At 34.1% G+C, this 70,784-nt stretch overlaps 8 protein-coding genes across 12 annotated transcripts; 3 read left to right on the top strand and 5 right to left on the bottom strand.

Moving 5' to 3' along the window:
* Positions 1-778: 778 nt before the first annotated feature.
* Positions 779-7,072, top strand: LOC120337305 (monocarboxylate transporter 12-B-like). The gene is made up of 5 exons (XM_039405060.2): positions 779-994; positions 1,898-2,041; positions 2,368-3,033; positions 3,279-3,521; positions 3,833-7,072. The coding sequence occupies exons 1-5, from the start codon at positions 808-810 to the stop codon at positions 4,042-4,044; spliced, it is 1,452 nt and encodes a 483-aa protein (XP_039260994.2). The 5' UTR covers positions 779-807; the 3' UTR covers positions 4,045-7,072.
* Positions 7,073-7,691: 619 nt separating this feature from the next.
* On the top strand, positions 7,692-10,927 carry LOC120337306 (monocarboxylate transporter 12-like). Of its 3 annotated transcripts, none has more exons than XM_039405061.2 (5): positions 7,692-8,006; positions 8,631-8,774; positions 9,078-9,740; positions 9,986-10,228; positions 10,532-10,927. In XM_039405061.2, the coding sequence occupies exons 1-5, from the start codon at positions 7,820-7,822 to the stop codon at positions 10,741-10,743; spliced, it is 1,449 nt and encodes a 482-aa protein (XP_039260995.2). In that variant the 5' UTR covers positions 7,692-7,819; the 3' UTR covers positions 10,744-10,927. The 3 variants fall into 3 exon arrangements, with proteins under 3 accessions (XP_039260995.2, XP_039260997.2, XP_039260998.2); XM_039405063.2 differs by lacking the exon at positions 7,692-8,006 and adding an exon at positions 8,009-8,119; XM_039405064.2 differs by lacking the exon at positions 7,692-8,006 and adding an exon at positions 8,109-8,241.
* A 4,521-nt stretch (positions 10,928-15,448) lies between these two features.
* LOC120337304 (monocarboxylate transporter 9-like) lies at positions 15,449-21,826 on the bottom strand. Its single transcript, XM_039405059.2, has 5 exons — positions 19,175-21,826; positions 17,824-17,967; positions 16,860-17,528; positions 16,498-16,740; positions 15,449-16,083 (listed from the first exon to the last, which is right to left on the bottom strand). The coding sequence occupies exons 1-5, from the start codon at positions 19,359-19,361 to the stop codon at positions 15,872-15,874; spliced, it is 1,455 nt and encodes a 484-aa protein (XP_039260993.2). The 5' UTR covers positions 19,362-21,826; the 3' UTR covers positions 15,449-15,871.
* Positions 21,827-30,520: 8,694 nt separating this feature from the next.
* On the bottom strand, positions 30,521-48,889 carry LOC120337325 (cytohesin-1-like). The gene is made up of 14 exons (XM_039405088.2): positions 48,668-48,889; positions 45,182-45,261; positions 43,813-43,877; positions 43,091-43,157; positions 41,826-41,944; positions 41,506-41,586; positions 41,023-41,135; positions 40,466-40,614; positions 38,686-38,797; positions 35,361-35,437; positions 34,002-34,073; positions 33,117-33,204; positions 32,364-32,433; positions 30,521-31,892 (listed from the first exon to the last, which is right to left on the bottom strand). Exons 1-14 carry the CDS (start codon positions 48,690-48,692, stop codon positions 31,814-31,816), a joined length of 1,197 nt encoding a protein of 398 aa, XP_039261022.1. The 5' UTR covers positions 48,693-48,889; the 3' UTR covers positions 30,521-31,813.
* Positions 48,890-52,736: 3,847 nt separating this feature from the next.
* Positions 52,737-53,932, top strand: LOC144428351 (insulin-like growth factor-binding protein-like 1). Its single transcript, XM_078117461.1, has 3 exons — positions 52,737-53,035; positions 53,262-53,441; positions 53,803-53,932. The coding sequence occupies exons 1-3, from the start codon at positions 52,902-52,904 to the stop codon at positions 53,849-53,851; spliced, it is 363 nt and encodes a 120-aa protein (XP_077973587.1). The 5' UTR covers positions 52,737-52,901; the 3' UTR covers positions 53,852-53,932.
* Positions 53,933-55,415: 1,483 nt separating this feature from the next.
* LOC120337359 (single insulin-like growth factor-binding domain protein-2) lies at positions 55,416-58,366 on the bottom strand. Its single transcript, XM_039405130.2, has 3 exons — positions 58,215-58,366; positions 55,830-56,012; positions 55,416-55,532 (listed from the first exon to the last, which is right to left on the bottom strand). Exons 1-3 carry the CDS (start codon positions 58,343-58,345, stop codon positions 55,526-55,528), a joined length of 321 nt encoding a protein of 106 aa, XP_039261064.2. The 5' UTR covers positions 58,346-58,366; the 3' UTR covers positions 55,416-55,525.
* A 1,407-nt stretch (positions 58,367-59,773) lies between these two features.
* LOC120337370 (venom protein 302-like) lies at positions 59,774-61,159 on the bottom strand. The gene is made up of 3 exons (XM_078116744.1): positions 60,967-61,159; positions 60,234-60,422; positions 59,774-59,905 (listed from the first exon to the last, which is right to left on the bottom strand). The coding sequence occupies exons 1-3, from the start codon at positions 61,098-61,100 to the stop codon at positions 59,899-59,901; spliced, it is 330 nt and encodes a 109-aa protein (XP_077972870.1). The 5' UTR covers positions 61,101-61,159; the 3' UTR covers positions 59,774-59,898.
* A 3,208-nt stretch (positions 61,160-64,367) lies between these two features.
* LOC144428290 (single insulin-like growth factor-binding domain protein-2) lies at positions 64,368-69,096 on the bottom strand. 3 transcript variants are annotated; one of them, XR_013478245.1, is made up of 6 exons: positions 69,027-69,096; positions 68,487-68,856; positions 68,072-68,185; positions 65,283-67,582; positions 64,777-64,965; positions 64,368-64,494 (listed from the first exon to the last, which is right to left on the bottom strand). XR_013478245.1 is itself a non-coding variant. In XM_078117315.1 (5 exons), exons 1-3 carry the CDS (start codon positions 68,530-68,532, stop codon positions 67,536-67,538), a joined length of 207 nt encoding a protein of 68 aa, XP_077973441.1. In that variant the 5' UTR covers positions 68,533-69,089; the 3' UTR covers positions 64,368-64,494; positions 64,777-64,965; positions 65,283-67,535. The 3 variants fall into 3 exon arrangements, 2 of the variants coding, with proteins under 2 accessions (XP_077973441.1, XP_077973440.1); XM_078117315.1 differs by having other exon boundaries at positions 68,487-69,089; XM_078117314.1 differs by lacking the exons at positions 68,072-68,185; positions 68,487-68,856; positions 69,027-69,096 and having other exon boundaries at positions 65,283-66,804.
* Between the last annotated feature and the right edge of the window lie 1,688 nt (positions 69,097-70,784).

The raw sequence follows: 70,784 nt of genomic DNA, 5'->3' as shown, positions 1-70,784 counted from the left end.
TTTCGGTGTTTACATTGTCAAGTGGTGTCATAGTAAACATTTGCGTTAGTATGGGCATTCTGTGGATGATTGAAATCGTTTCAGATTAAAGAGAGTAGATGAGTGTTCTGTATTGTGAAAGTACAGATTAAGTTTGTATCAGTTAGTACTACGGAACGATTATTTCAAATTATACGTTAAAATCAACATTTAAAACAACTGCTTTGCTCGAATTGGATCGTTAGATCACATTTATATATGCTGTTGTAGCTCTTATAGGGTCAATATATTTATACCGGTCGGTAACTCCGGTGCAAGTTACAGTTTCAGCCATGAGCTAGCTGTTTAGCGTATAATTGGTTAGAGGAAAGTAAAGTCCACAGGAAGAAGTTTTCGACCAAAGACAGTAGGTGAAAAAACATCGACGGTTAAAAACTATTTTCAGAATTAATCAAGATAGATGAAAGCCGAAAGTCAGTCACAAATTTCGGTACACGGACGCCGCTTTGCCTTTTTTCATTCTATTTTTCTCCGCATCGGAAATTTCCATTTTTTTAATCTTATTTATATATTGTTTGAGTTCAATACAAAAATGTAGTTCGTGACTCCTTTAGTAAGATGAAAATACTGCAAAACCAAGACTAACAAATTGGTTATGTAATAAGGGGGTATGTCAGGTTATTATGCGAACGTAGCATGAAAAGAGACCCAGCATGCTGAAAAACTTCATTAGTAGCAATCTTCTTTCCATAACTTAATACTCACCTAAAATTTACTTTGGTTTATAGTATAATGCAATAACTTTTCAGATTTGAGTACAAAAATTTTATGACTGATTCCGGTTCAGGATGGCGATGGGTGGTTTTAATCGCTTGCTTCGTATCAGCGATATGTATTTCAATCTTTTACTATGCCTTTGGAACATTTGTATTGTATTGGATAGACGAATTTTCAGCAACAACTGCTTCCGTAGCAGCCGTTTCAAGTTCGGGAGCAGCGATAGCTTCAATTGCAAGTGTGTATGGTCGAGTATATTCACTTTTTTCCACTGGATAAATATTTAATTGTGTTTAAAACAGATAACCACGTTGTGCCTAACCCACTCCAGACGTGACTTGATTAGAGGTATATTATTCAAACCCATTTTTCTCATTTGTAAAAACGTTTGAAATTGAATTTAATACAGTGCGGCTCATCGTGCTAAGCGGTAATCCCATGCAGGGATGGTTATGTGCGAGAGGATTGCTGGACTCCTCGCCGCCGTAGGGTGGTTCACGTAACCGCTGGTCGGTTACGGCTTCCTCCACCACCAAGTCCATATATGAAAAACAAATAACTAACTAATCCCATACCCGACATGGAATGGTAACTGGACGAGAGGCCGTCGTTCGCCATATGGTTAAGTCGTCTTATCGGCTTTCCTCTCCGCCTGGATAAATATGTAAATCCTATCCTATTTGTAATACAACACCGCATGTTTTGTGTCATGAAAAACGACTTGACGGATACCGTGAACATGAGCTCGAGTAGTTATTGTGTCATCAGGCCGTAGTTCACAACCGTTCTGTATGATATGTGGATTTCTAGCTTGAAATTGACTAAACTTGGACTCAACTCAAAAAACACTATAAACCATTTGAAGTACAATAACCGGCTACGGACCAGAGCTGATTTTTAATTACACATGGCAAATGAACGAAGGTTTATTAATTCAAAATATTGGTCTTGTTAGTACATTTTCTATTAACAACATATACACCACTCGGTTTATCTTATGTCACAACGTACTTGTTGATAGTATGAGAATGTACGTAGATAAACTACCAGTAACCGAGCTAAGTTATAGAATTCAATTTATTGAAGAATCTAGCGACCTGCACTCATCAGTAGAAAATTTTTAATTATTTCAAATTCATAGGTCCGGTCGGTTGTTTTTGTGTTGAAAAATTGGGATATAGATGGACTCATGTCATTGGAGGAATTCTGATGATGACAGCATTTACAACGTCCTCGTTTGCACAAACATTATCTCAATTGTTTTTTACGTATAGCATTTTAGGAGGTGAGAATCCAATATATATTCGTTCGTATTGCAGTAATTTGTTTATTATGAAAACGATCAAATATACTAAACTAGACATGAAATGCATACTAATAGATTTGAATATTTGTGTTTTGATGTGGAACGAAAACTGATTCCATGGGATAAGTTATTGTCAGATGTAAAATTTTATTTTTGCGTGAAGCATGACATCTCAGGAATCGAAACGTTTTGAATAAAACTACTATCAAAATCTATATATTAATAATAAATTTAGTCTCATTACCATTATCTTTTTTCTTCCAATACACAAACATTGTGACGTGATTCAATATCATTCTTTTTAGGACTGGGGTGTTGCTTCTGTATTACTTCATATATCAACGCTGTTGTTGATCATTTCCGTGACCAAAAAGCTCTTGGATTTGGCTTAATAACGAGTGCCTTTGGAATAGCAAGCTTTGTATTTCCATTGTATTTTGAAGCACTAATTGGACAATATTCTTGGAGAGGGGTTATGTTAATAACTTCAGGTTTCTTCGGCAACATGATTGTAGGTGGTCTACTCCTCTATCCCGTTGATGCATATCCATCACTACCTTCTTTCTCGTGTAGGAAGCAAAAGCAAATTGATACAATAACGACTCCGTCATCGCTGATCTTAGAAGACAACAATACTTATAAGGACGGCCAACAAACATCGATAACAAGTATCCTTCTTGCCAACGAAAGCAGGTCAACCATACCAATAGATGCCATGAGCCATAAACACACGAACGGTATCTTCAACGCTGACCAGTCACAGGCAATACAAGATAATAAAAAGAATTGTTGTGACTTAACAAACGTAGATGAAAAATTATCATACTATCACGTAACTAAGATATTGATATGCAGCTGGTCGTTTTATTTGATGGTTATTCATAATACGCTTTTGTATGTGGGCATTTTTGTCGTTCTCAGTTTGACAACAGCCAGGGCATCGTACGATTTAAATCTAACAGAAGAGCAAGGTGAGGTTGAACCAATATTATCATTTTCTTTTCTTATTTGTTTTCAGCTGGGTTGTTGGGAAATCACGTTTGCTTATATGTAAATATATGAGACTTATGCATCTAATTTATCATAATTGGATAAATTGTTTCATTTCTGAATTACAACGTATCACTCCGAAAACTTTTCATTATTTCACCTACTTTTTTCCCGTTTGAAATCATGTTGTGAATGTCGAATTATGCCGATTAATTTATATTTTCAGCTGCTCAGATAGTTTCAACGTTTGGAATCAGCGCAATATTTCGTATATTGTATGGTCTACTATCGAGATGGAAGGTTGTTAAAACATACAATGTGTATTTCTCATGCTTCAGCTTTGCTGGAGTTTTAACTTTACTTTCCGTATTTGCCAAATCATTCCCCATGCAAATTGTTTACGGCCTCTGCTGGGGTGCTATGCTTGCAGGATTGACTCACTATCCAGTTGTGGTGTATGAAATTTTTGGTAAGTTAAAAACTATTTGGAAGTGAAGCGAAAAAGATATTCATTTTACCTTACAGAGCGATCTGCGCTTGATTTTAACGTTTAACACGCTGCCTCTTTTGTGAATACAATACTCTTTTGTCAACACACAAATCATAACTTAATAGTTATCATTAAGGTATATCACATTCTCAATCTGTTGTAAGCCGCGTTGGAGCCGTTATGAAATGTTTTAGGAAAATTACACCAAACAATTATATATCTCAGTAATTGATAATAATATTAGAATTTATACTTTTATTTCATAATTCACAACTATATTTTCTCGACAGGATCTGATTTTTTTAATATTGCGTACGGCTATCTGGAAGTTATGCATGGAATTGGTGCTGTCACGGGTCCAATTATTGGAGGAATACTCTTTGATGTAACAGGTTCCAGCGTATGGACTTTTATTTTTGCCGGATCATCCTTACTCGTTGGATCATTTATTCTGCCCATTGGATTATGGTTAACAGGACAAATAAAACTTTTGAATTTTTAATTGCGCAATTCATTGATCCAGAATCTAACAGCAAAAGTTCAGAGATGTTCAAGAAATGTCGAACATGTCGATGTTTAATGGGGATGTAGATTATCGGACTGATATGATTTCGTTATATATTGTTTGAATGTCTTGTGCTTTGACAGAAATCGATTGCTTCTGCGAGGAAAATTTATAAAATAACATCTTGAGACAAATTCATTACTGTTACCAAATTATCAATTTCCATTCATCGTCGTTATACATACCATGTATGGCAACTATTTTAATTTATCGTTCACTAGAATACCGCCCGACACTCGACCAGGCGTGTGCCGCGCTCGGACGATAGGAACGGATTTATCAGCGACTCGAAATCCAAGACATATGTATTTTATTGGGAGCGCTAAATAAATGTAACAAAACGCATTGCTTTGCGTTATAACTTCGTATTTTCGGAAACCGGGTGTAGTGAAAAGTAGAATTTGATCTAATTTTATCGCAAATAATGTTTTATCATTCAACGTCGGGTACTCATCATTTTCCGGGAGAACTCGAGGGTTATTCAATTCAAAATAAGGAATGTTTCACTATTCAAAAAAATCAAGATTGTTGCAATCGGAAAATCGCCTGTAAGATGGCAGTCGGCACCAATAATAAAATGGCGCAATAACGCCGTCTTTGCTTTCTGTATATTCAAGCTGAGGTCACGGTGTTTGATGTCTGACGCAAACGCTTTTGGGGACTCTTTGGGAGAAACACAAGTATAATAACACGAGACCGACTTCGTCGCAAAAAAATACCGCTCGTCCCTGATTAATAAATTATAAATCCAAAATGCAAAAATTGATACAGGCGCCGAAGAGGCGAAAACCGAGTTCTAGGGATTCGAATCCCCCAGATTCGGCATTTTATATCGTCCATCCATACCTGGGAGGTTCTGAATTCTTACTTTTGTGCTATAATCCTGGTATAAACCTTTATTATTCAAAAAATATAATCACAGAACAGTAGAAATACTCTGCCCCTACTCCACTTTGATAACGTATGGTACCGAAGCAGAGATGACTGGCAGATGTCATGACCCCCTACCTTATCCTAATGCCACAGTATATATTTTCATTTATTTCAACCAACAAAACCTTTCCAAATACGCAAATAAACTCGAACGGAAATCCTCTTCCGTAAGCTTCAAAATATAGCAAACTGATGACGTAAAACGCATCACTCATGCGTAGCGAACCGGTCGTGAGCGAACTATATTCAGTAAACTATGATGCAATCCACAATGTGTATTACTCAAAATAAAAAAGCTAATGCTGTTACTCACCATATAGTTTATTACTCTTTAGTTTCACACAAAAACGGTAACTTTTAGTTTTGCCTTGTTTTACATTCGACTACCAATTAAAGTAATTAAACTTCTGAAAATAATGATTCTTCTTTAGGATACACAGACAAATATGATGGAATTAACAATTGTACAGTTCAAAGGTTTTCAACTTTTATTCTCCCTTTCACACTTCGTGAAATTTCATGAATAAAATTCATCCCCTCAACTGTGGATAGATATTCCAAGGTGCTGTAAGTGAAATACAAAAACTGGTGCTGGGATAGACACTGTTTTGAAGTGAGAACGTCATAGAGTATACTTCGCAATCTGCTCTTGATCAACAGTCACATTTGCTCATGTGCTTCATTGCTTAAAAATGTTCCCAAGGTTGGGAATCCCTGAGTTGAACAATGTCTCTCAAAAATAAATCGACAAATAAGCTATAGATCTATCCCCCTAGATCCGAGTAATGAATGCATCATCATTACGCGTAGAATAAATTTTTTTTTGCGAAAATTTTGGAAGAAAGATACATTTGTTCTTTTTGTTATGATTCTGATGGGGTGGCGTACTTGCATTTCGACTTCATCTTACTCCCACGATTGCGATATCTTAATACGTTTTCTTGTCGGGTTCAGCATTTTTGTAGTATGAGAGGAGCCGCTCTTCCGAACTATCTGTCACGGCGCACTGATATCTATGATACGTAACAACATTGTAGGCTGTCTTACGTATTTCTTTTGTTAACTTTTTCGATTCAAGTTCCATCTTTTTCACAGACATTGTGTTCATAGATCGTCATAGATCAAGACTTCTCGATTTTTTGAATTATCTTCGCGAGTAGTTCTAATGCCTGTGGCATTTACAGACAACCAATGAGATTAGTTGATATTTCAAAGAATGCTCGTAGAATGTCATTTGAATAGCTTTCACTCGAATGCAAGCTTCGAATAAACGTGCTATTCAAACATATGTTGTGTTTGCTTAGTTACACTCACCATGTTGTATATATACATGTTTACAACGTCGTTGATACAAATATGACTTAGTATGTGAGAGAAATAAAATCAGAATTACGAGTGTGGGTTAATGTTTCCCACAACCTATCTGTGAGAATCTGTTTTTTCTGATCTTGTCACCATCAAAACAAAATCTAGAAACGTCTTGATGTTGACAGTGACGTTCGTCTGGTATCAAAAACGGTGCCTAATATAAGAAACCTCGTCAGACAGTTCCAAGCTAGTATACCGAAAGCTTTAATTTTCTTCCCCGTGGTTTTGTTTTTGCACTCCATAAAATGTTTTAAATATATAATAGACTCGAACACGTCTAGTTTTTGAATGATGGAGAGCCACGGGTGCTAAAAGATGCCGGAATGAGGCCACGAGCCATAAAAGGTTGAGAACAACCGCTGTACAACATGTTAATATTTTCAATAAAAACTCTTCCGCAATTTTCGTTCGGAGGCTATTAGAAGATTTTACTGTGTGAATATTTTTATTTGTTTTTCTGAAAAAAAAGGTTTTAATTAAATGCAACTGATTTATTATCGTACAATGTATAATTGGTTGTATAAAAATAAAGTACATTGTATAAATACAATGCAATGTGTTTGTATATTTCAGTCCGATCTTACAAAATGTGAAATGGAAATATTGCTTTTTTTTTTCTTTTGCCAATTCAGGTAAATTAATTTTTAAACTAACTTGACTTGGAATGATTCGTACCTAACGAGACCAAGGATGCTGTGTAAATATAAAGCTCTTGATGTTTGCATTGACAAATGGGGAAATAGTAAACATTTGCATTAGTACTGGCAGAACATTGTGTAGATGATCGAAATCTTACATTAGAGAGGGTATAAGTGAGTGCTGTGTATTATAAATGGAAGTACAGGTTGATTTTGTATTTAGTTATTTACTAAGAAGCGATTATTTTAAATTATACTTTAAAATTAACATTTTAAACATCTTCTCTGCTAGAATTGAATCATTAGGTCACATTTTTATATGCTTTCGAAGCTCTTATAGGTTCAATGTATACTCACAAATCAAGTTACAGATTCAGCTCTGAGCTGTTTAGTGTATAAATTTGGTCAGCCGAAGGGGAAAGCCCACATGAACAGAATGCAACGCTAACAAGTAAGTAATGTTTTCGACCCAAGACAGTAGGTGGAAAAACATCGACGGTCAAAAATTATTTCAGAATTATTTAAGAAAAGTGAAGGCCAGAGGTAAATCATAAACTGTGCACGGAAGACGCATTTCCTTGTTCCGTGATATTTTCCGTCCAGGTCGGAAATATCATTTATTTTTATAATTTTGTGCTGATATTGTTTGAGTTCAATACAAAAATTCAGTTCTCTGTTGATAAGATAAAAATACTGCAAAACCACCGATACAAACTAATATGAAGTAACATAGTTATATTTCAGGTTATTATGTCAGGTTACAAAATTTTTATATGACTGATTCCGGTTCAAGATGGCGATGGGTAGTTTTAATCGCTTGCTTCGTATCAGCGATATGTATTTCAATATTTTACTATGCCTTTGGAACATTTGTATTGTATTGGATAGACGAATTTTCAGCAACAACTGCTTCTGTAGCGGCCGTTTCAAGTGCGGGACCAGCGATAGCTTCAATTGCAAGTGTGTATGGTTGGATATATTCACTTCCCCCACCGAATAAATATTTAATTGATTGTGTTCAAAACAGATAACCATGCTGTGCGTAACCCATTCCAGGCATGACTTGATTAGAGGTATATTCAAACCTATTTTCCGTATTTGTAAAACATTTGAAATACTTGAACTTGAATTTAATACAGATTAGTAATACAACGTGTCATGCTTTTGTGTCATGAAGAACGACTTGACGGATAAGGTAAATATTAGCTCGAGTAGTTGTGTCATCCGGCCGTAATTCAAAAACGTTCTGTAAGATCTCCGGATTTCTAGCTTTATAATCACTAAACTTGGACTCTACTCAAAAAAACACTATGAACTATGTGAAGTAATATCCAGCCATAGTATTAGAGCTGATATTTAATTACACGTGGCAAATGAACGGAACTTTATTAATTCAACTTGTTGGTCTTGTTAACGGCATATACACTGCGCAATGTACATTATGTCACAGCTTTATATGTTGATAGTATGAGAATGTAAGCGGAAAAACTACCAGTAACCCAGCTTAATTGTGGAATTTATTTAGTGAAGAATCTAGCAGTCGCACTCATCAATATCAAAATTTCAATTATTTTAAATTCAAAGGTCCCTTCGGTTGTTTTTGTGTTGAAAAATTGGGATATAGATGGACTCATGTCATTGGAGGAATCATGATGATGACGGCATTTGCAACTTCCTCGTTTGCACAAACATTATCTCAATTATTTTTTACGTATAGTATTTTAGGAGGTGAGAATTCAATATATATATATTTGTTTATTTTGCAATAATACGTTTAATTTAAAGCAGCTCAAATATATTAAAGCTGACATAAATCGCATATCAATAGATTTCAATAATTGTGTTTGAATGTTGAACTCGTTATTGATCCAGACTTGATTTGGCAGTAAGTTTTGCATGAAGCGTTACATCTCGCAAATGGCAATGTTTCGATGAATCACTTCTTTCAAAGTCGATTATAATATTCAACATTATCTTATTACCTTCCATTAAGCTAACACTGTGGCGTGAATCAATATTGTTCATTTTAAGGTCTGGGATTTTGTTTCTGTCTTACTTCATATATCAACGCTGTTATTGAACATTTCCTTGACGAAAAAGCTCTTGCATTTGGCTTGATATCAAGCGCATTTGGAATAGCAAGCTTTGTATTTCCATTGTATTTTGAAGCACTAATTGAACCATATTCGTGGAGAGGGGTTATGTTAATAACTTCAGGTTTCTTCGGCAACATGATTGTTAGTGGTCTACTCTTCTATCCCGTTGATGCATCCCCACCACTACCTTCTTTCTCATGTAGGAAGCAAAAGCAAATTGATACAAGAACGAGTCCGTCATCACTGATCTTAGAAGGCAGCAATATTTATAAGGACGGCCTACAAACATCAATAACAAGTATCCTTCTTGCCAACGAAAGCAGGTCAACATCGATAGATGCCACAAGACGTAAACATACCGACGATATCCTCAACAATGACCAATCACAGGCAATAAAGAATAATAAAAACGATTGTAGTGACTTGACACACGTCGATAAAAAATTATCATATTTTCAAGTAACTAAAATATTGGCAAGCAGTTGGTCGTTTTATCTAGTGGTTATCCATAATACAGTATTGTATATGGGCATTTTCATTGTTCTCAGTTTGACAACAGCAAGAGCATCGTACGATTTAAATCTAACAGAAGAGCAAGGTGAGTTTCAATCAATGTTAATATTTATTTTTTTTTATTTGTTGTAAAATGGGTTGTTGGGAAATCAATTTTGCTTATATGTAAATACATGAGACGGTGATCTAATTCCCCCGAAATTGCATACCTTGTTTGATTTCAGAATTACAATAGATCACTCTAAGAACTTTTCATTATTTCGCATAATTCTCTTTTTGTTTGAAATCATGTTGTGAATGTCGAATTCTGCACATTATTTATATTTTCAGCTGCTCAAATAGTTTCAACGTTTGGAATCAACGCAATATTTCGTATATTGTATGGTCTACTATCGAGATGGAAGGTTGTTAAAACATACAATGTGTATTTCTCATGCTTCAGCCTTGCTGGAGTTTTAACTTTACTTTCCGTATTTGCCAAATCATTCACCATGCAAATTGTTTACGGTCTCTGTTGGGGTGCTATGCTTGCAGGATTGACTCACTATCCAGTTGTGGTGTATGAAATTTTTGGTAAGTTAAAAACTAGTTGGGAGTGAGAGCAAAAATGTATTCATTTTCATTTACAGAGCAATTATCGCTTGATTTCGACGTTTAACACGCTGTCTCTCGCTTATGTATTCAACACACAAATCATATCACATTGTTATATCACTAGGGTATATCACATTCTCAATTTGTTGGAAACTGCGATTAAGATGTTATGAAATGTTTTGGGAAAAAGACATTATAAAATTGTTTTATAGTTCAGTAATTGATAATCCTATTAGAGTTTATACTTATATTTTATACTTCAAAACTATATTTTCTCGACAGGATCTGAATTTTTTAATATTGCGTTCGGCTATCTTGAAGTTATGCATGGAATCGGTGTTATCACGGGTACAATCATTGGAGGAATACTCTTTGATGTAACAGGTTCCAGCGTATCGACTTTCATTTTTGCCGGATTATCCTTACTTGTTGGATCATTTATTATGCCCATTGGATTATGGTTAACTGGACAAATCAAACTGTTGGATTTTTAGTTGGCACAATTCATTGAACCTCGAATCTAACAGAAGTGTAGAGATGTTCAGGAAATGTCAAACACGAATGTAATGTCAAATGTGTGAATGATCATGGAATTCGTCTAATCATTTTACTATGATCATTTACATAAGGATTTTTAAAAAGTGACTGAAATAAAACAAGTTTTGCTCTAATCTTAAATTTTGTCGACTTTATCAGAACGAGGCCGGGAACAACTAGAACCACCCATATATATATATATATCTCCCTGTCACGGGTAGGCAAACCACAATGTGTATTACTCAAAATACAAATGCTAATGCTGTTACTCTTGAGTATCACAGCACGCAAACTGTGACTTTTATTTTTGCCTTGTTTTACATTCGAATACCAATTGAAATAACTAAACTACTCCTGAAAATAACGATTCTTTTTAAGCTACACAGACAAATAATTTGAATTCAACAATTGTAGAGTTCTGTGGTTTTCAAACTTTATTTTCTCTTTCACACTTCGTGAAATTTTCTGATTAAAATTCATCCCCTCAACTGTGGACAGATAGTCTATTCCAGTGTGATCTAAGTGAAATACAGAAAATGGTGCTAGGTTATCTCTTTAAAGTAAGAGCATAATAGAGTAGATTGCAATTTGCTCTGTGATCAACAATCACGTTTGATCATGTTCTTCTTTACTTCAAAATTTCTCTTCAGTTTGAGAACCCATGAGTTAAACAATGTCTTCCAAAAATGAATCAATTAATGCGCGACAGACCTATCACTCGCAACCCGGATATTTTTATTGTTTTTGTTATGAATTTGATTCTGTGGCGTTTTTTTTCATTTCGATTTTCACTTACAGTCAACCAATTAAATCATTTGATATTTCGTAGAATGCTCGCAGAAAGTCTCACTAATTCGGGTAACCAATTCCCGCTTGATTAGTTTGTTTAATTAACTTTGTATTTTAGAAATCTCGTCTTATCTGGGAATCAAACTTTGGCGTGGTCAAGTTGTAAATTTAAATTAGATTCCATATACGGTTGCCATTTTATCTCGGAGGGTCCATGCTCTAATAGTCTTTTTGAATATGTTGTTTACCTCAGCGATTATCGACCGCTTAAAATCTTGACCTGTCAGAACCCGGAAAGTATTATAATTCGCCATTTATAAAACATAATACCAAGAATAACAGAATTATAACAGCAGCTTGATATATCAACTTTATTTATCAAAAAACATCGCTTACCTTAATGTTGCGTAAAAAGAATCAAAGACCACGTTGAATAGCCAAAGCTCATACAAAATAGACCAATCGTTCGTCACCACGCACCCCAGTGACTGGTTGAGAAAAACGAAGCGCTTCTCTACATTCCCGCTCAAACGGATTAGCGATATCACATAATTAAATAACTGAAATCAAATTAGAAAACGACCGATGAAAGATTTAAGTAATCACTCGAGTTACATGAGGTGATCCCTTGGTCCGGCGATATTATGTGCCTCATGGGGTTTTGCGGCATACTCCATGTTGATGCGAATTTTACAAATGACAACAAATGCAAATTTTGTTCGGCGTATGGATATAAAATAGCAATTATATTCTTTTGATTACGGTATATAAAGTTTGGGTATGTTATTCCTTTTCTCCTTTCCCACCGTAAAATCGGTGGTCTTAAATTTATCAGTGATATTTAGAGCAAACTTTTCATATAATATACTGCTTCTGGTAATTTAAACCAAGGCATGTTCTAATAATGGCTTTATGCCTAGGTTAAGCTCGACGTGAATAGGATACCCGACTGTACTTGACTTCATAATTGCTAGTACGTGAGTAAAGCTGGCATAATAATGCTATTGGTTACCCATATGACGAATTTGTTCTTTTCTGTAAAGAAATATAAAGTCGTCGAATTATAGTTGGAACTCGAAACTTGATCAATGCGCAGTATGATTTATACACTGTAGTTTTCGAAGCTCAGTTTTAGTCTCGTTGTTTTGGGTAAAGTCAAAACAATTCACAAGCGGCAATTCTATCGAGTAATTTCATCGTTCATATTGATAACCCAGTATCTAAGTCGCTCAATAATCGATTTGGCGTCAAAGTGGTACTCAATCAAATCTTGCTTTGTCAAATATTCTGAAGTAGCTGACGAAAATTGCGTTCTTCGAGAACAAACCGACAAATTTCGCAATGCTATAAAAGTATCTCAGGCATTTAGACTTAATATCTTCATAGTGATTTATCAATGTCGTTTCCCAACCTAACTAAACTCTATAGGTCAGACACGTTAACAAAATATTCGGATCTGTCGTAAACCGAATTTATCCAAAAGTTATTTTGTAAATGATTATGTTAACAATGCTCCTTTTATCTAACTTTAAAAATATTGAGTAAGAATGAAATGTTTGTATTGTTATCATTACCTAAGTCCGAAATTATTAAACTAAGCAACAAACTCACCCCTCAATGGCCCCTCTAGACACGCCCCTGCACGTATATGTTTGTAAACCGGTTACAATTTTGTTATTTTTTAAAAACAAGTTATTGTTGAAGTGCAAAACGATCTAAAGTCATCAAATTTGAGAATTACATTGTTTTTCAACCGGGGGTTCGCAAAGCATTTTTAGCACCTGCAGCAGGAACATTCAAAGCATGCGGGAAAGGACTTATATTTCTTCAAAAATAAGAACTGTCTCTGAAACGACAAAAATTGGATGCAAAAGGATATTTTCCACAGCAAAGCGCTGTTTTCGTTCGGGCTTCTTACAAAGTGGCACTACAAATCGCGAAGCAAAAAAATAAATAACGTGATAGGTGAAACGCTATTAGAACCCTGCGCTTTGAACATGGCAGAGTTGATTTCGGGATAAACTAGTGACACGTTGGAATTACAGTTGGCACTGTTGTAGTCCGTGACTATATATTGGCAAACCAAAAAGGATCCGCAAGTAATAAAAAGTCGAGAAACATTGGTATATATATATAGATATTTCAACTTATTTCTCAAATTAGTCAAAATAATAATAAGATCTGTTGTTGATGTAATCTTAGCAGGGGGAACGCGCACTCCTATCACGTCACTGCCAACATCTCAACTCAACTCAACAACCTCTCAGCCGTCCTCTTAGACCTCCTTGTCAACAGCAATCAAAACTAGTCCAGAACAGTACTTAAACGCGTTTGTATTGAACGACCAAGACTATTGTTTAGTGTACACTGTAAGTAATTATTTATTTATTTTTTATAACTTTTGTATGTTTTATAGCTCTTATAGTAAAAGCGATGCAAATATAGGACAATAAATGCCCTCTCTAACTTCAATGAAGGACAGAAGGGGTCAATTAAAGAGGTCGAGGAACCGTTACAAATAATTAATTTTCGAGAGGTCCTCACTAGGGCTGGGAATGGTTAACGGTTACGATTTATTTTAACCGTTAAGTGGTATCTCAGGTACAAATCATCTTCATAATGTACAATTTAAAAAAAAAAATGATTACGTCATTGCAAATTTATCTCCTGTGGCGTTTAATTCAAAAGAATATCACTAACTGTATTTGTAAGGACCAAATAAAGGTGAAAAATAATTGAAGTACAAAGATTGCTAATTATGAAAGTTTGACAATGATAAATTCAGAAGTTTATATTGCTAAATCGTATATTCAATATCATCCAACAAGTTCGCAGTTGATGCTGTTTTTCTTTGTGATATCTCAGAGTATAATTTGCACGTCGAACACTGAAAATTTGTCACATGAATGACATTTAATAACGGATTCGGGATTCGGATTTAGTAAAATATTTCCAAATGTCCGAAGCACGCTGCTGCATATCTCTTGCAGCAGAGCGATCATGAAACTATCTCCACGTCACGCTGCGGTCAACCGGTTAATTTTGCCCTTGAAATTCCCAGCCCTAGTCATCACACAAAATTTTGAAGTGATAATCAAAAAATAACGAACAAGAAGAAAAATACCAACAACAACGACATAATATTAATAAAACAATTCATAGGTCCATTTTCTGTCCAATGTGGGGCGGTTGACAACCCTAAATAAGACTGTTTCTGAATAAAATGATGCCGGATATTATTAGGCCAATCGTATTTCACCATGCTCCCTCATCTCACTAGACCAGGTTACTTTTAAAGAAAATATTAGCCCGACAAATTAATTTATTACTTTTTTTTATGCTATATCAGAGAGACGCCGCTGACAGCGATGTTACATCGGGTTTATATTTTGTGACCTTCGAGAAATACATGAACTACAAGATTAGTCAGTCAGGTGGCTATTCTGATATGGGATGAGCTCGTTTCGGAGGCCTCGCTCGCGTACTGGATAGCTGTGCTGCGTGTCAAGTTTGTCACGCGTGCCAGGGGTTGCCAACCTCTCCATTAGTCTAATGATGAATAGAGAATAAATTTATGTCGACTTTTTATTCAGAGGAGCGTTTGTTGATTAAAAAGGGGCGCTGCTGGAAAAAAGTATGAGAAACACTGCTTTGGAGTAAGTCAGAAGGAGGAACCGGTGGTCATCAACTTTAAAGAACCAGCCACACTTCAGAGTTCTTTCATACATTAAAAATATAGTAATAAAAATCGGCGCATTGTTTTTCGATATGCTCCTCAATACATATATATAACTCAAGTTTTTGAAGGACGATTCCTCCACATCAAAAGAATTGATGTATTCTGAAATGAGGGAATCGGTTGCTAGTGAGTTCAATAAAAAAAGACCCTTCCTTAACATTTTAAATCCCATCACTGATTAAGATAGCCATAAATTGCCATAAGATAATTTCAAGCATTTGTATATTTAACAAGATATTTAAAGCATAAAATCCTAAGTTTTCTATATTTAAACACATTTTATTAAGTGCATTTTATTATATTTAGCAGTGAACAATGTTTGAAATAAAAAAGTAAATAAAAGGAATATATTTATCGAAATGTTCCAGTTGAAATCAGATGGAATGGCAGATATTGGAGAGTCTTTACATTCAGAAGTCAGATGGCAAACCATGTGACTAAAAAATTAAAAAGATAAACAAAATTACCTTATAAAAAGCAACAATTCCATCGTGTAGAATGGTTGTCAATCAAATGAGAATTGAGTATATATTTGGAGTGAAAGACATAAAGCTTATTTAAAAATTCAATTTTTTAATTTGTCCAGTTAAAGCAAAACCAATGGGCAAAAGAAATGTAGCCAAGAGTATTGTTGATCCGGCAAATATAAAAGTCCAGACACTGGATCCTGTCACATCGATGAGAATTCCTCCAATTATTGGTCCGGTTACAATACCGACCCCATGCATCAATTCAAGAAAACCGAATGCAACATTGAAGAATTTGGCACCTGTGTGAAATGAATGGTAAAATGAGAACAATAAATTTAAAAATGTGTTGCAGATTACTGTTTCGGCATAAGGAAATGGCGTAATAAAAAAAACACGAACATGTTAACCCACAAACATACCAAGCACGTATAATCGAAATGGTTTTGCGAAAACGGGTGAATCAACTGAATACAAAATTCAAATATATTTGTTGTGATTGCTGTCAAAATTATGAAAAGTGGAATTGTTATTATATTGTTAAAATGAAATGACGAAAACTACAATAAAATTTGAAATTCAAATCAGTCCTGTCCTACAAAGACAAAGCAATTGCTTATCTATAAAAATCGTATCTTGCTCTAGTAAAGTAGTATAAGTCATTCAAATTATTATAAATTATTTTCTGAAGGGCAATTTAAATGTTTGATACTTACCATAAATTTCATGTACAAGCACTTGATAATGTGTTATGGCGGCAAAGAGAGCACCACAACAGACACCGTAAGCAATTTGCATAGCGAACGATTTGGCAAACACAGAAAGTAACGTTAGGACTCCAGCAATTGTGAAGCATAAAAAATACACATAATACGATTTTACGAACTTCCATTTTGATAGAAGACCTAGCAATATCCGAAATATTGCATTGATGCCAAACGTTGAAACTACCTGTGCAGCTGAAAAATACAAGTATCGACGTTATTATACAATCAGTACGATAAGTTCACTACGTTGTTAAATGTGTCTTATTTAATTGCAAAATTACAAGACAATTTAAAATGTAATCTCTCCTCACCTTGTTCCTCAGTGAAGTTTAAATCGTAAGATGCTCTTGCTGTTGTCAAGCCGAGTACAATGAAATATCCCATGTATAAAATAGTATTATGTGCAATGACTATATAAAATGTACAGCCGCTGAATAATATCTTTGCAATTTGAAAAAATGTTAATTCGTTTTTGCCGAGTTCATAACATTCGTCATCAGATAATTTTTCTGAACTTGCCTTGTCAAAATTAAAATTATCGTTTTCGTCCTTCGAAGTTATGACAAGTTTTTCATTTGGTTGTACATTTCCGCCAAAAGAAATGTTGTCTTCCGACGACGTTATTTTGGCTTCATAACAGTCCGTTCCATGTTCCGAAATTAGGGGTGCCAGACTTTTTCTTTGTGTATTTGAATTTTTGCTTTTCAGCTTCCAACACCGGAGAATTGGAAAGGGAGGTGACGCTCTAACAGGATAGAGTAATAAGCCACATGCAATCATGTTACCAAAGAAACCTGAAGTGATTAACATGGCCCCCCTCCAATTGTATTCTGCGATGAGCATTTCAAAATACAGGGGGAATATAAAGCTTCCAAGTCCATAGGCACTCGTTACCAATGCAAAAGCAAGTGGTCTTTGATCATGAAAATGCTCACTCACAGCATTTACGTATGAAACCATGCAGAAGCAACATCCCAAACCTGAAAAAAGAATGTTTCTGTTGTTTCTTATTACCTACGAGACTAGGGCATCTGTAAAATATCTGAAGGTTCTATGAGATTCGTTTTTCACTTCGAAGATTTGTGTGATCAAGTTATTAAAATTGTGCATTGATTCCGTCATCACATCTCAGTGATCTGGTGGTCAAACTACCTTTACTGTAAAATATTTGATACTACTTCGTTCGTTTTAATCTTCGTGTCCATATATTTGAGCCCTAATCTCTTGTTATTTGTACATTGAAATATGAAAGGAATAATATTGTTAGAACCTTACCTCCTAAGGCACTGTACGTAAAAAACAGTTGAGATAATGTTTGGGCTAAGGAAGAAGCTGCAAATGACATCATCATCATGATTCCCCCGAGAACATGAGTCCATCTGTATCCCCATTTATCAACAATAAAGCAACCGAAAGGACCTGAAAATCAACACACGGTATAGCACCAACCCCAATTCCCAAAATTCGAACAAAGACTTTCGTAGGAATCAAATTACAGAACGTTATTTGTAGCCTATCTGGCTCTCCAGGATTAAAAATGATAAGTCATTATTATTTAAATTGGGAGCTAAAACGTTATAGTCTTGTTATTTAGATTGGAAAGATGTAAACTTGATTTTTTTCGCTACCAGCGTGAGTCGGGAAACAGCTTGTTCGACCATTTCGGCATTCCATGTACATGGTTGTTTATGGAAAATGAAACCAGGGATTCACTGAAGATCAATTGTTAAGCCAATGAATTTAGTAATCCATCTACAAATTTAACGCGGCAAAGAGAGCTATTAGCCTACTCCAGATGTACGTTATAATGCAGTTTAATGACAAAGGGGCCGAGAATATGCCAAGACGTTTGATATATATAATTATTCATGATAATGCTAATGAGTCAGTCATGCATTATGGCATGAACAAGTCTACTTCTTTAGAGTACCTACTCCGTAGTAAAAAAAATCGGCGCTCTAGAAGTGTGTGCACCAATATGGAGGTAACTAATTTTGTTTGCCTGGTTTACATCAAGTTGTGTAACGGTAATCAAAACTATGGACAAGGGGTATATTCACTTGGCTAACACAGACAGTTCCCGAATTCGTAATAGAACCAAAATGAGGAAAATCGGAATAAAATGGACCTTTCCCCGAGCATCGACTTCCTTGTTTACTTCGTGACATTGGCCAATCAGCAAGATACAAAAAGTGACGTAACAATGTTTCGCGTTTTTGAACTCTATTTGTTAGTTTTCAGTTGTGTTTCGGAAACTTAAATATAAATCAGATAATCCAATGATCACTCTGTCTTTCTAGGGGTTTTAAGTTAATTGCAGTAATAAAAATTTAGTGTAGAAATAGCTGTGGTAGACTAGGCTAAAATTCTTTACCGGTAGTTTTAAAAAACAGATTACTGTAAGCGATGAATCAAAATGATGGTTTGAAACACATACCCCATTTTGCAGGCGCCAATTCGCAAAAGCACTATTAAAATATCCCCAAAAATTTTGCAATGGTAAAGTATAGGAAGAATTTTTCGGGGGTCAAAGGTCGGGGAAAGGTCCATTATGGTCTAACCCTAACCTGGCACACACTACAGGAATACTAAAAAATCAATCAAAACAGAAATAATCCATCCTCACATGCCATTGCCGCTATTGCTGATCCAGAACTAGCGACGGCTGCTACAGAAGCCGTTGTTGCAGAAAAAGCGTCAATCCAATACAGAACAAATGTGCCGAATGCGTAGAAAAACACTGAGTTTCCTACAGTTGATATAAAGCATGCAACTAAGACGACCCATCTCCACTGAGAATTTGTCTCAGTCATTCAAATTTTATAAAAGCAATAATGCCAAAAATCTGAAACTAATTACATTTAATCCGATAAAGAATGAAGATTCGAATATAGATCAACTAATTTTGCTTAGCAGTTTTGTGCAAATTATTTTGGAAGACACGACTCTCAACCTAAGTCCCGTAAAAAGAAGAATTCTCAGTTCAGACTCAACTTTGCTTCAAAGACCATTTTTCTTTTCAAGTTGGCATTTTTCGACTCCGAGTAAATTAAAAATAAAAAATTAAAGTTATAGCCTTCTATCGGCTTCAATTACACTTAGTGTCTAAAAATACCAAACTCTCTAGAAAATATATATATCGAAGGTATTTGGGGGTCAAATTTTAGCAATTTTGCTGATAATGGGAGTGGAGGTTGCACACGAAGATGTATTGGATTTTCAACTTCCCCGCAATCAAAATAACCGACATTAAAGTTGGGAATCGAAATTCAATTGATGCTTTAAAAGCTTACTAAAGTTTTCGTAACCACATCACTTTCGCAATATTGTCGATAACTTTATCCGATTTGGTACCTTACAACGCAGCAATGTTTAACTGCTGCTATGTAATTTATACTACCATTCCTATGTCGGCAAAGCAACCATACACAAAAAGCGAGTCAATGTGTATTCTCAAAATTTGTTGAAAACCACCGACGTGGAAAACCACAAAAACAATATAGGCATAATGAACGCTTATTTAACAACCTTCAACCGGGAAACCGTTTGTAGTCATTTAGATACGTAATTTAGAGCACATTCTACTAAACCGACCGAAATTCGGTACAGCTCATGCTGCCATATATCTTCTATATGCTCTCCTTAAGCTCAGTACTCGTATCAGTTATATATTAACTCTCTGCCCATCTGCTAGTAATTGACGTTTTAATTCCACAAAAGACTACACTTAGTCAAAGACCATATAACATCGTCGATATCGATTTCCGCGCGCTTACCGAAGTTAAATCGCTCCTGTTATGGCAATATAACAATGATTTACATTCGGGTAATGATTTTCTAATCCTGTTAGTAATATACAACTAAGCTTGTTCTGTTCTATATCTATTATTGAAGATATCTGTCACTTACAGAAGAGTTATTTCTACCGACAACGTCGTAGGCTTGATGACGACGCAGGAATTTGGCAAAACAAACAGGCCTACAATCTTCGACAGCTGTTTGAACTGTGATATTCAGTTCATTTCGCAACATATCTGTGTAGAGGTGTAAACATTTCAGCAAGATTCCGTAGAATACATTTTGAAGTTAAATAGCGGATAGTTTTCGTGGGATGCGTGGTCACGTCGCTTTTTATCTTTGGTATTTGGAATATGTACGGGAAATATAGATTAAAACGGCAATACACCGTTTAACAAAAATACGGGTGAAATTATGCTAAAATGCATAATTACGTCGATTCAAAATCTGTGTAAAATGTAAATTCTCATTTGATTTTACAAATACCTTATGGGCATGGCAATCACCCAATGTTGCACGAACAATTCAATTTTCACATTTTGTGTAATATTGGTCAGCAAACCCTTTTTACATGCCGCTATGAAATATAACATACGATCTCAAATACATATTATATATATATATATATTCATGTATATTCAGATATATCAATTATCAACTAGGGTGATCAAAATTACTATTTATGTCTTCAAAGATACGCAAATTTTGCGGAGAATTCTCGATTTCTGTGAAATTTCACTTTGACATTTTACCTACCTCGGAATACTAAACTGTTCGTACATATATAGCAGAGGTGGCCAACCTTCTTTCGACCCGAATCGACTAAAATCTTCAAAATAGCTCGCGATCAACTGGTCGGTAATAAGATCATAAAGAAAAACGAAGGAGTAATGAATATGCGGATAACTGCACACACGCATATATACATTAAAAATCCACCGCTGCTAATAAGCTCGGCTCTGTGGGCGCATTCTTGAAGAAATCACCACAAAAATTTGTATTTTCCTATGTTCCATTTAATTTGATTATGTAATTGTACGCGGAGTAATTGTTTACTCCGTATTACCCTATAAGGAGAAAAGCATGCAAATAAAATAAATTTTGTGACTAGTGTTGTGGCCCCCTCAAGCTACTCTCCGGTTACGTCTATATATATGTGTTTTGTAACGAATCATGAAGTAAACGGAAATGGGAAAATTTTTTACAGATTTAACTTTTGTTCCATGTGGTAATATTTGTGTTAAAATACTCAGACGTATATTTTCAGTTAGTTTTAATTGTCCAGCGATAATTTGCAAATATGATCTGGCCAACATAACATACAGTAAGTGTGCTCGAGTGCAACCGCCAAGCTACGCCTCGTAGCTTAATACCAACTATCATGTTACCCGTACTGCCCTCTAATTGCTGAACAAGCACTCAAATCATATAGCACAGACCTATCTTCAAATTTGCAAGTTCCACCACTGACTAACAATTTTGCACTGGCTGCATTGACTTTCAGCACTGACTTTACATTTTGCAGGCTACCACTTATCTTATCACCAAAATACTTGTTACAGATAATCAAAACAAACCGGGATTAATCTGTATTGCTTCGACCGTGTCAATTCTTGATACGACCTCATTGTCTTTGAAATTATGTCACTGATCTCTATTGTGAAATGCTCGACTGACTGATCGATGACGCCATCTTTGATTTCGTCAACGAAAAGTTCCTGACAAATAAAATACAAAGTGATATCTTATCGCCAAAATACTTGTTACAGATAATCAAAACAAACCGGGATTAATCTGTATTGCTTCGACCGTGTCAATCCTTGATACGACCTCATTGTCTTTGAAATTATGTCACTGATCTCTATTGTGAAATGATCGATGACGCCATCTTTGATTTCGTCAACGAAAAGTTCCTGACAAGTAAAATACAAAGTGACGGATGAAACCACTTTCTGGTCTGTAATCATATTATACCAAGCATTCATTTTCACCAAATTTCATATATCAAAGTTGTTCTGTCTCTACTGACTGACTTGTTGGACACGAAATGGACATAACGATCGTTTCAATATTTTTGGACACGAAATGGATGTAAAGGTCGTTAGAATATTTTGTTGTTATTGGACACGTAGTGGACATAGCGATCGTTTCAATATTATGTTGTTGTTGTTCTTAGTGTCCTTGTTCTTTGACATGTTTTGACGAAAATCGCTTTTCTCTTCGGATACTGGACCAATTGCTTTGAAATTTTCAGTGGTTGAAGATAAAATTTTTCTCCAGGAGGCTATTACTTTTTTTTCGCTATGACGCCATCAAAATTATTCCCACTGGGTGGCGCTACGTGTCCATATATTTGAGCATAGCTCTCTTATTGTTGGACACGAAGTGGACATAACGATCGTTTCAATATTATGTTGGTCTTGTTGTTGTTGTTCTTTGACACTTTTTGGACATCTAGTGGAAAATCTAAAAATACGCTTTTCTCTTTCATTACTGGACCGATTGCTTCGAAATTTTTACTGGTTAAAGATGAAATTTTTCTCCAGAAGGCTATTACTTTTATTTATTTCAAATATTTCTGTTAGCTCTGTGAGATTTGTTTTTGTTTGCTATGACGTCACCGAACGTTCTGCGGACGCATAGCCGACACTCCTCTTCTTTTTGATCACGTGCCATCGAACGTCGATGGTTCGTAACGAAGTCCTTACGGTACTTTGCTACGATTTTTCCTTACGCTGTCTTACTACGGTACCGGTACTGTACCGGTACCGTACAGTATTGCAATAATGTTGGTTTTCTTTTCTGTGGGGACGTTACCGTACCGCCTTAGCGAAAGTTGGAATTGAAAATTTTTTATGGGGACAGTATTGAAAGCTTTTTCATGATTGCGGTGCCGGTACCCAGGTACCGTACCGGTACCATAGAATGTCAGACTTAAAAACATACCCTACCTAATACCGTACCGGTAATACTGCAATAGAGTTATCACTGTAAATAAGAATAGTCTATTTTGTCGTAAGTTTGGCAATTTTACCATAGCTTACCGAATTTATTTACTTGTAGTGTGTCTGCGGGTTGATTCTATTATTGTGTATTTTTCTTTAGCTGTAATGAGAATGTCCGTACAATTGTGATACTTGTTCTCATTTTTGCTGTTTTGTTACGTTTTTGATACACGTACTATTAAGTTACCTCAAATGATTTTCGGGAAATTGCTTTTCGTGTCCATATATTTGAGCATTGCTCTCTTGTTATCATTTGTCTCCATCATTTTAAAAAAATCGCTTTTCTCTTCGAATACTGGACCAATTGCTTTGAAATTTTCAGTGGTTGAAGATAAAATTTTCCTCCATAAGGCTATTACTTTTATTTATTTCCAAATTTTCTATGAATTCTATGAAATCTGATTATTCATTCAAAATTTCGCTGTTTCAAAATTTACTCTTGGGAACACTGTTTTGAGCCTGCAGCTACGGCTCTGCTAAGTTACCGTACTACAGTAAAATTGACTTGTTCCTTACGCGATCTTACTACTGCAGTAGTGTAGGTTTTCTAGGAAATCTAGCCTACCGTATTTGTTAATTTTGATAAGAGCAAATTGAATTGAGTTTAATATGCCAGAAAATAACCGTTCCACAATCGAATAGCAGGCCTACAGCAACAGGTACGGTACCGGTGAATGGCGGTGATGCTAAGGTACCGGTACCGGTACGGTAGACCTGTAGACCGTATTGTACTGCTTCGCTTGGTGTGAATATATTTGTAGACTGTAAACTAGAGGTACGGTACCGTAAACCGTACTTCACTGCTTCGCTTGGTGTGAATATATTTGTAGACTGTGGTCTATCTAGATTCTAGAGGTACGGTAAACCGTACCGGTACTGTACTGCTTCGCTTGGTGTGAATATATCTGTAGACTGTGGTATCTGCTGTTATAATACTGTGATAAATCGAATAAGTTGGTTTTGCAAAGAAGAAGCGTCTGGCATTACAGGTAGGAGGGGGAATAGGGGTGTGCTCATTTCCAATACGTCGATAATATCTTTGTCAACCAATTAGCGACCATCGTGTTTTTGTCTGTTTTATTGCTGTGATGTGGTGCTAACCAATTTGCGACCACCGTGTTTTTTTCTGTTTGATTGCTGTGTTGTGGTGCTTTGTTGATAATTTCACGATTGTTGTTCGGAATAACCGTGTTCTTTAAATATATGACGGTCAGAAATGCAATCAGAAGCCCAATGTTTTTAAAGATAGAGAAGTTTTTGTACCGTAACAGAGCGCGGTGACACTGAACTAACTCGTAGCTGTCAAAAGCTTGAAAATTCATACAAATATAAGAGATAAAAAGATGAAACTTGGCAGGTGGGTAGAGTTTCTGGAGTTGTGTTTCTTTTAACCATCTTTGAAGGTTTCGCGTTTTTACATTCAAAGGAGGGGGAATAGGGGAGTGCGCATTTCCACTACGCCGATAATATCTTTGTCAACCAATTTGCGACCACCGTGTTTTTGTCTGTTTGATTGCTGTGGTGTGGTGCTTTGTTTATTGGACACGTAGTGGACATAACGATCGTTTCAATATTATGTTGTTGTTGTTCTTGTTCTTGTTCTTGTTGTTCTTTGACACGTTTTTAAAAAGTCGCTTTTCTCTTCGAATACTGGACCAATTGCTTTGAAATTTTTAGTGGTTAAAGATAAAAATTTTCTCCAGAAGGCTATTACTTTTTTTTTCGCTATGACGTCATCAAAATTATGTTACTCTACGTGTCCATATATTTGAGCATAGCTCTCTTGTTTATACAGGTACTGGTAAGTCACCGCATATGATTTTTGGGGAATTGCTCTGAGTGTCCATATATTTGAGCATTGGTCTCTTGTATATTTATCAGAATGTTAACATATATTTTTATTTTTGTGTAGGAAATTTACTCAGTATACGATTATAATATCTGTGAAAATGAGGGTTTTTATGTAAAATGAACTTTTTTATCATTCATCCGGATTTACTCCAAAGTTCAAAGGGCAACTTTAGTGCAGTTGCACATTTCATGTTTTGTAAAAACGGAGGCTGCAGCGAGCACGAATTGAATGAAAATGCTTGTTTGCCTTGGATTTTTATATACTTTAACCATTTGTACGCTAACAGTATGTTTATACACTTGACGCACGATCAACTACACTCTTTTAAAAGTTTTCGCGCGCTTATTGTTGAACATCTACTTGCAGTGTGTTCTTGAATCTGTGGAATTTGCGTCGCATAACAATAATTTGTTGATATATACTCAAGTTAGGTATCGTTTATGCTTCAACCTAAACTAATACCTCAAATCAGGGAGGTCCAAACTCTAGCCCGCGGCCCGCGGACACATTTCTTGCGGCCCGCAGTATAATTTTAGCGTACATTAAAGCAGGGGTGTGCAACATTTATTACGGAAGGGCCAGATACAAGTAACAGGGTGAGCCGCGGGCTGCACCTATAGAGTCTCTGATTACGAGAGTTCGTAATTTGTATTCGGTATTTCTCTGTTCTTTCCTCTTTTCACGTGTACCTTTTCCATTCATCATGCAGTAATCTAATTCTAACATGTATTTGCTACTGGTTTTAACCATTGTTATAATTTATACAAATATTATGTCCGAGTTGTGTGGGGCTTAGAACGGATTAGGGCATTTACAGGTAAAATGTGTCCCTACTTACGGAATTTTCTTTTTACGAAGAGGAGGAACGACTTAATTTCGTATGTAGAGGTAGCTGCTAGCACAAAAATCGTTTAATTTTGTTATTGATATTACGACATTGTCAGGGGGGTCCTTGTAGAAATGTGGAGTTGAAACGCAAAAAGAGAAAACTACTATTCAAATTCATCGTCACACCGACTTTAAATGGATTCTATCAGAAACACGCTCTTATAACACTGTGTATTCTCCAACAGGATTATGCTAGATAGTTTTGCTGGAATGACAGTGGTATTCAGGTACTGGTATAGGCTTCGCGACGCAAGGAGATTAGTTTATCTTACGTGTCATATTACCTAAACTGAAAACTCATTTCGCGGGCACACCATTCAAAATTGACACTTTCCCGCGGGCCGCACAATTTTACTTCGCGGGCCGCAGTTTGCACGCCCCTGCATTAAAGCATTGGCAGGTTTTGTTTTTATTGGGAGAATTTTTAATAACTATGTGTTTTTTAGCTATTTCAACTGGGGTTGAGATCCAGAGATTTAAACCCTTTTCCTAATCCCGATGTTGGAAATGATATTTGTTAGAAATCTCAAGACTGTAAATATAAACGTCAAGGCGGTAACGATATCGGAATGACGTCCTGAAGTCGGTACGATCACGCGTCGAGAAGCCGTTTACCGATAATATCAATACGGCCGTACGCGCAGTTTGTTTTCCAGAAATAATCAAGTGTAAAATTTCGCGGAGCAATAAAGAGAAAAGAAGGTGGGGGAGGGGCAAAGAGAATGAACTGTCTTGTGCAGCAGACAGGGCCGATGAGATGAGTCGCGCTTTTCATCTCAACTTCGCACCTTAAAGGTTGAGGGTCAATACATATTCGAAGCATTTTGTTAAGTATCTCAGTAACAGCCATTTGACTAACCCAATCGGTAGGTTCATCCACCGGTATTGCGATTTCCTTTTGACCAGGTAATCTATTTCCGACCTTACTATATCTTGAAGAGCTATTGGGATTTTTCTACAGACAGGGTAAAACTCCAGGTTGAAAATCAGAATCAACTTTTAATTTTGCTATTCCCAAGTTTGCGGTAGGTCATCATTTGCAATAAATTTGACTCTGTTTATTGTAATTAATCCCATTTCTTGCATGGTCATTAAGCCCAAGAAAAATTGAAATTATTCTCGGCAAGAGTGAAACTTACCTCTGCGACTTCATTATTTCGAGGATTTCGAACTTTTAAAATTGCCTCACCAAGTGGTTTCATTTTCGTTTTATTTCACATTACAAGATTGTCAGTAGTTGGTCTAATTTGGTCTTTCTGTACATATTTCTCGCATATTGTGTTGACATCTGCAGCACTATCAATTTGAAATCTGACATCACAATTGTTGATTTCCATCAGACAGAGATTCTTGAACAGTTAACGTTCTTTATATATTGATCACGCTGGTAGTCTTCTTCAAGCGTTTATTTGTTTTGGTCAGGTTTCTCCATCTGTAGTACATGGCGTGCATTTATACACTCCACTCGGAAATGATTTCTACCTTTGCACGAGTTACATGTTTTCCTCTAAGCAGAACAAAAAGTTATTCCGAACTAGTGTTTTCGTCCACAAAATTTGCATTCTTGGTTTGCATCCGTAGTTTGCTTCTTGTGGTACCGAGCTCGGTGCTAATTTCCGTATTGTTTATTTTCAGTCGACAAAATTCGTTGCTCGCTTTCTGATGATGCACGGATCTCCATCCTCACTTCTATGTTATCTCTTATCATTTGCTCTTTGTTTTCAAATGCCGTTTACTTGTTAATTTTTGCATTTCAATATTATTGCAATTTACTGTATTTATTACAAAAAAATCATAAATTTTTATGTACAACTATCCAAAACATTTTTGAACAAATGTTTGATAAGGAAAGAATATTACATACAATAAAAAAGACTTAATCTAAATATATAGACCTAAGATTTACGAATTACTACAGAATAAACTCAATGCTTTTCATAACATATGTCCTGACGTTTGGCTTCTTTTTTGTGCCACCAGCTTAATAATATCAGGCTGGAAAGATTTTACAGTATCAACTCTAATTAACGAGGTCACATGATCGGTTAATCTGGATCGTTGAGAATGTTCAATTAATTCCAGTAATGCAAAAATATTACGTTTATCATTTCATGTATAGATCAGTAAATAACCAAATGACTGACGTTTCCCGCCACATATTCTACCGTTACACGGCATAGGACCACTTGAGTTATGATTGATATTGAATTTTAGTGACTAGGTAGTTGTATATTTATATTAATATACAAACACATAAAAATTTTGTGTTTGGAGTCGATCTTTAAATTTGTCATATTGACTTGGGAGCTTATTCTGATAATGTCTACTTATATTGTATTACTCCATTGCACTGATGGAAATGTGACAAATTAAACAATGTGCTTAAGAATTTTGAGAAATGCAGAAATATTGCAGTTTGCAACTTTCATTTTTCTTCAAAAATGCCACCTTTTTCATGTACTTTGTGTTTCATTTAATCCCTAGGGCAGTGTTTCCCAACCCGAGTCCGCGGAGCGTTTGAATGAGTCCGCAACGAGCCAGAAATTCACTGCGGGCCGCAAACGTTTTTGCGAAACTTACCTATCAACCAAGTTACGATTTACGTTGGAATTTATATAAAACAAAGAAAGTTTATTCACGTAACATTAATCGAGTCAATAATTACTGGTTACTGAGTTGGGGCTGGGCATATATTCCAATATTCAACTATTAGAAAAGCAATTTACTATTCGAAAATTTGGTGACAGGTGACGCGACTGGTCACTTGTGCGCCGCTTAAACAAACGATTGTAACACCATAAGTTTTTTTTGATGATCCGCGACCGATTAAAAACACTTTTTTGACATTGCAAATCGCAAAATTTCGGGTGCTGTCGTAGTATACGCACCAGCAACGACATGTTTAATGTCATTGGTACCAGGGCGTTTTTCCTTAGGAGTCTTTGTTTCATGGCCTCCACATCGGTACGTAAAGTACTGGAGCGCAGTAACTGCTGTACGGACATCTCAGATTTGTCGAATTCACAAAAATACGAATCAAAACAAAATAATCGGGCACTTTACCACACATTTTTGTGTCCACTGATTGTCGTGATATTTTCCGAGTAGTATTGCATTTATTTAGTCAACACAACCGAAGATTAAAATGCGACGCAGATCACAATTAAATTAATAATAAAGCAAGGCGATGAATGTGTATTTTTGATTTACTAATATACATATATTTTTAATAAGTACTAAATCAAGTTGTACTTTCTGAAAATTTATAGCAGTTAGCAGGCGGTAACAAATTTGCAAGATCGCAAAAAATATGTATAAAAACTAAATATAATCGCGCAATTTATTCTCAAATTGATATATTCGTAGATTGCTGTGGCATTTTAAAGAAGTAATGCTTTCATCTTGTAAGTCGACGCAACGGCAAGTTACCATGAACACAATCAAATTAAAATAGAGAGACATTTTAAATTCTCGTTGTTGTCATGGATTAAATATTGTGCGACAGAAAAGGCCATTCATTATACACTAAAAAAGTCGGTTCTTTTTACGAACGCGTAATTGCGGCCAACTTCCGATTTTGATTCAATAAAATTCGGTAGTGTTTGGTTTTATTGCTTCTTCACACACGGTTGCAATAAACGCACATCGAGTCCGCAAAGGTTTTCGCCGGTGAGAAAATAGTCCACGACCAAAAAAGGTTGGGAAACGCTGCCCTAGGGTGTTTTTTTTTGGAGTATTCTTTTGCTATCTCAAGGTGTATCCACAATTGTGTCAAGTTGAAAACATAAAAAAAAATTTTTTTCCAACACTACTTTCAGTAAGTTGTCGTTTTCTATGTGAATAATCAATTTCATTTTGAAAGGTTTGTGTTGGTGTACAGCAAGTTTCACAAAAATATTTTTTTTTATTTCTGTACATAACTTTTCAAAGTTTGAAAAAGGAATTACATTTAGATGAAAAAACTTACAAAATATTACAGGTATTGTTAAGCGTTCGAGGGCCGCATTGGAAGTTCCCTGGGGCCGCATGCGGCCCGCGAGTTTTACACCCGTGGTCTAGCGCTAGAAGACATACGGTACTTTCATTTTTTTGAATTCTATGTTAACAAATATTTCAATGTTTTTCAGGTTTGCATACAATATGCTGTGTCATCATGTGCCATTCGGTCAGAATATTTCGTCGATTTTACTGGCCTTTTCTGTAAATAAAAAAAAAACGGTGGTATAAGTGGTGCATCGCTCTTTTTTTAACAAGCAGGCAATCCAAATAGTCCAGCTAATAATAACTTATTTATAATAGACTAATATAGCAATATTTACTAGAAGCCGAACTACTTACCAAGGTGCCCTAAAACTGATAATTCAAGTTTTCATAGTTTTGTCCATCTCTTTGCCAATAAGAATCTCAGTTCGTTCTAACAATAACAGAGTTTATTTTACCAATACAAATTTTATTAAAAAGAAAAAAACATTACAGAATAGAATAGAAAAAAATCCGCTATTACTGTGCCAAACCAAAAATTCTTGCCAAAGTCAGAAACTCAAAAGAATTACTCAGTCATATTTTAGCTACTTTTCTGTTTGACATCCGGAGTAATTTTTCATTTCATAGAAAGAACATATTTTGGCCTTGTAGAAAAAACTAAAATTTTCGTTCAACTAAAGAAAAAGCTGGAGAGAATATAACCAGTCTCAACATAACCAGTTAGACGAAGCATACATGAATGGTTGTTAGAAGAAATGATATAAAAATTAAACAAATCTTCAATTCAGTAAAATAATTCATTATATTGAAAATTCCAATGTTGTTAAAATCATTTCATTGAATAAAATTTAAATACATATGTATATAAATACAAAATTGATTAATGATTTAGTTAAATTTAATCGTTACCAAATTTAAGTGCTACTGGCAGGCTCTACCTATGAGAGTATGTGAAAAGAGCACTGGTATAAAAAAAAAACATAAATCCATTGACTGAAAACAATAATTGGTATACTTTTAACCAACTCGTAGAATCGCAGTATACATAGATATATTAGGAAAAGTTTACCTCAATATTACATGTGGCAAGTGATTACACAATAAACAGATTTAAAGAATTATTATGCTAGTATGTTTGGAAATATGAAAAAATATTCTAAAACGACTAGAAATTGATATTGTCTGATATAGTACCTGATAAAGTCAAATACAGAAGTCAATAATAGTAAGATAAACAAAATATAGATGCATTAAAACAAAAATTGTTCAACAATCGAGTACATCCAATAGGGAATATCAGTTTCAATAATAAATTCCATTTATAATATTCAATAAAATTTATAGGATCAACTTTTTGAACAAGACTCTAAATATACAGATCATTTGGACCATTGCAAACTAAATTTTTGAGTTTAAGGTTAAAATGATTGGTTTACTGAAACACATCAGGCAAAAACGCTTCATCAGAAAACGTCTTTTATTCTGAAACCCTCTGTAAATATAAAGACGAATCAGTGGATCAACTACTTCATATCATGGCCGAGCTTAAAAATTTCAATCACGTCTCCTCAACCTAAAGCTAACACTAACTTCATTTGAATTGATCAGTAGCAGATAGAATTGAAAAATCAGAAAAAGACTTATTTTATCCAACACATGATCAAGTTTTTTTTTTCAATGACCATAATTCCATAATTGATTGATATAAATGTTTAGATAAACATAGTGGATAAATAAATCAATTTGATTTTGACAATCCTGCTTTTTTCTTCCGTGCAGCAATCATGTCATAATAAGGATCTTTGCTCACACTTTTCCTGCAATAAAAAACAAGATGGTATGAGTATGCAAGCTTCATTTGTACATAAGGGTATGAAAAATAACAATGTGATAATACTATTTATGTCTCTCATAGAGCGAGGGAAAGGTTCATATCTGAATAGTGGGCATTTTAAAATTCGTCTTTGTTATTTATTTTTAAATCAACGGTTCTCAGACTTTTGGCCCCTCAGAAATACTGTTCTTAACATTCCATGGTACCTTGCTTTTCAAACCTTAGTTTTGTTTCAATGGTTTGCTATGAGTTATTTTAGTTGTTGTGTTTATTGATAGAAGCCAACAAATTAGAAGCAGGAGATAAGATGTCTTATCATTCTGATAATTTTCTCAAAAATTCATTACAATCTAAATTTCTACATTAAATGAAGCATGGTAAGTATTACAAAAAAAGTCAAGACTCAAGAGTCAAAATTTCACAGAGTAACGCAAATAAAACCAAATTTAACAACCTTATACAAGCTATCCATGCCTCCTTTGTTTCCGCTGATGAAGCTGACATTCTGTAAGTTGTGTGTTTGCCTGAATTACAAAATAAAAATACAAAATTATTTTATTTTTTCACATGTATAATTTCTGATACATAATACAAATAATATAATTTATACTTTTTAGCTTATAATTTCATTTTAAGTTGAATTTCTGATATTATCTTAAAAGTTAAATTTCAAAATTTGAATCCCTTATATCATAGTTTTTTACTCAAAAACCATAGTGGCTGTGAAACTGGTGTCCTGGACTGAACAATGTTTGTATATATCATTCCTAACCCCCACCTATCTATGTCATCCGAAAATTACGTCAGTGCGACAAACAGTGGCGTACTAAGGCCCTCCAAAGTATACCGATGGTCGTCAAAGTAAGAGCAGATGATCATCCGAAATCGAGCAAGCTATTTCTGTTGCAGTGACATAAGTTTTGGACGACGTAATCAGGTGGGAATTAGGAATATAATATGCAAAAATCACTATGCTATGCCCACTAGAAGTACTTGTGAGCGCGTACTTCAGGAGACCAAAAAATGAAGATCTGGAGCTGCAGTTTAACTATACAGCGGCATTGGAGACATCAACATTTCAAACCAGTTCTGTAGCCCTGGTTGAGTGTTATTCCATCCAATTTTTCAACAAGGGAATGTTTCTCATTTAATATGAAATAAAAGTGCCACATATTGAGAGAATGAAAAACATATCATTAATAATTACCTTGTATAAGTCTTCCTTCAGAATCAGTTTTAGCGGCTTTGATCATTTGTGTTGGTCCTTGTTCTGGTAGATAAAGTTCAAAGCAATGCTGTAAAAAAAGTATGCATTATTAGTTTTTAGTGTAATTATGAAACGACATAATAATAGCTAATAGGCTATTCAATATTGGGCTTGATCAATAACATGTTGCAAGCGAGCCTGATGTAATAGTGATTCACACATTGTATAACTATTTTTATAAGATGTTTGGTATTAAGATTACATTGCACAAGCAATTTTAAGGTAGTAGGCTACATAATCAGAAGCCTAATTTATGGATCAATGTTATGGATGCAGGCATACTAAACATCAATAATTTACCTAAACAAATAGTCAATAACACACAGAGCAAAGTAATTATTATGGAACATGCATTAATAGCATGTATTACCACAAACTCACATAATCTAGTCAATGTGGTTACCCAACCTTACTGTTAGTAGACAAATGATTTTTTATATGAAATAGATTGGAAATTTCTAATTATGGCTGTTGTACGAGTGGTTGTCCTATCGTACTAAGCGCAAGGAATATGCTTACCATCGCACTTCGGGCTGGTCTCCTCACAGACCTAAGATTGTTTACATCGGGGCTTCCTAAACTGGGGTCACGACCCGCAGGGGGGTGTGCAATGAATTTTGGGGTTTGCAAAGAGTATAGATATTTCACACTAAGTAGCCTACCATATCTATTGTACTTTTTCATACTTTTGATTCGAAACACAATTATTAAAACTAGTGCAAAACTCAAATCTCTGTGGTATGCCATATGACTGAGCTATCTTAACAACCTTTTTCTCTGCACATTCTATATATTTGATATTATGGTTAAAAAATACGAACTCACAGGTTTTTTCTGATCACCAACTTCTCTAATTTGTAAATTTTCTAGTGGAATTATTCCTTTTGGTTCACGATCCTGTTAAATGAAAAAATATTATAATTAGTAGTATTAAAGCACGGACTGTTTTGAATTCTTTAAAATAAGACACAGAGGTGCCAGAGGTATTCAGCCTATTCCATATTTTCCACAGAAAACACAAGCTTCATGTTTCCTGTTAAATTATAATGTAATTCTATGATCATCAAATTTTGAGAAATCTTGGAATCCATCTGTTTGCCATGTAGATAGCAGGTTCGATTTTCAGTATTGCCATAAAGGGAAAAATATATAGGACTTGGTCTTATATAAATGACCAGGAATGTTCAAAACGAATCAAATATTCAAATACATTCATATTTCATTATATTGGATATAAAAAATTTCGAATTTGGAAATTAGTCAGAATATTTTTTATCAAAAATCAGAGATTTTAAGCCATCAGACAAGCGGATCAAAGTCTGATATCTTAATTGATAACAAACAATGACCCTTATTATATTATGTCGTTTTAGATGTGATCAACATTAAGGTATCGCTGGATGAGAACAGAACAGGCCTAAGTCACAATTTTGAGTTTTGAGAAAAACGCAAAAAAACAATTTGGAATTCTAGATATTCCCGCTTAGTAAAGACCTGAGCTCTGGTTATTTTAATGTGGATGTGAATATCTTTGTAATATCTTGGCACTTTAGCTTCAATTCCTCCCTGCTTTTTTAACCCCATAATGGACTTTGGCCCATTCTGTTCTCAACAACTTCTGAATTTTTTTGTATGGGATGCAAGGTAAAACAAGGTGACTTAGGCCTAAGTTGCACTGAAGAAAATTTTTAGGGATGTACGTTTCGGACATTCCATTCCTGATGTTCATGCCCATCATATTGGAACTTGGGACTATCTTTTTTCAGTATTTTGGGGTTTTGAGCCATGCTCTACAAGGTGGTCTTGAAATTCTGAATTTCATAATATTAAAAATTTTAGCTGGACTTAGGCCCATTTTGTTCTTAACTTCTACAGTCCTAAGTCCAGCTAAAATTTTTATTATTGAGAAATTCAGGATTTCAAGACCACCACCTTGTAGAGCATGGCTCAAAACCCCAAAATATTGGAAAAAGCGAATTTTGCAAAAATGTGACTTAGGCCCCTTCTGTCCTCATCCGGCGATATAGTGATTTATCTAATTTTCCACATGAACTTGCCCATAATCTGGAATGTGTTCCATATTCGAAAATATTATTCTACAATGTATTCGGAATAGTAAAAAATTCAGTTTCGGCCATCACTGTTAATAATAAGTTAATAACATTTCATAAAATTGAAATTTACCTGAGGTAATTCAAAATAATAGAAACAATTATCTGTCAAAAGAAACCACCTTTTTTTCCATGTTTTGTATCGTCCACCTAAAGTGAAAAACATTATACATTAAAAAATATTTGATATGACGTTAGTTAAAGTAAGTAGACTACGTGACTTTTGCAGATTTCGTTTTGAAAAATTTTGGTCACATAATTGGTCTCATTATATGATTAGTAAATTTGGACAATGGAAATTATGGAATATTGTGAATTATGATCAAATTATCAATAATATATATTGTTATTATCGTTCAAGAGTTTCCACATTGCAGATATTAAAATTGTAAATTAGAAAAAAATTCAAAATAGTTACAAAACAGAAACAAGACATTTTGATCTATACAAAGGAAAATGACTTAGATTACAAAACAATGATTTGCAATTTCAAAAATAATCAAAAATGGTAAAATTTACTAAAAAAAAATTGAAAATGAATTTGTGATTAGCAACTTAGAAAAGGATTATTCAGAAAGAATTAGCTTAGTCCTATTGCTGCATAACAATGGTTTGAATGCGAATATCATGCAGTATATAGCCTATATATAGTCAAGTTCATTTATTGCAATGAGATTAAAGATTAGTTGAAACTAAAACCCCAATATCACGAATGAGATTTACGAGTTTCGAAAAGAAATAATTATTTTTAAAAGCAGATGATCTTTGCTATCTAAGGAACTATAACATAATGTAAGATACGAGACATTTTAAGGAGTTTTCAAGAAGCACCAGTATTACTACAAGTTAATAAACAGCGTTATAAACAGAATACCATCAATAAAGAATATCAAAAATAATCCCAAGGCATGGATGTACTATTACAAACTGACAAAATCTCGATAGAGTATTTGTAGTGTAATATTGGTAATAAAAATATTCTCAAATGTTACTGCAAAATGAAAAACACACTACTGGAATGCATTGCTATTTGCTACATAGGTGTTTGCATGCATGCATGAATATTAGAATTTAGAAAAATCATGCAAGACATGAGACATTCAGCATGACGTCAAAAAACATGATATTTAAATATAGAAATATCGATAAATAAAGAACATAACGAAAAGTTTTTCATACTTTGGCACGAAATGAAAGGCAAGATTCCAATCTAGACACTGAATTCATTTATTTGAAATAAATACACATTCCAATCTTGAAGTTAGAAAACATAATTAATTGGCAAACAAGATCCAAAAATTTTTTGGGCAAATTTCACAAAGTAAAAATGAAGTTCTAAATGATGATTATTAAATAAATATAAAAATACTACAAAAAAATATGGCCAGATTGGGATGAACTTGGAGAATATTTAAAAAATAGAGTTTCTGAATAAAAATAACATCATCTATTTAATCAAATTTTAGAATATCTAATGTTCAATACCGATAATATTACAAAGAAAGTATAAACGGAATTCATCAATATTTTGTAACTGATAAATGGGCAATACAAAGTCAAGCATGACCAAATAACTACTATTCCTAATGCATGATAATTTTCAGAAAACTAAATATATTCCCTTTATCTGAAAAAAAAAACTAGAACAATAGGCTATAAATTAATCAGAAGCTTTACTAAACAAATTAACTCAGTTGAAAATAAAATAGGAACAGAAAAAATCTTCCAAACCGAACTATGATCCATGAGCAAGATGCTCCAAATGAAAAATAAAACATTCCCAGGCTGCAACTATGAACTACATTATTAACATACCTCCTAATGTCAGATGCCAGCGAGAGGTTAGAGCGAAAAAAAAAGAAAAAAGAATTGTTAATAATAATAATAACAGTTATGTAAGCATTTTGTTAGAAATGCATAAAGAAACTGGTAGTACTGGCTTAAACAGAATTTGAAATTAATATTTAGAGTATGAGCGGTAGCTGGGTTGAGGATCTTCATCTTCCTCTGAGTATCGCCATGCGCACTCACTCAGAAATTGAGAGATTGATCTCTGAGGAAATTTACGGGAGACAATGCTAGAGCCACTAAGACTAATGAAGAATTAATAGTGTGGAAAACAATGCAACAGTGGAATCGCTGAATCCGACTGATTTAAAATAGCTCGCAAACTAGTCAAGTTTAGGTGTCCAAGCTTAGGCCATATATCGTATAAGCTAATGACAGAACCAGAAATCTGACTAGCATGCAAACTCAACAGAGTGAGGCCATTTTGATTAAACCAGCCTCTAGCCTGTGAGATGTTATCGGAGACAAAAAGAAGGGATTTTTGTAAATATATTATTCTAAATGGCAACTTTAAACATCAAATATTTTGAAGGTTAAATTAAATAATATTAAACCATTCATGTTACGTTACAAGGTGAATGCATACTATTATAGTGGGTGTAGTATATTTCAATAACAAAAATATATCATTAGTGGTATTATTGCATAGTCATGGCATGAGTTGCAACCATGTTTGTTTTTGTATTATCAATGAATTATATAAACATAAAATATATACAGTGTAAACTAGGGTTTTATAATTTGAATAAATAAAATGCATCCACATATTTTATTATAAGCAACAATGAAGATCTAACATTGATATGTGATTAATACAAAATATGACATTGGTATTACCGGTATGTTAAAGAATTTAAAAATTTTAAACTGTTTGTTGAAATATTCTGAAGTAAAATAAAACTAAATGTTATGCTTTTATTTACACTGAAACAACGAAGAGGGTACGCTGAGACTTGAAAATTCAGATTTTCATATTTTGCATATTAGAGCGCTCTGCCTTTTTAGGATAATATCATAGCACTGTTGCATTTTCCAACAATCTGATATCGGAATAAATAAACTTCTGTAACATTGCTAAAATCAGTAATAAGTTGGAAGAAACAGATGGAAGTCTAATTGTAATATTTTGGGTGCTTTCGAAAAGGAAATAAAAAATTGAATTGTAATTATGCCTTTATGAACGTTTTTCCACTTCTTCATATAAAATTAGCAAACCAGAAAAGTAAGACTAAAAATTCTATCGATATTCTGTTAAGAAGTGAGGACTAGAGATCTTAAAATAAAGTTATTTTATCAATCATAAAAGGATGCAGTCATTATTAGTGGGCAGTGGTGTTATCAAGGTTAATAATAAGGATGCAGTGTTTAGTATCGACGGTGTCATCAAAATTAAGACCAGTGAATAAGTTTGAGATTTAGGCCAGTACTGAGTTTATGCAACTATTTATGTATAACTGCCATTTAAGCTGTTCAAGCAAGAGATATAAACAGAATTGAAGTTTTTCTACTGACCACATATGAAAATTTGTGATGAAGATGAAAAAACATACCTTGTTTTAGAAGCCATCCTTCTTTATCTGGATTGAAAAAGGTAGCTGTGAGGTCATCATCATCATCCTCTGGTATTTTAAAAGGTTCTTTTTTGATGCTGTCAAACAAATTCTGAAAATATAAAAAAGACCAATGAGACAGCTATCAATGATAAACATCGCAACAAAATTTCTTCACCTCCATTATTTAATTGTTCAATTAAGCGATAAATCTGCATGAAAAATTGAAGTTTCTCCATGAAAATGTTTGATTCTACATTCCTGTGTTTTCTAGCCGTTTAAAAAAATTGTAAACTCAATTTCAATTTTTGACTGCTTTACACATCTAAGTAATACTCATGCATACCAGACAAAAATATTGTCATAGATAGAAGAGGTTACTTGCTATTCAAATGATGTGCAATGTTCAGATTACTACATTCCGATTCTTTTTACATTGGCGACAAAAATATTAATGAATACTTGATAATACTTGAATACTACATAATTTTTTTTACAGGTAAAAGAAATGTAGGTTTGGGTACAGAAGAATAGTAATAATTAAATATGCTACTTGCTTTGAAGAAATTTACTATAAACAAGCATAATATAATACATGAAAGATTTGATTGCAATTCAAAAAATCATGAAAAATTTGATATAGAATTTAATGGAATATACATTGAAGTAACATGTAACTAAATTTGGTATATTTTATGTAACAATACTAACAAGGTTCCTTCTAAATTTTCACAATGACTTACAAAGATAACGTAATGTATAGTTGCAATTAAATAAATAACAAAAGTTTGATTTGCATATTATCCCAAATATGGCAAAATTAATTTGCGAGATATCACGAAATCAAAAATGAAATGACATTCTAAATGCCTGCCGATCAAAAGTCCAAGAAAGAATGATGTAATTGAAATATTCCACATTCATGAAAAGAAATTTCCATTTATAGAATCAATCTGAAATGAACACATTCTCAAGAATTGGTGTAATTATTAAAGATTTTTGTCCGTACATACTTTTATTGAAAATTGTATTTTTGTAATTTTCAGGGGGAATCAAATCACAGTATTCAAGGAATAAGTAGAAATAATAGTAGTACGATAAATCAAGATTTCCAATTTGCTAATTGCTAATTCCAAAATTGGGGCTTCTATAACTGTGCCAGTCACTCAAAATAAAAGTGATAGAAAATAAAAATAAAATGGTTGTGGCTCTGACTACCAGTGATACATAATTCTACAGAAGCACAGTTTATCAAAATACTATTAAAAAAAAGCATCATTCACAGATACATCTTTATGTTCAAGCAAATCACACAATAAAATAACGAACTTCCCAAATATATATTAAACAGTCTGGACTGGCCAACTCAATAATAATGCAACAGATAAATCAAACAATTTCCATTCTTATTTATGACTTAGTATGGGTAATGTAACATTTCTAGTTTCTACATCGCTTTTTTAAAAACTTGGTTCTTGTGTAAAGAATAACGAAAACATGATAATTAGGTCTTCGAGTTAATGGATGAAATTCTATCGTAAAAATTAAAGTCTAAATCACCATGGTGACCCTGGCATGACATCTATAGCAATATTTACATCAAACGTTGATAAAGAGTAATGATGGACCTTCATTTAGGATTAGATTAATAATTAAGTTTGAAAATTCATTTCTAGATTTTTAATGATGATCTCCTTGATCCTACTCGTGCCCAATGGAGTAGTAGCCAACACTATAGAAAACTAGATTCATGATTCTGCAGTTTGCTCAAAAAACTTACTATTAGTAATTCATCTGGAAGATCTTTCCCATCATTTATTCCTCTATTCATGGATATAAATCTGTCCACTGTTGGTTTTTCCTTTACGCTCGGATTGTGTAGTGATGTATTGAGCATGATGATTGCAAATGATAAAACATAACAAGTATCTGAAAATATTTTGAAAACCATTACCGTAAAATTTAGTTTAAACCGCATACCTATTCCAAATATATTCCAAAAAATTTATTTTTACGGAAATTTTTAAAATACAAAATTAAAAAATATTTCCCAATTTCACCTTTTGGTTAATTTTTAAAAAAATAAAAAATTTCTATCTTTTGATGCATCAAAATTTGTCAGTAACTTAAATATTGAATAAAATATAAAAATAATTCTCATATGAGAAGAAAACCAAAAATACTGATGTAACCTATAGCCTATTTGTGTATAATCTTAAATGCTTGAGTTCTCGTGGGGGGCGCCTTAAATAAATCATGCTGTAATATTAAAAAATGCTTATTTAGGCAGTGGCAGATTGGTTAGCAATAGCAGAAAAGTAAGACGTATAAACTTGCCTGTGTTGAGAAAAACACCGGGATTACAAGAACAATACCGACTGGCAAAGGCTTCCATCATTCTATCGATTTTTTGTGCTTCACCCGGTAATCGGAAGTTCCATAGAAAATCCCTGCAGTAATAAAATAAAGTCAGCATTCTAGCACATCTTTGAATTAATGAAGAAGTCACTTAATTTCTTTTTTTTTAGGTTTATGGAGTTTTTCGTGAAAAGATATGCTGTTTCATGTTATATTGTAAAAAAACTAAACTTAAATTCACATTGATTGGCAGATACTTTTGATAAAATATAAGAAATTTCAGACACTAACTAAAGTTTTAAACCACTACCAAATGACTAAATTCAGCAAACAATCACAAATGCATTGTGATCTATTCATTTCTGTAACACAATACATGCAATTTCTGAAAAATAAATGCATCTGATAGAATGACAATCAATAAAACACTGATAAAATATTAATAAACAAAATCTATTCTACCTGAGAGCTTTGTCTAATCCAAGACCTGAAAACTTGTGTAGATTAACAAATTCATTCAAAACTTTAAGGTGAAATTCATCCCTGCAAAAAAGTAACATTTTTTGTTCCAAATAAAAAAATACCATGTTATAATTCCATGTTTAAAATGTCCAACAGCTTAATAACATATTTCGGAATTAGGCTAGTCAAAGTGAATAGGCCTAAAAAATCCTGTCAGCGTACTATATAGTTTTGTTCACAAATGATAACTAGATGTACAATACTAGGGAAGTTTCTAACACTTAATGTTATAGGTACAATTACACATATTAAGATCTTACTTTTCTCCGAGATAATCACCAATTGCGGTTTTGTTTAAACCTTCTCCCTTATATAAAAATTCTGCAATGCTCTTTTCATCATGTGTGACTATATCGTTATCTATTAGATATTCCATACCCTGAATAAGAAGGAAAACATGATAAATTTTTAAAAAATTGTAACAAGATTGGTAGATGAGCTGGGCATACAACGGAGATAATAATAGTTTATATTGTCCCACATGTCACTGACTCCTTAAACAACATCAATTGCTAAATTATTCCCAAACCTATGATTCGCAATGTATACACAGTACACACAATAGAAATGCCTTATATGTTATAAATGTATGAATAATCGTACACAGTAAGTAGGCTACACTGTACTACAAACCCAACAATATTTACCGCCTTCCAATACTTATTATAGCATGAGTATGATTTATAGTTGAATTCAAACTCTAATTTTAAACACCAAAACACTAAAATAGTCAATACTTATGGCATGAAAACTATACTCCATTGCAAGTTGCAACCTTCAATCATAAATCCTGAAATATTTTAACTAATGACCAATACACTGACTGGATATGACTAAGATGATTATACCGAACTATATAAATTTATTAAACTAGAGAGAAAGTCCGATCATGGAGAATGGATGCGAATCGCATTCACTATTGGCCCATACTTGATGCGCACATGTTAAAATAGTTTCAAGAAAAGTGACAACTACCAAGAATTCCACACTGTCATCATGTGTAATGATAAAGTCACTATTATTAATTTTTTATTATGTATGTGGATCACTATATACCATGTCATAATTTTAAATTGAATACATGTGAATAAGCATTATGACATCATAATTATATGAAGCATAGATAGGGTCATTGGTTTTAATGAATAATTGAAGCATTTAAAGCAGAAGTCAAACAGAGTTTACTTTCGTTTTTAATGACAAAGAATGCCAGCTATCAAATCACATCATAAATCATTAAGATTAGAGTGATTCAAATTTAAAAAACAAGATGTTCAGTGCATTTTAAAACAGCATATGATAATATTTTTTTACATTTCATACAACTATTGCGCAACAAATTTGGGAATCTGAAGTGTACAATAAGAATTCAGCAAATTGGTTTTGGAATCAGTATTCTCAGTATTTGATAATGCTTGCATAGGCATAGCCTATATTTGGTAGCCATACTAAATCTTAATTTTTTGATGAACTTCCTTAATTAATTTTTTTTTTCGAATTCAGACATGGAAGAAAAAATTTGTACCTTTTTAGGATCGCTGTTAAAACGTTTTTTTCCTATGGCCAACTGCTTTGCTCTGGAATTTGATTTGCTGTTGTAAAATACAAGAAATACACAAAAATAAATTAGAAATTGAGAAAAATAGGAAATTATTTCTATTCATCACACTATTAAAGTAATCGATAATACTTACATTTTATACATTTCAAATTAGTCTATCCTCGTTTTCCGTACAAGTTCAGTTAAAGTTAAATAGATAATGGTAGATATTGTTAAATATTGGGAAAATAGGAGCAAACTAGTTGTTGATTCTAATGAAGAAACATAATTAAAAAAAATAAAATCTAGGAATACTTTACTCCCATTACAAGTTTAATTTGGTTTGCATGAAAGTATACTATTTGGGAATATTTCCATGACAAATATACAAGCAACATGACTCCTAATTTGACAGTTATTAATTAAAGTATTAGCAATTAGCATTATTCAAATAAATACATAGGATACATACAATATCTCAAATTAAGCAACTTCATTCGAATATATAATTTTCTGAAATTATATTAAAATAAATTTCTAAAATACTGGTATTGGGAAATATTCAGTATATTCACATACCAGATTAAAATGTTATATATTTTAAATGATATGAATCAATATAAGTCCAAGAAAGCCACGTCAAATTTGTCAAACGTTCAATACTACCCTAAAAAAATAACACAACATAGAATATCCAAGCCACTAACCTCTCTTCAGAATCTTCTACCTGTTCAATTTCTTTATTAACATCTTTCAGTTCCCGTTTTAATTTCTGTAATGACATAAAAATGTATATACTACGAAACTGCAAGAAGGAAGTGAACTGAATATAATATAACATGTCTATCTATAAATATGGGAACCAACAGATAACAGAGCTATATACATATGAGGGTTAAACATTAATAAGCAAAACAGAACTAGGCAATGTTGTGTTTGTGTATCATAAATTGTTACTGTTGAGCAAATGATCATCAGATCTACTTTTCAGGTATTCATTTCATGTTAGGATATTGTAGTTGAATTATTACGCCTAATTTCATTGGTTTTTTAATGCTTTTAGCAAAGAAATTTGGTTAACTTCGAGATCCCCAGGGAATTGATGATAATCTGTGGGAGGTGGCATATCTAATGGAACACCCCAAAATCATATTTGGTGGAACAATGAGAAAAATTTCAAAGTCTGTTGAATTACTTAACAAGCTGAGTTAAGTCAAATAGCCAGATGAGAACAGAAGGGGCCTAAGTCACATTTTTGGAAAATTGACTTTTTTCAATATTTTGGGGTTTTGAGCCATGCTCTACGAGGTGGTGGTCTTGAAATCCTGAATTCCTCAATAATAAAAATTTTAGCTGGACTTAAGACTAAAATATTTGGGAACAGAATGGTCCTGAGTCCAGCTGAAATTTTTATTATTGAGAAACTCAGGATTTCAAGACCACCCCTCGTAGAGCATGGCTCAAAACCCCAAAATATTGAAAAAAGATAGTCCTAAGTTCCAATATGATGGGCATGAACATCAGGAATGAAATGTCCGACACTTACATCCCTAAAAATTTGTTCAGTGCAACTTATGGCCTAAGTCACCTTGTTTTACCTTGCATCCCATATAAAAAATTTCAGAAGTTGTTGAGAACAGAATGGGCCAAAATCCTTTATGGGGGTAAAAAAGCAGGAGGGAATTGAAGCTGGAGTGCCAAAAATATTGATTACAAAGATATTCTCATCCACATTAAAATAACCAGAGCTCAGGACTTTACTAAGTGTGAATATCTAGAAATTCAAAAATGAAAAAAATTCCAAATTGTTTTTTGCGTTTTTCTCAAAACTCAAAATTGTGACTTCGGCCTGTTCTCTTCTCATCCGGCGAAATTTCAAGAATTTGCACAGCTTAAGCTAATTTTTGATCAGATGGCATTCAAAATCTGCCACTAAATTATGTCAAACAGTCTGGTATATTTCCATTATAATTTCAAGTTATACACTCCAGTGGGTGGGTTAAGAAGAATGCTCCGATACATGGAAGATCTTCTGACCTGACTTAAATATCGAATATTATTCAAGAATAAACAAACCTCAATCTCCTCCAGCAGTATTCCCTTTTTCCTCCATATAGCCTTCAAAATTTCTTGATCTTGGATTGGAAGGTCAAGCACTATGAAAAACAATAAAACAAAGACATTATGCAAAGCTTCCAATTGCAGTAACAGCTAAGAACATTCACCAGAATGATACATATTGGATAAAGGGATCTTATGTAGTATCGTACCACAATAACTTCTAGTGAGCGTGGCATAACAATTTCTGCATATTTCATTTTTAACCCCAACCTGACTACGTTATCTGAAAATTATTCCACTACGACGTAACAGTGACAAAATAAGGACCGCGACTGGGCAATCGTAGCTAAACTTTAGCAAGGTATATGACGTGATTGTGATGTCGCAATGACGTAATGTTTGGATGACGTAGTCAAGTGGAGGTTAGGAATAACATATGCAAAATAGGTTAAGAAAAGCCCACTAGGAGTACTTGTGATACTAAACTACCCTAGACCCTGATAAAGTGAGTTTGTAAAACCACAAAAGCCGCAAACAAAGTACCGTATGCCATGGATGCCATTGGGAGAAGAATCTATTGTTTAATATGTATATAACAAATTCATTAGAAGTAATCTTAATGGTATCCAGGCCGGATAGCGACTGTCATAATATCGACTTCATAATAGCGAGGTAATCGAGCGAACGACTGTCATAATGACGACCGCATTAAAACAGCGACTGGTAGATAGCGACTTATCTCTAAGTTAAGATCGTCTGCGCGTCTTGGATGACAGTTCGTATAGTTTGGAGGGCCTTATTAGGTACGTCACTATGACGTCGTAGGGACGTAGTTTTTGGATAAAGCAGTCGAGCAGTCAGGTGGGAGTTAGGATTGACATATGCAAAACTTGTTATGCTATGCTAACTAGAAGTAACTAGGGTGGTGTAGCCAGTCTGCGGACGATTTCATTCAAACCGCAATAACACAAAAACCAGTATTTCTAACCCGGTAATTTTTTTACCGTAGGTGCATTGACATTTATTCTACACGCTAAACTTTCTACGACCAGGGGTTAAAGCTATACAAATCACCAAAGTACGACACTCGGAAGACGTATTTGCGACCGAACGACCAGTGTGCGACCACGATTTCAAGCCTTGAACATCATTTTTGCTGCGTCGAGACTAGAGCAAATGCAGCCATGCATGAAAAATCGGGCTTCTAATCGCATTTCTGACCCTCATATATTTTAAGAACACGGTTATTTCGAACAAAACTCGTCAAATTATAAACAAAGCACCGCATCACAGCAATCAAACAGACAAAAACACGGGGGTCGCAAATTGGTCGACAAAGATATTATCGATGTATTGGAAATGCGCACCCCCCTATTCTTCATCCTTTGAACGTAGAAAAGGGAACTTTAAAGATGGTTAAAAGAAATCTCATATATTTGTACGGATATTCAAGCTTCTTTAAAGGGACAATGGGTAGTTGGCGACATGAAAAAATGGTCCGTTTTTTTCTTCGGTCCAGTTTTCAGTCGTAACTTTTTTGTTTGTGGCCGCTTTTCAGTATAATTTCGCAGAGCTACGAGGAATAAGTGGACGATAACACATGAAAAATATCCTCGCAGTTCGTTAATTTTTTTGGCATTATTTTAATCGATGAAGTTGATGGCCGCAAATAGGTCGTGGCCGCAAAGTGGCTAAGCCACCCTACTTTAGGTACCGGTACCGGTACGAAACTACATGAGACCCGAATTTCAGAAGCCCGACACCTCGCTGTTTGACCGTACAGTCGTACAAGTATCAGAGTCTACAATCACTGCAAACAGTGTCACACTATAATATTTAGGCACCATGTAGACTAATAAAATACCGTACCGGTACCGGTACCGTAAAAGCGCCTAACTTCGGACAAAATTACTATATTTTCGTCTATAACTCGGCCATTTATTGTCCAAACGGTGCCAAAATTGCTCGGTAAAACATTCGTGCAGTAATTTACATTCCCTGCAAATTTCGGTTCAATTGGACTATTTTTACTATTGAAATAATCGATATTTCTTGCCATCTGACCGTTATCCTTCACTGCCCTAACTTCGGACAGTCATTTTCTTCACTGCGTAACCGCGACGCACAGAGAGAAAGAGGCTTCCGATGCGGATGACGTAATCACGTCGTTGCGTGAAGATAAGACGCTCGATCGTCGTCGTAACGTAACATTGACGTCACGACGAAAATGCATTATTTGAAACTTCCGTCGTCCTATGTTTACATCTTTCGTTCGTTATTTTCAATACTTCAGATGAGTATAATAACACGTTAGTCATTTTAATCAGGAAATGCATACGTAAATATATCTGATGCAAACCGTTTCAATCCACAATGAAGTATTTTAACGGGCTTCTATCGAAGTCTTTGAAGTATTAATATTCTCGGCGGATAGCTTTTTTTTATTCTGTGCAGTTATCTTTATAAATGATAATTTATATCAAACACACGGTAAATCCGATTGTAAAGTTTAATTTAAAATTCAACTTAATCTTGTAAACATGTAGGTCCCGTTTATTTGTTGGAGATTAAATTTATTTTTAATTTCGAGTGAATAAAATCCACCCAGGCCGTATTCAATAACTGTCATTTCGACTACTAATCATAAAATAATGGTTAAGTCAGTGCACTGTGCCATATGGACGTTGGAATTATCATAGTTTTATATATTCGATTTTTAACGTCATCGATTAAGTGTGACATGTATTTTCATTAATGTAATTTTGGCATATATTCATACATGACCGAACAAAATACAAAAATATTACATTGGAACGCCGTCTTTATCTTAACGGAAATTGTCATATTGGCTCCGTTGTGTCTGGCGTCAAAATTCATTTCCGCGACGCAGTGTGACGTCGTGTCGGAAGTGAGCGAAAAATAATCTACGTGAGGTTGACGTATTTTTGACGCTGCGTGAAATCTTAATATTCTTACGAAATTTATAATTCAGAATTTTAGGTTTTATTTAAATCTCGTACGACATCTTGCGATCACTCAAATAAATTATATACATTGTTGTCGCCCTCTACCGAATGATGGTATTTTGACGATGATAGCTTCAGTAGGAGCGACGCTCTGCGCCGTTGAATGCCGGGCAGTCAATTTTCGGCAAAATTTCTGTTTTTTTACCAAAAAAATAATTATGCAACATTAAAAAAGATGAGAATAGATGTAGATATAACAGCGCATCCTATAATAATTAAAATTAGCAATATACGGCGCGTTTTAGCCAAGATATGGCCGTTCAAAAATTTTGTCCGAAGTTAGGAACTGTCCGAAGTTAGGCGCTTTTACGGTACCGTATGGTACCATAAACAGATAAAGGTCTGATGGTAGATTGCGACTTCATACTCAGCATTTTAGGTCGGAAAAATGATACCGTATCGGTACCCTAGTCTAATTGATAAAAACAAAATACAGAAATAAATAAAACTGATTACAGAATCAGGAGATACTCACAGGCTGATTCTGCCGTCATCTTCATATTCTGAAAAGTTACCGGTACCGTACCGTATGTCCAAAAGTTCGGAATATTCAAACTGTACGGACGGCCTGTATTATTACGATGACTGCTATTTTATTTTGGTTGACGAAATAATAAATCCCTCTCTCTCTCTTTACGGAGGAGTAGAACTAGAATACCGGTAAGGCGGTAACTACAATAACCAGACAGCCAAACCGTAAATATGGTCAAACTGAACTGCAGAACTCTGTATTTGGCTGGTTTGGTAATGCCCCAAATAACCACACGATGACGCTAGTGAGTTGTTATGATTCACAACAGCAAAAAATTAACCGCTAAAATCAACGACTAACTTACCGACTGAAATCCAATGACATTTAATGCTCTTGTAGTTTTAGTTTTTATATGTAAAAGTCAAGAAAATAGTTGATGGCTCAAAATATTTTTTATTTATCATACAAAAAATGTATAAGAAAAACAAAAAGATAAACTCTTGAATAGGAATCGGGCAGCTGATACTATTAAAAGATGTTCCGTTTTCAGACAAACTTTTGGTTTTGCTAATTCATATGGTAATTGTAAAAGTTGAGAAGAAAATGATCAAAAACAAGGGAGCCATATTCAAATATTCACGAAGCATATGAGCTAACGGCTGCTTTGTTACACTTGAGTGGTAATGGACTACGTCTTCGTTTTGCTATATTTCGAAACTTGGGAAAGCAGCTTAGGTCTAGTATTTACGTGTAGTTTTTGACGGATTTTATAAACATAAACAACTAAAAAGTTGTCCCGAGCACTCACATCGGTATTTGAGCAATCCTGACCGAACTCACAAATCCTAGCGTCTGCCAGTGATACTTGCATATGTAGCCTACCAAGAAGCATATACTAGCACTGTCACGTCAGCCGAATAATAAACTGAAAGTCTACTCAATTACTGCCATATTTCATACTAACTTTACATGCACAAGCTTGTGTAATTTCCCTCGCACAATCTTTTCGTATTCATATTATTCTAGTGCTACTTGGTATAACTACTCTGTCATTAAGCAGAAACCTTTGCGGAAAGAATACCCTGCATACGGTGCATTGCATTATCATTTCAGATTCAGATAATTTATTTTATCATTCAAGAATCAATGCATGCTCTCGCATGCTCACGAACTAGTTTGAATTACCTTTCACTTAAGGGAAAGTGGGGAATCGCCGCCATCTTGTTTTTATTTTCCGCCAATGATCGAGGTAAATTTCTCAATTTTTTTCTTTGAAGACATACTTTTTCAACGCAATTCTGACATATGACTTTTTTCTGTAGTGAGGTATTGACGAAAACGCGTTTTTTTATTGTGTGTGAACGCTCAGCAATCTGCCTGAGTGATGTATTCTATGTTTTCAGTAATTTATGTGTCTGGAGGACCTAATACAATAAGAACGTTTCATACAATTTTATATTTCCCAAGTATTCGAGATTAGATTCGAAAAAAATATTCGATTCTGAAATCAGGTATTCGAAAATGCCCAGCCCTATTTACAGCGCTTTGCACGGCCTTTGTCTGTTTGCGGGGACGTTGTACCTCATCTAAGGGCGGATTCAAACATCGAACGGCACACGTGATTCCGGATATAGTACGAGTGTGAGAGCTGATTTTCCACTGTGCCCCATTTCCAAACGTGTCCCACCTTTTCCTACCTAGATTTACTCTCTGAAAATGTCTGCCATTATACGTCAAATTTGATGTGTAATAATAGTGTCATGTTTTACTGTTTATAACAAACATTTGAGTTTGTTTCTAGCTCACCCATCACACTATCTCGGACTGCTGGACTTATTCAATTGCTATAGCCCACATAGTTTGATTTTAGTGCTTGTTTTAAACCGGCTTACATTGGTATGAATAACTTTGCGTGCTTTGAGTAGGAATAATCACGTAGCTTTAGAAAGGATGATAGGGGTTGCCAAGTTATAAAAAATAAGTTAAGCATCAGAAAAAAGTAAACAGCTAAAAAGTATGAGAATATTTAGGTAGGCCTACAGGAGAAAATATAAATTGTCTAAACTAAAGGCAGAGGTGGTCAACACGTCGACCGCGTCTCAAACAGTCAATCGCGTCTGATGTTGGGTGAATTTAATATTCTACCCCGAATATTGCCTTGAACCAGTTTTATGCAGAGCATGCAGTGTGTTTTGAAACAACGAATATAGTACCGCTCATGCGCAAAACGAAATACACACATACAGTATTTGAGTCTGGGCAAGTCCGATAGAGCATATCACCTCATGTAAGTTTCGCCGCTGCCAAGGTTTAAAAATGGCTGTGCCGAATATCGCGTGTCTTGGCTAACAAACGATCCTAAAATAACTTCTGCAGTATGCGAAAGATATTGTCTCACTCCAAGAGTAGTGTGATGAATTTTATTCGAGAGTCGCGGCTAAAAATTAGGCAGGTTTATATATATATATATAAATTGTATGATTTGAATAAATTTTAAATAATGATGAAACATTAACTCCGGGTACAGTTGCATAATCAAAATTACAACGAAGTTTGAGGCGATTTTATCTGCATATTCAGTACCCATTTATTTTTGTTTATGACCTTATTACCGATCACTCGATCGCGAGCTATTTTGAAGATTTTAGTCGATCGCGGTCGAAAGCAGATATTCCTTAATTTACGGGGTACCGAAGAACTGAAAGTTTAGTAAATCCCAGTTCTAGAGACTCGAATTTAGTTTAAATGTAAAAACTATACTAGAATATATATTAAAAATTTTCTATTCCTAAACTTTATCTGTGCATCTCGATACAGTACCATAAAACGGTAAAAAGGTGAGTCGTTGGAGTAATACGTTGTTTAGGTATGGGCAATTATTCGACCAATGGTTTTTTAAGTGATTATCAATCATGTGTTTTCATTCACTGAAGACTGCAAATGTTATTGTAGTATTGTGTCATAGAAAAAATCCCGTTCGTAATTTATAATCCGAATTTGCCCGTTTTATACTAATACAATATTCTCATGTACACTGAAAACCTTTGAATTAATTAACCTATTGAAATTGAATTAGTCAACTTTGGATAATGCATCTAAAATAAAAATTTAAGTTGGAGAAATTCCGCACAGTCTAAAATAATTTGAAATTAACATACGCAACTGTGGCAATTTGAGTGGACTTCACGTTAAATACAGTGATTTCTAACATATGTTTACATTCTCGTTTTCAAAGCTCCGGCTTAGTTAAGAAGTACCCCCTCTCTTCGCTTAGATTAAGAAGCAACCGACACAGTCCCATTGAAATTTATTATAATTGTTTCCATTTCCTTGAATTCGATTGGTAACTGGGCACGTGAGTTATTCATTTGATTGATCTGTCTCGCGGACTTTACGCTAGCGTCGTGCGATACATTTTTAATAGTCTTATTTTATGCATTTCATGAAATTCGGATATCCTAACAATGAGAAATTTGAATAAAGTAGGCTAGGTCAAGACTATGCGTGTTTTGAGGCAGAGAAAAAAAGTACATCATAATATTTCCTTTTTTAATTGATAATAATTGGTCTTGGAAAACCAATTGGAAACACTTCCACATTATGTCTTGGAGTCACTTATGAATAACAGGTTCTGTGATTGAGTCACATTTTTAGCTGCAATGAGCAACTGCGTGGGCTAATTTTTCCACAATTTAACACATTTATTTCGCCATTATTGCCAAAATGTGATAATTGCTTCATAGTCATCAAGCAAAATGGTATATATATATATTAGTAAATGCCAGTGGTGAGCTGTAGCCGGAACGCACCGGAACTGAGTTCCGGTTGTTGGACATTTCATTGCGTTTGCGTTCCTGCTGTTGAAATAAAATTATGCCACAGAAAGTCTAGTTTCTCTGGTGAACTTAGTTATTACCTTACGTTTTGTTTTGTCATAATTTATTTTACATCACCGCAGACAAATACTTCCCATACAATTCGTCCCATACATTTTTAATAATAAAATTTGTATTGAAGTGCTATGAATATTCTTGTAATTCTACACAGACATATTTCCGATAATTTTTTCATATTTCATTGCAGTTCTTCGGCTCTATATTAGGACATACAAAAATTCATGTGAGCGCCGTGTTGTAAATATATTACATTTTCACGAATTAGGTGCGTTCCGGTTGTTACGATTTTTTCAGCTCATCACTGAGTAAACCCATATTTTTTCGTAAAGACTAGTTAAGCCATGAATTCAATTTCAACATTAGTTATTTTCTGTGCCTGCCTTTACGTGACAAATGGGTATTCTTGCGGACCTTGCAACCTCGAGGAATGCGAAGCTCCTCCTTGTGAAGGGTCCACAGAACTAGATACTTGTGGGTAAGTACTATGAGTACGAAAGAATTGCTGCATGGTATTTTTGTAGAGATTCTGCGTGGAATAACGACTCGCATAACAACGAACTTTCGGCTCTTGATTTGTAAAGAACATTTGAGCTGCACTTCTACAGTATTTTACACTAAGTTAGTGTAAAGCATGATCTCACGACACACACTATTTCACAAAATTTATAATCACGCAATTGTTTTGTTCAAACATTTCATAGGTGCTGCCAACGATGTACAAGCCAAAAAGGCGAGATGTGTGGAGGAGAATATAATGATTTCGGTAATTGTGATCCCGATAAAGTCCTGGTCTGCAATTATGCGTCTTACTTTATACTGCCCGACGGAGAAGTCATTGATGAGATGCTTGATCCATCCTACCCTGGAACCTGCATAACATCGTAAGTTGAATACCACTACTTCTACAAAAACACTACAAATTTTACAGTTCTGGCAAGCATTATGGACATCTTTTTGTTGACTCAGCCCATATTAAATGTTCAAAGTGTCCCACGATTTAGTTGAATTGTTTAAATACCATATAGATGGTGATAATTATTTTTACCACGGAGTACCGTTAATAAACTTTTTTGTGATGCTAAAGTGCAATCAATCCGTTTTGAAATACACGGATAAAAAGTGACTTTTTTATATATATATATATATATATATATATATATATATATTGGAAGTTCTGAATTTTTACAGCCTGTTTGTAAGCGTATTATATATTCGCTATATAAAAAATGATTTTTTTTTCAGCAAAGAACAAGAAGATATTTTCAATATCATTGCCGTTGGGTACGTGTAGCATACCTTCAGAAACAATTGAAGAAAAAGAATGTAGAAAAAATGCATTGATCAAATTAAAAATACACAATGGCAAACTGAAGTTACTGTGTTTCTTGTTTTCTTAGTTTCCGGGGTGGATTAGGATATCTTAATATGAATTGCATGCGAATCATACGTAAACGTATTATAAGCGAGAGTCGTAACCTGTGGGCTAGGTTAATTTTTCACAATTGAGGAGACTTCCTTTAACCCCTTCAGCCCCTGCTTTCTTTGGTTATACATGGAAGACGCTTATATCCTGGTCTAGAACCTGATATGATTGCCACTGACGCATTAAAATACGAATGAAATAATATATAAAGTAATATATATGCCTTTTTAATTCTACTTCGTAAAGTACGAAAAATGCCAGTGTATTTCACGTGGTTACGAGTTGAGAGGAAACCTGCATGAAAGGTCTCGACCTATACAATAATATTCGTTTTGCTATTACAAATAAACTTTGGCAGTACTATTCGTCGAAGAATAGCAACCAATAAGCTGTTGAAAATATACTTTGGCAGTTGTATTCGACGAAAAATAGCTGAGAATGGATAAACTCAATTGTGTTTACGCGAATATTTATAAAATACAAGCGAATACGTTCACATATGAAAGGTTGCGTCCTTTTTATTAATATTTGCTTTGCAATTGAAAATGTACTTTGCCAGCAATTTTCGACGAAGAAGAACACTTTATGCTTGCATAATAATTCCAAATCCTAAATATGTCAAGTTACTCTTTCGAACCTAATAAAATCCCTAATAATTTATGTGTCGTGGTTTGGCAATAAATTTAAGCCATGTATATTTTTCATTTGGTATGGGTTCCCAGAATATGGATCTCATATTTCTCGGCGCTCCAGAAGTAAGTGTACCAATATGAGGCTAACTAATTTTGTTTGCCTACTGAACACCAAGTTGTGTAAAGGAACGGAAAACATGGGCAGGGGTTATATTCACTTGGCTAACACAGACAGTCCCGAACAGTAATAGAACTAAAATAAGGAAAATTTGATCTTGTGCGCTTAAAGTAAGAATTCACTCAATTATACTTATTATCAAAGTTGAATTGTTTTTGTTCAGATGCGTTCAATCTACATGTCACATGACCGTCATCCCAAATAAGTTGAAGGATCCTTCTTGAATTCAACATAACTAATCAAAGGATGATTCTGTTCGAGACCTAAGTAAATTGTCAATAAATGGTGGCCATCCGTGTATTAATTGGTAAATGCTGATTTCTTATAGATATTTCCATTATTTATTAATTAATGTCACCTGAGAGTTATATAAAATTTGTACTAGCAATAAATCGAAATATATATTTTGAAACCTAAATCCATGTTTTACAGTATCAATCAATTCTTGTGTTGAGGTGGTACTATTTTCCATTTGTAAAATGAAAGTAAAACAAAGATAATGGATCCCGATTCCACTATTAGTGATGCAGATTACAATAAAATTTAGCGCTGTTTTGCTAAACATATAATTGCGCTTTTCCTAATTCAATTAAATCAAAAAACAAGAATTTGCTTCAAGACAACAAATTTATTAAACAAAATTTTTCGGTATCTGTTTCGAATTCTTAATGTTCCATAATTCCACAACTTATTCTCTTGAAACCGAGTGTCTTTCAGAAGCTCTTCCACAACTTACTTTCTAGAAATGAAAATAGGAAAGATATTACTAAGACAAATTTATAATATATATCATTTATCTAATTTTAGTTCATTTCATACTCTTACAACTTGAACATATAGAATCATACTTAGTAAGATTAAATTTTTGCCGCTAAAGAATCTAGAGAATATCTTTTCATATCCTAAACTTTTCTATAGTTTTTCTTAATATTCTGTTTGCCAACTCAATTTTGGCCAAATTGTTAAAAAAAAATTCTAGGTATCAACTCATAATGACAAACTGTTAATATTCGAAGGCAAATAAAAATCAATTTACTTTTGTTTTCTGCAAGTTCCTGCAGTTTGAATGTCAACAGGAGGATACAGGATGCGTCCATCTTGTAGTATTACAGGCTTAAGTTTCTCACTTTTGCATTCAAGATCTTTTTCGCAAGTTCCGGCATGGTTCCCTAATCCACCGCATTCCTCTCCTTCTTGTTTAGAACACACATTGCAGCAACTAATTATAAAAAATAGTTTGGTTGGGCAACCATTTGGTTATCTTCAAGATACTACACCAGTGGTTCTTAAACTGGGGGACGCGAGAGGTCACAAGATGGAATCGGAAATTTCCATGTAACGGCCTGGAAAGATCTCCGCGTTCGTTAAAAATACCGGCTTTTCGCGAAAAAATATATTCTGTGATATTTAATTTATGACAACTAGAAGAATTCAAAATGTCTCTCCATTTTAATTTAATCTTAAATACCACGCTAATCCGCGGGCATAATATTGTGTGATCAACTGCCCCATTATATTTAGTTTTGATATATTTATATATTGCGCTCATGCAAATTCGTCATCGTCGTTAGAAAGATCTGGTATAAAATCCCAGAAAGTATATTTAATTTATTACAATGAAAATACATATAAAGTATATTGATATTTGAAAAATACATATTCATCGACTCGAAACCCCCGCTCTTGAGTCAGTGGTGAGAGTACGCCACTCAAAAGAGCCGACTTTTTCAAAGGATATGTAAGGATTTTTCTGTTGATAAAAATATTTAATCAATGACCAATATACGTATTTAAAATGGATGATTTATTCATTTATTTTGCGATAAATTAAATCTGCGATTGCGTTGATAAAATAAAAGCATCACTACTTCAAAATACCACAGCAATTCGCGGACATAAAAATATGTGGCAAATTACCCGATTACATTTTATTTTGATTCGTATTTTTGCAAATTACACCAATATGAGCTGTCCCTGAAACTCTTACTCCACTCCACCGCAATGCTGCCACTCGATTAATTTTGAGATATCACCGTCAGAGAAATTCCTAAGTCTGCGATAAAACACCACGAGGTAAAATTTATTTCAAGTCGGTAATTTTAGAACACTACAGGTGAGGAAAATTTCTGATTTAGGAAAAATAAACACCGAAATAATGATTTTCACGGCTCAAATAACGCACGTCACTGACGAAAACAATCGAGATTTATGCAAAATGCAATCGCAAACGTCATTAGCGACTTTATTTTGCAGCGGTCAAAGGCTGGGAAAAATACAACATGCACGAAAACTATTAAAAATTGAATTGCTTTTCTTTTTGCTAAAAATGTACAATAATTCATTTTCACTTCTTCATTTTGTAAACTGTATTTTTGTACCTGGTATTGGTAGTGAATTTCGGAGACGTTAGGCAAGCCAAGAAGTCTGCATATTTTTAACACTCAGTATATGATTGTTGCATTGCTCAGTTGTGATGAAGTAAACAATTGATTAAAATTTTACGTGTCTTATGTTAACTTTTAAGCAGAAAATACATTAAAAAGCAAAAAGCATACGTTTATTGCGTGTTCAATTTTACTTATAACTTAGTTTGACTTTTTCAGGTATTGCAAACTGAGGGGAAACAAGAGAATGTATGATGACCACTATTTGAGTATGGCTTTATACATACGACAGTGAATGGCGAAGTTGTATTCCGATGCGTTTTATGCCTAAACAATCTGAGCAATGACGCTATGAAACCAACATCCTTATAGTGCCATCTTAATAAAATGTAACCTGCCCATCACAAAAGCATTCCATGGTAAAAAGGGGGGAGGGGGCGCAAAGTTTGTAAAAATTTTCAAAGGGATGCGCGGCTCAAAAAGTTTAAAAACCACTGTTCTACACAGAACAAAAGTTCAACATGAACTGAAATTATTTTCTATATATTTTGCGATAAATATAACTGACTCGCTAAAAAGATTGTTTTTTATTATCATTACGATGTAGGCTTTTGTGCATAGTATCCAAATTATCTAATATATTCTAAAAAATGATTAGTTTATTATTGAAGGAAGCATTAGCTGTGGTCGCTTCGGGCAACCTATATACCTTGAGTATATTGGCGAAATATTGCTGTTAGAATGCCTATTTTAGTTTTTATTCCAAAATCCTAATAATATATATATATCTACATCGGGGATTGAAACTGCCATATAAATTGAAGTATTTTTCAAAAATGTCAATTTCCAATATTTGTATCAACTTTATGCTTGTGTTACTTGTGTATGTATGAGGACGGTAATACCTAAACAGTGATGGGTAAATGTCTTGTCCAAAATGATTCAGAAGTGATTATAATTATTTTAATTCACCATACGCTTAAAACAAAAACTGTATTACAAAGCAAAAATCAAATTCGAACATTTTGAGTACATACCCACACACCCCTTTCACCAATGATCCTTCGCATAATACGTCTGGACAGATGTACTCGCTGCATTCCCAGCAACTGAATGCTTTTGTAGATGCTACAATACTGCACAAAACTAACACTGTTTCCCAGTTCATGATTTACAAGATGTTCGTAAACTTTCTATAGAATTTATTTTATAGATTTGTTATTGTGTTATTAATAAATTTAGTCATTGAAATATTAAAAACGAAATATTATGAATACTCGTAAAAAACGGAAATTAATGCCTGATTCAAGCTAACACATGAAGAATATAAAATTTAAAAAAACGACCAGATGCTGAGATGATTAGGGAAAGTCGAAACCTAGCAATAAATTTTCTAGATTTAAAAGTTCATTTTAAAATGTAACCACTAATATAATACCGAGCAACATCTCATATAAAAAATAGGACTTCTTCAGTTGATTTTTTTTGAACTATGCTAACTGAAAAAAAAACAGTATTTCTATTGAAATGCTTTTATTCAACCTACAGACTTCTTGCATTAAGTATAGGTACAGAAGAATAGTGATTCACAGACATCGCCTTTAAGTAAAATAATTTTTGTCAAATATCGTCAACAGTTCTTATTTTTCATCGTATTAGTAAGGAAATCGTTTTGGGAAATTTTATAAGATGCCAAAAAAACACAACAACTTTAATTCTTTCAGAAACTTTCAATACGGTAACAATTTTGTTTCAGCATTCTCGGTATTTTGTTTTATATAATTCCAATTTTTTAGAGAGGTTAAACTTGTCAGTGAGTTCGGCCTACGGCCTATTTGGCCTACATTTGAGTTCATACAAATCAGTAAGTTATCGCTACTTTATAATATATCACATATCTTTGGGTAAACAAATAACAGTTTCAAATCCATTAACAATATTCTAATAGAAGGCTATACAAATCATATGGTATTATAGACAAAATATGCACAAGTCGTTTATGATTTTTTTTTATCCCAGATGCGAATCCGATTTTAGGTGACGACACCAATTTAGGTCTGTGAGAGAATTTCGCTTCGTTTTGGAATTTTCAAACAAATAAAAATATGTGAGATATAGCGGCTTGGTTTAATTTTAATGAAACTTTGAATAAGCTATGACGCAATAACTACCACAGTCTCCATAATAGTTAACGCCGTCATATCTAACTAGGTCTCAACCTTTCGGTGGCGCTATGTCTTCCAGAAGCAGTATTAATTCAATAACGACCTTACGTCCATCTACGTCCTACGACTATAATCTAACCCTCAAAAGCAGCATCGACGCAATAGCCGCTATACCTGGCAAAAACCCTTATGGTGGTTGTGATAGTTTACTGATTACAAAAGCCAACAAAACACGTCGAACGTTTAGAAATTTTTGCGTTCAAATATTTACAATTCGTTTTATAAAACACAGTAAATGAAGCGATGGAAAAGCGTTAAAATACTGCTCTTCTCTTTCAATCACTCTCGATCTCGATAATTACCCATATGTTCGCTCCCTGAAATTTTCTACTTTTCTTTCCCTCAGGTCAAATTCAAAAAACAAGAAAAACCGATCATCGAATCTTATTTATTAGGCAGAATAATCATTCTAATCGGTTTCAAATTCTTGATTATCCATAGATTCGAACCCTATTATCTTGAAACCAAATGTCGTCCAGAAACTCTTCCACGAACTTTACGATCTAGAAATGTGAATAGATGAGGTTAACGATTGCGTTAAGAATGTCGTAAAACATATTAATGATATTATTTGTCTCTTCTAAGGTCATACAATTTATATCGCATTACCAAAATTCAACATATAAATTTAGATTTTTTTATTTTCTAAAAATCATTTATTTCATCAAATTGTATCAACGGCTTAGTCTATATTTGTTTTAATTTATTTGAAACTTCCTGAATTTTTTACTCTAGTACAATAACTATTGTTCGCAATTTTTTGACACATCATTCACCAATTTAAAAAGACAAAATCTTACTATCTCTCGAATTTAATGAGGATATACTCACATGGTTTTTCTGCAAACTCCTGGTTTCTGTCTGTCCAAAAACACATGAAGAACAATACCATTAGCCTGAACTAACGGTAATGTTTTAGGCTGGTAGCATTCCAGTTTTTTTTCGGGATCACATTTTCCGCCGTGGTGCCATATTCCGCCGCATGACTGGCCTTCTAGCTTCGAACATACATTGCAGCAACTGTATTTATTTATAAAACAAAACTTTTGTAACGATAAAACAAATAAGCATCTAGTTTTTGATGTCCATTTAAATTTAGAGGAATTGTTTGTAAGTTTTGTAAAATTAAATGATAAATAATATCAATAACCTTCTAGAATGTTTGCATTATTAGAGAGCATATTGATTAATAGCGAAGTTGCTTCAAAGTAAACCATAATATTCTGACATCTTCAAATACTTATATAAGCAATATAACCAATATATTCACGAGGAAAAAAACGTTTTTATACCAAAATGATACATCTATAAGTTATTGGTTTTCGAATTCCATCGTAATTGTGTAATAGATAGAGCCGCCGTACGAATGTATATTAAAAACACGGTTGATTTTGAAACTTTATCGGCTTCGCTTTTGTATGTAAAGTACACATGATTTGTACTGATAGATGCCACGTGTAGAGTTATCCTAGTTTACTTATAACTTAATTGTACTCATTATGCACTTAAAGTGTATTACAGAGCAAAAACCAAACAATAAGTAGTGAATTTTTCAAATACTCACCCACATACACCCTTTACCAATGAGCTATCTGGACATGATACCTCTGGACAGATGAACGTGTCGCAACTCTCGCAAGTCAATGCTCTTGTAGATGCTACAAAACTACACAAAGCTAACAGTATTTTCCAATTCATGTTTCGATATCGTTTCGACGTAATATTCTATGAAAGTATCAGAATATACACAAAACCAAAATAAATTCAAATGATGAAATTGAAATATCGATCACCTCGAAACTTTTATTCTCCATATTATGAAAAATTTGGCAAAATCTATAAGTTACGTATATATATTTTGGATTTCATTCCTCTTTTCTGGGTAACTATGAAATATTGTTCCACTTCCAAATTTTATAATTAACTTGATATTTATTTTGCCTGTTTTCATTTTTGAATCACACAAATCTTAGGGATTGCTAGTAGAAAATTTAGAAGTCATGATGTTCAAATCTCTACACGGTCTGCAGTATTAAACTACAGCTTTTGTGACAATTAAAAACTAAATGCTTGAACGAAGGATTATATAGAGTGAGATTTCCTAAGCCATATTATAATTAATATTAGAATTACTTTCTTTTCAACACCAGGGTTTTTATTTCAACGATGTCCGTAAACATTTCTATTCAATTTAGAGTTTTGTCAGAATAAGTCTTGGAAATAAATGAAATTTAAAATATTATTAAGAGTATAACCACCAATTAAAAGATAATTCTTTCATATAAACCCAAGTGATTATGCTACAAAATTTCACAGAAATATAATGTGCCGTGCAATCACATTTATGTTGTTCGGTTGATTCTTGCAACTCATAATACAGAATTTAGGGGTCAATACGAATGACTGGGGTATACAAATGAATTAATGGTGATACATTTTTTTTATTATTTTAAATTCAGTCTTGATTCAAGCTAACATAAATACCATTCATTTAGAAACGATCAATTACTAAGAGCAGTTGACCTGAACTTACCAGTAAATTGTAGTCTTCTAGATGCAAAATGTAATTTCGGAAGTTACCCATTCAAATAATTCTATGATACATTTCATACAATAAAGGTAAAATCTCTTAAAGCATCTGTTGTATAAAAACGATAGCTACAGAACAAACTCTAAAAATGATTGTTGAAATGATTTTATTCAGCTATAGAATTGTAGTAGTTAATCAAGATAGTTGTTGGTTATAACTATTAAACACAATTAATTATTAATTGCATACTTTTTCATATACACAAAAAATTTCATAGCGTAAAGACAAATAGTTTGTTACATGTTAACCCCCGACCACTGAAAGGGTTAATAATTATGAAAATATGGTCATAGCAAAATATATACTGCATTTGAGTATTTTTATGAACTTAGGTGTACATGTGATTAATATGTTGAGTTATCTTTATTGTAAGCAATGACATTTTCTTAAATTGTTTCTTTGCACTTTTATTTTTTTCCCAAATTTCTGACAAGTATGCTAGCTTTTAAACAATAACTTATAATGTGAGGTAAGTGTTTTATTACAAAATATTTAAAATCCCAAAATTTTAAATACATTAACTATTTTTGTTTCAACATACTATCGAGTTATTTTATTTTACATAATTTCAATTTATATGAGATGGTAAACCTGTCAATGAGTTTGGTGATGTCTGGAGGCAGAATGCATCACATGACTCTCTGGCCTACATTTGAGTGCATACATTATCATCTTGGGGTGAACGCATGACAGTTCCAAAGTTATAAATCTGTACAAATCATCTAAAACAAAATTCTAAGTCTGTACAATTTATCTGATATATGGCGAGACAAAAATAGTTTGAATATTTTTCAATTCAGCTGTGAATCCGCTTTTATATGGCGATACTAATTTAGGCCAGTGCTACAATTTCATTTTGTTAGACATGAGATGGATCTACAGTAAGTTTTGTTATTACTTATCGATCTTAAGATCGGTAAGTATATTGATAGGTATTTGTCTGTATGTGTGTCTGTCTGTATGTCTGTGTGTCTGTTAGATGCACGCGATATCTCACGAAAGCGAGATTGAATCTGCTCCAGATTTTGCATGTGCATTCATCTTATCTCGGACCAGAAGCCTATTGATTTTGGACGAATTATGTCGTATAATTAGCGAGTTATCAATCAATTACTGATATAGTGATCTAGATTTTTGTAAAGCGAGAGAATTTTGAAACCCGCCGAATGTGTGTGTGCGATGCGCAGTGCGCAAGTTACAAAAGCGGATGAATCGAAACTGCAGTTTCTGTTTTGGGGATCCCCTAACTATCGATCGATAAGTCTTCGGTTTCCAACCGATATTCTCGTTATGTTCTTGTTATTTTAATTAGAAATCTTCTTTTTGTTGTTGTTGTTGTAGACAAAAAAAAATCGATTTTCTCTTTAGAACCAATTGCTTTAAAGGTTCCCGTGGTTGCCCTTAAAACGTTATCATTTTTATTTGTACTCATATTTCCCTGAATCCGATGAGATCTATTGTTTCATCCAAAATTTTGCTTTATTATTCTTATTCATAGGAACACCGTTTTTATCCCGCCACGCCTGATGAATTACGTCGGTGTTCCGACACATTTTGGTATGAGTCGCTACCGTAAGGTCTACCGGCACTGGCGTAAGTTATTTGCCATCCATGTCCGATATTTCAGCATTGCTCGCTTTATTGTTTTCATATTCTTAAACAAACGCAAATATGTGAGATATATCAGTTTGTTGGAAACTTTTTCAGAAGATTTAAATTTGTATGAAAGCTTGAATATGCTATGAACAGTGGTGAGATTCAAATTTTTTGTCAGCCGGTTCCATCACACAAATGTCATACTTTTCAGCCGGTTCTGTTGCAAAAAGTCATGTTTTTCAGTAATGCTAACTGGTTCGCTGATCTCATAAAATTTCGTGAGACGGTTCTATAGAACCGGTGCGAATCGGCTGAATCCCACCACTGGCTATGACGCAATAACTGCCATAATTGTCAAAATCGCTATACACCACTAGATTGCAGCTGTTAGGTACCACTATATCTTTTAATATACTCTTGTAATTGTAATATTAAATCCAAATTAAAACTGGTCACAAATCGCTTTAGAAAACAATTGCTTTGATGTTATGTGCATTTAAATCAAGTCGCCAGTCGCATGAGAGTATAGACACAAAATTACTTTGCTCCATGTAGCCGCAGTGTTATATATATTTGGCGTCTTATTGCAATTTTAAACGGCGAAACGTGTCTTCCTGAACGTTTATCATTTTTTTTTGCATATAAATTTATAAAATTCATTTCATAAAAATGTTTTTCTCTCCCAATCACACTCCATTGAGATAAATGCCCACATTAGTGCTTCCTTACATTTTCTACTTTTCGCTTTCTAAGCCCAAATTGAAAAAACAAAACAGAGCCACTTTTATGGAATTTATTGGACAGAATAATCTTTCTTATCGGTTTCAAATTTTTGATATTCCATAGATTCTCGTCCTATTATCTTGAAACCAAATGTCGTCCAGAAACTTTTCCATACCTTACGATCTAGAGATGTGAATAGATATTATTGAGCAGGTTAAGTATGTCGTAAAACATATTAATAATATTGTTTATCTTTTCTTCAAATCGTATCAGAGGCTAAATTGACAATTGCTTTTAATTTATTTGTAATTTCCATATTATTGGGTTCCAAACCTTTTACTTTACTACTAATTTTCTACTACAAACACAATTTTATTTTTAATATATTGACACAGGGAGAATCAAAGATGACAAAATATGTCAATATGTCATTATTGAATAAAAGTTGAATGGAAAAAAATTCACATGGTTTTTCTGCAAATTCCTGGTCTCTGTTTGTCCACTCTAATGTGAATGACCTCTCCATTGTTCAGATGTATCGGTTTAGGTTGCTCATAGTAGCATTCCAGATTTTTTTCAGAATCACAAGTTCCGTCAAGGTTCCATAGCCCGCCACATGAATCGCCCTCTTGCTTCGAACATACATCGCAGCAACTGTAATTCATATAAAATTTAAAAAAAAAGCAATCTCAGATATTAATGCGGTAATTTTATAGGTTATTACATAGCTTTCCAGATCTGCCATGATTTTGTGAAAGATCGCCACCAAACGAATATATGCCAGAAACACGATCAAGTTTGAAGTCTCATTGGCTTTTTTAATGTGCGGCAACGTGCAAATAAAGCGTACTGATGCAAACTTGATGTCATGTGTGGGACTATCCTGATTCCATTATAACTTAGTCGTACACATCGTACGCTTAAAAAAAAAACGCTTGAAAAAACCAAACAATCACTACTCAAATACTCACCCACATACACCTTTTGCCAATGAACTTCCTTTCTGGCATAATACCTGTGGACAGGGGAAACTGCCACATTCAGGGCAAGTCAATGCTCTTGTGGATGCTACAAAGCTGCACAAAGCAAACAGTATTTTCCAATTCATGCTTCGATCTAGTTTGGACATAATATTCTATAAAAGTATCAAAATATATTCAAAACCAAATAATTTCAAAGGATGAAATTGAAATATCGATTATCTCGAAAGTTTTATCCTCGATCTTATGACAAATTTAGCAAAAGCAATATGTTACGCAAAACTTTCGCATGTCTTCCCCCTTTTCTGGATAACAAAATTTATTTTCAATTTTTTAATGAAGATGAATACTTATTTTGCCTGTTTTCGTTTTCGAATTACAAAAACCGTAAGGATCGCTAGTAGAAAATTTAGAAGCCATGATGTTCAAATCGCTACACGGTCTGCAGTACTAAACTACAGCTTTTGTAAAGAATAAAATTTTTGCTTGAACAAAGGATTATATAGAGAGAGATTTTCAAAGCAATATCATAATATTTATTAGAATTACCTTCTTCCCAACACTACGACTTTTATTATATCCATTTCCACGATGTCCGTAAACATTTCTATTCAATTTAAAGTCTTGTCAGAATAAGTCTTGGAAATATAATGAATTCATGCTACAAATTTTCACAGAATTGTATGTCCCCGCATTTATTTTTCGATTGGTATTTGTTGTAACTTATGATACAGGCTTTAGTTGTCAATTTAATCATACAAATGTGGCGAACGAAGTAATATAAATCAATTATTGGTAACGAGAAATTATATTTCTCAGATATACACTATTGATTCAAACTAACATATATATAATTATGAATCATCTCATCACGGTCAATTTTCTTCAATCATTTCATATAAAAATGATAGCAAAGATCAAATTAAAATAATCTCGTTTGATTGATGAATTGAATAAATATTAGGCGAAAATGAAAATTTTTACTATCTTGTTCACTCAACCAAGTTTGACGAGTGGAAACTTCTTTGAGGAAACAAGTTCTGCCAGTTCACATTATGATATCTGTAAATAAGCACAGCAAAGTAGCTTTTCTTTGGTGGTTAGGAGTTTGTAGTTCGGGCGCAGTTCTTTTTTGAATTCGGTCTACTCTAGATGGTTTAAAACTTTAAAACGGTACACAAGCCATAATATGACAGCAATACTCAATGCATGGACGTATTGGTGATTTCAAGTGCAGTATGCTTCCGCGGGACTAATATCGGCGTGCACGGCCAAGAGATCCAAATTTCATTGACGCGTTTCGAGCCACTGACGTTTTATATTCATTCCAAGTCAATTCTTTTGATATGGTGAGACCAACCAGCCGAACTTAGATTATTTGCCTAGGTTCTAGACCAGGGTTGTCCAACCTTTTTGGCCAAAGGGACACATTTAGTTTACGAATGATTGAGCGGGCCACTTGACACGGTTGTTATGTTCTAGCTTTCACTACACCGACTACTGATTATTGAAAAAAATAAAAAATAATCACACCAAAATTATAAAAACAATAAAAATACAAAGATACAGTTAAGTCAAAAGTTTTTACCACACATAGATATTTTAATTTCAAGTATGACACCGCTTTCATTCAGTAAGTTTGTCCATATTCGGTGCGATAGTCGATGCAGCCATGCATACCGAATTTTTCATATGACTATCAGAAATTAGTGATCTCGCGGGGGATTTGACATGGTTCATCCACAAAACAACTTGCTCGTACAAATAACTGCTATCAAATATTAAGGTCATAAAAACTACCTTTTCTAGCTTCACAGAAAAAAAAATTGAAATACAAGGCATCTTTCTCCAGCAGTAACGCTCACAAAGGGACATAAATAAGAAATAAGCTTCCAATAGCTGGGTGGTACTTCTCAAGCGATTGAATGACCAAGAATATTTTTTTTTATTAGAAATTTCAATAATGGCCCAGTTTGTGAAAGGCATCGTGATTCGAATAAAACCGCGCGGATCACTCGGGGACCTTCGGTGGGCCACATGTGCCCCGCGGGCCACGGGTTGGACGACCCTGTCCTAGACTCTAGGATTTCCCGAAATTGGAATTGGAGCTACATCAGAATTGATATATTGATTTGACGACAAGACTTTTCTTTTCAATATAATAGTTGCCAGCCACTGCGCCTCTTATTCGGAACCCCGTGACAAGTCTGTTTCCTACGATTAGCAAGATCCAAACGGCATTGTTTATCGGACACAGGGTCGAGACTTCATGTAAAATGTTGTGTCGTCAGCTGAATTAGGTAAATTGCAAATGAGATCATATGGAATATCATTGATGAATATTAGGAACAATGTAGGCCGAAGAACTGAGCTTTAGGGAATTCTAGAAGAGATTAGGTATGTCCATCAGCTGGTGCTAGCCATCAAGAACAACGTAATAATTTGATGATGGAACAAATTTGACTAGATATACCTCAGTTTCAAATTTTGTGCAAAAGTCCGGCGTGTCAAGCTCTATTTAAGATCGAGTTTCAATCACACTCACAGTATGCCTTCTGAATTCTAGTAATTAATTGAAGGTGGATATATTATGATATATAACTTTTATTTCATTGATTTTCAATTTTTTCCTGAGCTCATTTGGGCCGATTGCATTATTTATAAATTAACTGATTTAAAAAAAAGCGCCACCACACGGATTTCTTTCAGTCGTTTCCGCCAGAAAGGTGCTCATTCAGCGGTAAATTACTCGTACTAAGTGGTATGTACATTTATCTTACCTGTGTATGCCGTTCCACCAATTACACCAAGTAACAGTAATATGTTGATCATCATCAGTATAACAGAAATATTACGATATCTTCTCGCAACGTCCCGCACTTCACCGATCTCGTCTGAAAATATTTTCACGCTTATTTTGGAAGATTTTTATGATTAAAAGAAAAGAAATAAAAAAAAAACGTTGAGCCTAACTTCAAAAACTAATTATATTACCAAAACTGAATTTATTGACAAAATAGGCTATTCGTGTTTAAATAATTATAAGATAGATGGAGCTTAGCATATTGATAAGCTATTTCAAGGGTTTTTATCAATATGGTATGGCGCAATCGAGAAGGAAAACGCATCAGGATTTATGTTGTAATACAAATATTTATTTTATGTATATCGATAGAAAATATGTTTTGTACCTACCTTTCAAATAGGCTTGATAGGTGGAGTGGTCGGTAGCATGAGACATCACACTTTCTTTATCTGCCAAACTGCGTTCTTCAACTTGTGTTTCAGCATCATATTTGCCGATGTTGGGACAAGGAAATTTACAAACACCCAACCGGCAGTAGCGGATTTTTTTCAGTGGTGTCGTCCTCTTTGTGCATGTTAGTAGATGAAAAGTCTGGAGATTGAGGTTTGAATCCTTCCACTGTAAGCTCTTCCGCCAGAAATGACGTCAGAGATGATTGTTGTACTGGAAAATCCTCTCGATTTCGCTGCAATTAAGCAATTTTCCTCATAATGATGTCTTCTGAAACCCTGCCGTCAAGTTCCGTTTTGCTTTCGTCATCTAAAAAATTGTCATTGATTTCGTTGATAACTTCTGCAAATTCAGCTTTCCTGCTCTTTTTTTAATGACGTCACAATTTTATCTAACCACTGGAGAAACTTTTTCTTCAAATATTTTATTCTCGGATAGAAGAAAGTCACGTGAAGTTTTTTTAAAAAAAAACCTAATACCGATGTTTGATCCGCAATATCGTCAGTAGATGAGTCACCACTTTCTTAATTTGTTTCTCCGAGTGTGCTAGACAAAATAAGTTATTAGACAAAATAACTTGGTCACTCTGATCTGTTCCATTGACGTTATGAAACGTTTTTTCAGTCGTAATTTCTGAAATTGAATCGTCCTTCAAATGATCTCCAATCTCAAGCATATCAATACTTCGATTTGCCTGTAATAGTCGATAATTCATTTCTGGAGGGTACCTTAAAGTTGGGATTTGAACCGCCATTGAACCTACAGCATTTACATCAATTGACATAGAGCTTTTCTCGTTTTCAAGACGTTTTAAGATTGACATTCTATGGTATTTTACACGCATTTCGTGTACTTCTGACAGATCATCTTCAGGCATAGATAGTTCATGTCGTGTCGAAATTTCCCTACCTTTCAAATCTGTACTCAACTTGTTGGATATTTTGTTCACTACAGCACAATCTGATGAACTTAATTTCCCGGATGTACCTGGTCCATCATCTAGAATTCTTACTAAATTTCCGCAACCAGTTTTTACCATTTGTCCTGCAGTGCAATTGTTCTCAAGACCTTCGACGCCACGACAACAAATGTTATCCGCACGACAAGGTCCATCTTTTTTGTTGAACTTTCCAAATAATTTGAATACACTGCAAAAAAGTTAAAATACAATTGTGATGTCCTAATCACATTAAAATTATGCTGCGAGACGCGTTTCAATACCCAACCAATTTTATTTGTAAATACCCAGGTAATTTTCGATGTTCACATTGTTTGTCAATTACAATTAGCAGAACGCGACAGCTCACATGCCTCCATACAAACAGCATTTTAGGGGTTTCCAAATTATAGTTTGCCTTACTTGAAAACGTGTGGTTATTGGACACGTAGTGGACATAACGATCGTTCAATGTTATGTTGGTCTTTTTGTTGTTGTTCTTTGACACTTTTTGGACATCTGATGGAAAATCTAAAAAACCGCTTTTTCCTTTCATAGCTGGACCGATTGATTCGAAATTTTTACTGGTTAAAGATGAAATGTTTCTCCAGAAGGCTATTACTTTTATTTATTCCAAATATTTCTGTTCGCTCTGTGAGATTTGTTTTTGTTTGCTATGACGTCACTGAATGTTCTGCGGACGCATAGCCGACACTCCTCTTCTTTTTGATAACGTGCCATCGAACGTCGATGGTTCGTAACGAAGTCCTTACGGTACTTTGCTAAGATTTTTTTCCTTACGGTGATCGACGGTACGGTAAACCGTACTGTACTGCGAACAGACGTGTCCATATATTTGGGCGTAGCTCTCTTGTTTACACACTGTTTGATCGTGACCAATAAACGTTTGACTTAACTCGCGTTTGCATCAAGTTTTCTTCGATCTTGGTGCCAAAAGTGTTTCATTATCACTGCAAATCCAAACCCAATAACTCACAAACATTCTCTTTGCTTCCTAAAAATTATGTCTTGTGATTTTTTGGGTGATTTCTGATTCCCTCACTAATAAAAGTAGACCATTGTGACTTGACAATAAAAAATAAACAATCTCAAATTTTACTAACTCAAACTTCCACTTTTATTTATAGATGTTCTGGAACAACTGAGAAAAAGTGTCGAAGCAAAATGTGGACTATTTATCTCATTTTAAATTAATATCATTTAGAGCCTGTTCTCAATATATTTTATTAAGAAATTGAATCGTGAAAATGTTATATAATTTACTATCACAAATGATAAG

This window comes from Styela clava, chromosome 10 (assembly GCF_964204865.1).
Source record: "Styela clava chromosome 10, kaStyClav1.hap1.2, whole genome shotgun sequence".
NCBI classification, from domain to species: Eukaryota; Metazoa; Chordata; class Ascidiacea; order Stolidobranchia; family Styelidae; genus Styela; species Styela clava.
Note: the sequence above shows the minus strand (reverse complement) of the source record. Positions and strands in the feature narration are given on the sequence as shown.

What these genes read in the sequence shown, in the direction of transcription:
- LOC120337305 (XM_039405060.2), top strand. Translation starts at nt 808, where the DNA reads ATGACTGATTCCGGTTCAGGATGGCGATGGGTGGTTTTAATCGCTTGC. An exon ending in TACGTATAGCATTTTAGGAG is followed by an intron (nt 2,042 to 2,367) that starts GTGAGAATCCAA and finishes CATTCTTTTTAG; the next exon opens with GACTGGGGTGTTGCTTCTGT. An exon ending in AAATCTAACAGAAGAGCAAG is followed by an intron (nt 3,034 to 3,278) that starts GTGAGGTTGAAC and finishes TTATATTTTCAG; the next exon opens with CTGCTCAGATAGTTTCAACG.
- LOC120337306 (XM_039405061.2), top strand. Translation starts at nt 7,820, where the DNA reads ATGACTGATTCCGGTTCAAGATGGCGATGGGTAGTTTTAATCGCTTGC. An exon ending in AAATCTAACAGAAGAGCAAG is followed by an intron (nt 9,741 to 9,985) that starts GTGAGTTTCAAT and finishes TTATATTTTCAG; the next exon opens with CTGCTCAAATAGTTTCAACG. An exon ending in TGTGGTGTATGAAATTTTTG is followed by an intron (nt 10,229 to 10,531) that starts GTAAGTTAAAAA and finishes TTTTCTCGACAG; the next exon opens with GATCTGAATTTTTTAATATT.
- LOC120337304 (XM_039405059.2), bottom strand. Translation starts at nt 19,361, where the DNA reads ATGACTGAGACAAATTCTCAGTGGAGATGGGTCGTCTTAGTTGCATGC. An exon ending in AGCAATAGCGGCAATGGCAT is followed by an intron (nt 17,968 to 19,174) that starts GTGAGGATGGAT and finishes GTTGATTTTCAG; the next exon opens with GTCCTTTCGGTTGCTTTATT. An exon ending in GCTTGTACATGAAATTTATG is followed by an intron (nt 16,084 to 16,497) that starts GTAAGTATCAAA and finishes CATTTCACACAG; the next exon opens with GTGCCAAATTCTTCAATGTT.
- LOC120337325 (XM_039405088.2), bottom strand. Translation starts at nt 48,692, where the DNA reads ATGAAGATGACGGCAGAATCAGCCT. An exon ending in TTAACAGCGATCCTAAAAAG is followed by an intron (nt 41,945 to 43,090) that starts GTACAAATTTTT and finishes CTTCTTATTCAG; the next exon opens with GGTATGGAATATCTAATAGA. An exon ending in CGGTGTTTTTCTCAACACAG is followed by an intron (nt 40,615 to 41,022) that starts GCAAGTTTATAC and finishes AAATATTTTCAG; the next exon opens with ATACTTGTTATGTTTTATCA.
- LOC144428351 (XM_078117461.1), top strand. Translation starts at nt 52,902, where the DNA reads ATGAATTCAATTTCAACATTAGTTATTTTCTGTGCCTGCCTTTACGTG. An exon ending in ACAGAACTAGATACTTGTGG is followed by an intron (nt 53,036 to 53,261) that starts GTAAGTACTATG and finishes AACATTTCATAG; the next exon opens with GTGCTGCCAACGATGTACAA. An exon ending in CCTGGAACCTGCATAACATC is followed by an intron (nt 53,442 to 53,802) that starts GTAAGTTGAATA and finishes TTTTTTTTTCAG; the next exon opens with CAAAGAACAAGAAGATATTT.
- LOC120337359 (XM_039405130.2), bottom strand. Translation starts at nt 58,345, where the DNA reads ATGAACTGGGAAACAGTGTTAGTTTTGTGCAGTATTGTAGCATCTACA. An exon ending in TTGGTGAAAGGGGTGTGTGG is followed by an intron (nt 56,013 to 58,214) that starts GTATGTACTCAA and finishes TTTTATAATTAG; the next exon opens with TTGCTGCAATGTGTGTTCTA.
- LOC120337370 (XM_078116744.1), bottom strand. Translation starts at nt 61,100, where the DNA reads ATGAATTGGAAAATACTGTTAGCTTTGTGTAGTTTTGTAGCATCTACA. An exon ending in TTGGTAAAGGGTGTATGTGG is followed by an intron (nt 60,423 to 60,966) that starts GTGAGTATTTGA and finishes AAATAAATACAG; the next exon opens with TTGCTGCAATGTATGTTCGA.
- LOC144428290 (XM_078117314.1), bottom strand. Translation starts at nt 65,440, where the DNA reads ATGTCCAAACTAGATCGAAGCATGAATTGGAAAATACTGTTTGCTTTG. An exon ending in TTGGCAAAAGGTGTATGTGG is followed by an intron (nt 64,966 to 65,282) that starts GTGAGTATTTGA and finishes TATGAATTACAG; the next exon opens with TTGCTGCGATGTATGTTCGA.